The sequence below is a fragment of the Peromyscus maniculatus genome, chromosome 19 (assembly GCF_049852395.1).
Source record: "Peromyscus maniculatus bairdii isolate BWxNUB_F1_BW_parent chromosome 19, HU_Pman_BW_mat_3.1, whole genome shotgun sequence".
NCBI classification, from domain to species: Eukaryota; Metazoa; Chordata; class Mammalia; order Rodentia; family Cricetidae; genus Peromyscus; species Peromyscus maniculatus.
In genome coordinates this window covers 37,822,703-37,894,027 of record NC_134870.1, presented here as the reverse complement: position 1 = coordinate 37,894,027, position 71,325 = coordinate 37,822,703, and the positions used below count along the sequence as shown (strand labels likewise).

Here is a 71,325-nt window from a genome sequence, read left to right as displayed (position 1 = left end):
ACAATTCTGTAAGTCCCGATCCGAGATCAGATGGTCACGTTGCTTTGGACCTCTGGGGGGCGGTGTTCCATGTTTGGGGAGCAAACTGTTCACCTCAGAGCCAGGAAGCCAAAGTGAAGAGAAAGAGGCAAGAGTCCCAGCGACCTAAAGAACTCCCACCAAGCCTGTCTCCTAAAGGACCCATCGCCTACGTGGTGGTTTGAATGAGAAATGCATCCCTCCCCTAGCCTTGGGGGTTTGAACACAGTAATGCTGTTTGGGGAAGTTTAGGTGGTGTAGTCTTGCTGTAGGAAGCATGTCACTGGGGTCAGGCTTTGACACTAAAAGCCTCTCCCCATTTCTAGTCCGCCCTCTCTGCTTTGTGCCTTGGTTCAAGGTGTGAGTTCGCAGACTCCTGCCCGCAGCCTGCTCCCTGCTGTCACGCTTCCTTGCCATCCGGGACTCCAGTCATCTGGAACCATAAGCCAAAATAAACTTTCTTCTTTAAGTTGCCTTTGGTCATGATGTTGTATCATAGCAACAGAAAAGTACCTAATACTGTTGTAGACTATTATTTTAAGATGTGTCGCTTTTGTTTATGTTGCATTTGTTTAACCCTGTGAAGCTGTGTTACTGTGCCTGTGTAAAACACCTGATGGTCTAATAAAGAACTGAACAGCCAATAGTGAAGCAGGAGAAAGGATAGGCGGGGCTGGCAGACAGAGGGGATAAATGGAAGGAGAGATCTGGGAGGAGAGAGAAAGAGATGGAGGAGAAAGGGAGCTAGCAGCCAGAGAAGGAGGAGGACTCCAGGGGCCAGCCACCCAGCTAGGCACACAGCAAGCCGGAGTAAAATACAGAAGAGAACAGGAAAAGTCCAGAGGCAAAAGGTAGACAGGAGAAGTTAAGTTAAGGAAAGCTGGTTAGAAACTGAGCCAAGGTAAGCCTGGGCATTCATAAGTAAGAATAAGCCTCCGTGTGTGAATTTATTTGGGAGCTGGGTGGTGCCCCCCCCCAAAAAAAAAAGAGTGAAAACAACAACAGCAATTTGGTGCCCAACGTGGCGCTTGAATTTCCATAGTGCCTGAAAAAGCTTAAACAACAATAAAAAAGAAAAAGGACACGGTTCCTTTAAGAGGCACTGCTGTTCATCCAGCTTGGGCAGCGGCGCTAAATAAAAATGGCAAGCTAAGCCAGGCGGTGGTGGCGGTGGTGGCGCACGGTGGTGGCGGTGGTGGCGCACGCCTTTAATCCCAGCACTCGGGAGGCAGAGCCAGGCGGATCTCTGTGAGTTCGAGGCCAGCCTGGGCTACCAAGTGAGTTCCAGGAAAAGGCGCAAAGCTACACAGAGAAACCCTGTCTCAAAAAACCAAAAAAAAAAAAAAAAAAAAAATGGCAAGCTAAGTAAAAGCCGCCGGTGGTAGCTCAGGTACAGGCTTCCATAGCTCAGGTACAGGCTTCCATAGCTAGGAAGGTTTAAGGCAGGTTTTGGTCACCTACCTGGACTGGAACATGGGATTAGGTGTGACTTTCATGACCTGAGAAGTGGGCGCCGGAGTCAGCCAAGAAAGCCACGTGGAGAATCCAGGTGTAATTTAGCAGTCTAAAGTTTGCTCATGGGCTCAAAAAAAGAGTAGAGATACGCAGTAAAAGAGATCCAGGTGTAAAACAAAAACAAAAACCCTCTAAACAGGTTACAGTGTGTTTAACAATGTGCGTAGGCTTAAGAAAAAGAAAAGGGTATAGTTATAGAAAAAATGAATAGTTTATAAAATTGTCTTTAAAGAGAGAAGGAAAGTAATATATAAAAGAAAAAAGCCATGTAAGATAGAGAATACACAGATCCTGTATGTTATTGTGTTGATTTTGAATTTTTTGATTATTGAAAAGCAAAGGATAGCTACAAAGAGACCTGGAATTGAAAGATGGACTGTTGAAATAAATCAACCTATATGCTTTAGGAATGCCTTAACGTTTAAAAAGTCAAAAAATACAGTTGTCAAATGTAAATAAAAAATGCTTTGGAGTTTTGTTCCCACAGGAGATGAGAAGCTATGGATTCCTTCAGGGTTAATTTGAATCAGGTTTGATCAGGTGAGACCTCCTGAAACTTAACAGGAGATATCTATCAGCAAAGGTTACTGCTAGTCTTCCCAGGACTTGGTCATTATCTCAAAATTTTCTTTCTGGGACCCTAAAGATACTTTGTCCACAGACAGCAGGAAGAAATATGGAGAAAACTACGCCCACATTCCCAAGAATTGGGGGTTGTGGGTGGCTGTTGGTTATTTGGTGGGTGATAGATGTTTGTTATCATTTAGGGAAATATACAATATTGACACAAATTTAAAGTTATTGTTGTTACACTGTATATATGTTCCTCTTTTTGTTTGAGGTATTGTGCCTATGCATTTCATTTGGAAATGTAGGGTGAAGTTCTAGTTTTTGAAAGTGATTATTATAAACGATATAGGATAATCAGGAAACATAGGTTAGTGATTAGTCATTTATAACAATCAAAATTGTAGATATGTTAGGTATGTTTTCTAGGTTAAATAGATATATTTTAGATAGATGGTCTGCAAATACTTCAAAGATCCATAGAATATGGCATTTAAAATGTTTTGTTAATTTAAAGTTTTTCATGACAATGAGACACATCTGCTCCTGGCAGCACCGATTCACTTCAGAGAAGATGATGGACATTGAAGAAACTCCTTATGGAGTTTGCCTTCATTGTGGCAAGGTTAGCCACTGGGCAAAGAAACTGTTCTTGCCTTTGACTGCTGATAATATGGTGTGCAGACTGGACATGTAGGACACACGGGAGAAAGAACTGTTGAAATTTGTCAAAACAAGGAAGGACAGCCCTACAAAATTTTTGCCTCACAGAAGAGTCTGCCAGATATTCTGCAGGACACAGAGGAAAGTGACGGATGAATTTTGCTAAAACAAGGCAGGACAGTCCAAAATTTCTGCTTCATAGCAAAGTCTGCCAGATACTCTAGACCTGTAGGCTGAAGATGAATGCCCCAAGGTTGCAGTGGAACTCTGGGTAACTGTCCAAGCAGCCAAATGTCTCTGTTGTTAGATAATATTACATTCTTCTGGGTCTTTGATGGAGTTGAAGACTAAATAGTTATAGTTACAGTTTTTCTTTGTTATAAGAGAAAGTAAGTTAGTGTAAAAGTTTAGATTGAGTAAGATAAGATAGATAATGCATTGTTTTCTCTGAATATGCTAACTACAAATGGACAGAATATTGTGAGTGTAATCCTTACTTGATAATTGTTATTGTATATAGTCTTACTATATTTAAGTTAAAACCCTTTCATTTTTATTTAGACAAAAAGGGGGAAATGCATTATTTTAAGGTGTGTTACTTTTGTTGATGTTGCATTTGTTTGTCTAACTCTGTGAAGCTGTGTTACTGTGCCTGTGTAAAATACCTGATGGTCTGATAAAGAGCTGAACGGCCAATAGCAAGGCAGAAGAAAGGATGGGTGGGGCCAGCAGGCAGAGAGAATATATAGAGGGAGAAATCTGGGAGAGCGGGGGAAGAAAAAAGATGGAGGAGTGAAAGGAAGTAGTAGCCATAGAAGGAGGAGGACTCCAGGGGCCAGCCACCCAGCTACACAGCAAGCCACGGAGTAAGAATGAGATTTACAGAAGTAAGAGAACAGGAAAAGCCCAGAGGCAAAAGGTAGAAGAGATCATTTAAGTTGAGGAAAGCTGGCAAAAACTAAGCCATGCTAAGGCCGGGCATTCATAAGTAAGAATAAGCCTCCGTGTGTGATTTATTTGGGAGCCGGGGGGGGGGGGGCCCAAAAAAGAGAAAAAAAATCCAACAACGTAATACACCCTCTCAATAGAGCCCCCCTCAGAGACAAGCCTTTACCCTACGGACCTTGGGGGTACAGTTATAGAAACCACAGCACTGTGTGGTCTGCAGATTCTATTTCTGGACATGCTTGAAAGATTCAAAGAGGCTCACAAAGAGATGTTCTACACTCACAAGCATAGCATCCTTATTCATAATAGACAATGGACCGACTATCCTAGTCACCCATCTACAAATGAGAAAGCAAAATATGAAACATGCCCGCAATGCAATATCATTTAGTATTAAAAAGGAAGGAAATTCTGGTATGTTCTATAACATGTCTGGGTCTTGGGACATTACACTAAACAATACAAGCCAATCATAAATAGACAAATACTGTATGATTCCATTTATAGGCGAGTACTGAGATATTCATGTGAATTCAACCAAAGACTACTAGCATCTAGAATATATAAATAAACAGTAAAAGAACAACCCAATTAGGACATGGGAAAAAAGACACAAATAGCATTTCACTGGTGAGGAAAGATCTCCAAATGAAAACTAGCACATGAAACGACCTTCGATATCATTAGCCATAATAAAAATTAAAACCACAGTTACATGTCATTACACGTTCATCAGAATGGCTAGAATAAAGACTAGTGAAAATACTGAAAGGATGTTGAAATTGGGCCGGCTGCTGGCAGGAATATGAAATGGCCCAACCACACTGAAAGATATTTTGATAATTTCCTACAAATTAAACCTTATGACCCAGCAATTGTACTCTTGGGCATTTATTTTGAAAGAATGGCAACTTGTGCTTACACACACACACACACACACACACACACACACACACACACACACACACGATGAGTATGCGCAGCATTCTTTCTTCCAAAAAGCCAGAAAACTGGATGTGTGGCTAGTTAAATAAACCATGGGATATTTACACCAGGGAGTTAGTTCTGTGCATACACACAGCCACTCGGATGACTCCATGAAATTACACTGAATGAAGACAGGCCAACTCCAAAACATTAGTCATCATGTATTTCCACTTACATAACATTTTTTAAATGGCTAGGTTTTAGGAATGGAAGACAGATTAGTCATTACCAAAGCCAGAGGACAGGGAGAGACTCAAGAGAAGAAAAATATTTGGGGAGTACAAACCTTTCTTGTGCCTAGTTCAAGCTTTGCTCAGTACTAGGTTCCCTGAAGACTCTGGAACCTCTGTAGGGTGCTGGGCAACCTCTGGGAGGTGAGTGTTGCCATGACGATTAATTTCAGCACCTCCAGAGCAGAAAAGAGGTTGGGATTGTTTTTCTCCACAGCACCTCTCTTCAGAGGTTACTCAGATTTCCAAATGTTGTCCGAGAAGGTTTAAGAGGATGCACTTAACAGCTCCTGTACACAATAACATCCTATAATCACTACCTTGGGAAGGGAAACTGAGCTTACAAACAATTGCTACCTGATGATATCATAAGTACTGCAAGGATTTCTCCAATGACCCAAACAAATTCAGACGCAAATGAAAGCCAAGCAGAGGAATCACAGCATTCTGGCTGTCCACCCTTCAGTGTTATTTATGAAATCCAGACATGATCTTCATGAGTCTAGAGATCTGCTATGTTGGTTTCGCCCTCGGCACAACTGTGTTCCATCAGTTCACAGCTGTCGCCGTTTTGAGACTATCTGGAGGCTGCTGCTAAGGGTCTGTGAAATGCTCTCTTTCTCAAAGGCCACAGGCTACTTGACCCTGGACTTGGGTGTTTACAGAACCCTGAGTGCAGCTATTAAAGCCCATTGCTGCCCATTTATACACTGACATTGTTTTGATTTTTTGCCCACATACATATTTAACCTCTGTTCGCTGTGCAGGGAAGAAAGAGATTATTCTCTCTCCTTTTTCTTATTGAAATTTCAATTGCTCCCTCAGAGAGATCTCTCTGAGAAGTCACAGGAAATAAAGGCATAGTAACTCATACCCAGTTGCTCTCACTGTCTGTGCTGAATGTACATGAATTCTTCTCTTTCCTCTCTAATCTCGATTGACTGAAAGTAATGAGCGGTTGCGAGGTAACAGGAAAGCTACGTGGAAACCAGAGGCTTCAGCCCCTTGAACCTCTCCTACCCCTTGGATCAAAGATACTCAGAGCTTAAAACTTAAAAAAAAAAAAAAAAAAACTAAAATTCAAGATCAGATTTAAAATACTGAAATCAATATCATACTGCTGTTTTGTTCAGAGCTATTTAATCATTTATTTTTCTACCTTTTTAATTTTTTAGATAGAGTTTTACTATGTAACCCTGGCTAGCCTGTTTTTATATAATCATTTAACACGTGGCTCATGGCTTTCTTTGAAAACAAGTATTACTGGCCTGTGCCCTAGGAAAATGTGTATGTTTACAGATACATAATATTTTGCTTTATGGTTTCAGGGAGTCTCAGACCAGCTAGACTGCCTCAGCTAGCCTAGGGACAAGAGCTGTGAGATAGAATTAAAGTATTAGGTGACCAAGAGAAGGAAATATATAAAACAAAGAAGTTTCTGTCTTGTGCTCGATTTCTAGACACAACAAAAGATGATTTCAAAATATTGTACCCCAATGTAGAAATAAAAGATTAATTTCAAGCTGGGCATGATGACATATGTCTTTAATCCCTGCACTTGGGAGGCAGAGGCAGGCAATCTCTGTGAGTTCGAGGCCAGCCTGGGCTACAGAGTCAGTTCCAGGACAGCCAAGGCTGCACACAAAAAACCCTGTCTCAAAAAATTAAAAAAAAAAAAAGATTAATTTCAGTGAACTACAGACTGGATTTTTTTCAGAAAGATGAAGAGCCATATTCCAAATGACCTGGGTTGCTGTAAAATGCATTCATTTTCAGCTGTGTGAGAGTTACTAAGTACCAGCGGGTAACATGTATATATTCTCTCTGTTCTTATGACCAGCCTAAGATGAACATTGTTACCTCACCCTGCTGGGTAGGGCTAGATCTCTGCTCATGATAGTGGTGACTGTTTTTATCTGCTGGCCTAGGAATACATTGAGTTCAAAGTGGCCTACCATTTGGATCAATGGGACTCTTGGTGTATATATACCTTTACAAAATACTTTGATTATCCTTTAGTTATCGGGAAACTTAACACTTGAGAGCCCTGAGTTCCCTGGAAGAAGACCCCTGTGTGTCATTGGGGGTGATGATAAGTGGAGTCACCGTTGTTCTAACCTGCTATTGTTTGGAAATATTTTAAGGATACCCCTCTAAGTATTCTTGTGTTCAAAACATCCTCAACGTGTGATGTAAGAGGTAGTGAGTGAGACAGCCTTGCAGGAGCTCTTCAAGTCATCAGGAATGTATCTTTGATGGGATTAATGGAGTCTTTGTGGGACCTCAGTCATGCCCTGGCTTCTATTCTCTCCATGTGAAACCTCTCACGTGAGCTCACACCGTGATGCTACCTGCCACGAGCTCCTCAAAACAACTGTGCCATGCTCTTTGGACTTTCAGCCTCCCGAACTGCTAACAAGTAAGCATCTTTTCTTCATAAGGTTTACGGTTTCTGATATTTTGTTATAGTAATGGAAATGGATGAACACACACACCTTAGGCATCAGAAACGTATGCTTCTTACAGGGGAACAGATGGCACTGTAGAAAGACCTCTGGTTTAGTCTTTACACTGTGTCTTTCAGGATGGCAGCATTTCTAGGGCAGTGTGTCCGGAATGGCACCTCAGTTGTATCTGTATCTGAAGATAGCAATATTGTGTAAAGTTTGGAACTTTGAGATGGTGCTACCTATGATACGGTATGAGTGGATTGCCCCATCATCCGTCCACACCCACACCTACTTTTCTGTGAAATGGGTTCAGGCTGGATACTATGTTCTGTGGGAACTTACGCAAGTCACGCATTCCGTAAGTTCCCAGAAGGTGGTGCTGGCTGAGAAGTTAAAAGAAAAAAAGTAATTCTATAAACAGATCTTTTCCCTACAAAGCTTAACTGCTGACCCGTCTAGAATGGAAAGGGCCCTGCCTAGTTTTCTTCCCATAAAGTGATGGGTTGACCTCAAGGTAGAGTGTCTTTCAGCCTGGCCTCTGATGTCTGCAGGTTAGACATTAGTAAAGGGCAATGACTTAAATCAGCTTTGATGATAGAAACGACATTACTGAGCCCGTGCATAGCCTCTGTCTCAACTACAATTCTCTCCTCTCTTCTGGTTGTATGGGCTGTGAGAGCTGTGAGGGACACCACTATAAATATGGGGGAGGCCCCAGGGACACGAGAGTGGGGGAGCTAGCCCTGCCCCTCACCAGCTGCAGCACATAAGAGAAGGTTCCGCACCCCATCCGACCTTCCCCTGTCTGCCATGTGGTGGCGTGGGTGAGGGAAAGATGTCCTCCCACTTTTGCCCCTTGCTAGCCGTGGCAGTGAGAGAGCTAGTCCCAGGGTCATGAGAATGGGAGAACTAGCCCTGGTCCTCTCCAGCTGCAGCACCCAGGAAAGCAGGCTCTGCACCCCACCTGGAGAGCACACCAGAGCTGACCCTGTTGCCAGGGGGTGCAGGTGAGCCAGGCCAGAGGGTGTGAGAGCAAACCCTGCCCCGCCCTGTATGCCCCCCCACACACACACAACAATCAGGAGAGAGGGCCCCGCAGCTCGCCTGGGAAAGACAGTGGAGCTGGTCCTGGTGGTGTGACTGTGGGTGAGCTGGACCTGAGGGCCCGAGAGCAGGAGCACTGGCCCCGTTCCTTGCTGAAGGCTGCATTGGATGAGCTAGCTGATGCTGTGCTGGAGACTTCATTCAGATAGGACGATGAGGGAAAGCTAGCGAGCTGACCAACCCAGGCTCAGAACCAGAGCTAGGAGTTAGCTCACCCCAACATCCACCTATCTGTGAATTGATGGAATATGTGAAGGGGACAAACCTACAGATCCAAAACAGCAGGGTCTCCATGACACAGGACAATGGGATATCCCCACAGAGAGTCCATTATTGGTGGTGTAGCAGAAGTCAGAGGCCTCAGGCCAACCAATGACTCATGGCAATGAACACTTGCAAGACTAAAGGGTTAACTGTGTAACTCAACAAGCCATACTACAGCTTCCATGACAAGATTCTCTTCTCTCTCTCTCTCTCTCTCTCTCTCTCTCTCTCTCTCTCTCTCTCTCTCTCTCTCTCTCATTCAGTTGGCTGGTATTTGGCTTTTCTTCTAAATTTGGTTTTGTTTGGGGAGGTGGTTGTAAGGGCAGAGGGCAGATGCAAGGCTTTGGGGGAGATATGTGGGATTGTAATGCATGATATAAAATCCACAAAGAACCAATAAAAGCTAAAAGAATTAAAAACAAACAAACACGGGGGAGCCCCAGGCACTGGGGCTCTGGCATCTGACTCATGGTCTCTGATCTGACTAGGTTTTGTCCGAGGTATCGATTACGATGCTGGTGTATTCTGTTTAATGATTTGGGTGGTTCTAAGAAATCCCAGCTCATAACGGGCAATCCTAGATGCATGGTCACTTGGTGCTCTGTGATCAAGCTTTCTCCCTCTAATGAAGCCCATTAACACGCCGGAAATCAAGTTCTCATGAGGATTCAAAATCTCTGCTGCAAATGTTCCAGACGTCCGAAGGCTTATAACTTTCCCACGTTGGCTCGCCACATTGCAATGTTCCCCATCAATGACATCTTGAACACCACAGGGCCTCCTGTATCACATGGCCATGGCATCAGAGCTCTGTCACTTCCATTAACACTCTGAGCCCCAGTCGGAGCTGGCAGTGTTCGGCGTCACCCTGTGGCCTAGAGAAGGTTTACTAGATGGGGAATGGGCTGCTTCGGGGCCCTAAATGGCTCACCAAGTACACGTGCATCTACTTTTGTAGAAAGAAAACAAGAATCGCAAACTTGTCTTTTCCTTCGGAGAGGATGCCCTAGCTGTCTCCTGACCACTTCTGCAACTTTACTCAAGTGCTGATGGCTGGGTTTGTCTCTCATGCTGGGGGTGCAGGTGCCTTGCCAAGGCTCTACCTACCTCGTACCCAGTGTCCGATCAGTGTGGTGTCTTCAGTGTAAATGGACCAGCGCCGTTTCCCGTTCGATGTCTACATCTAAGAGCATGATCGAGGATAGAAGGATAGAGCTGAGTGAAAGGGGCAAGTGAAGATTTGGGGCATTTCCCACCAGGCAGAGACGGTGTGGTACTAGCCAGGCAGAGGCTGGGAATGCCGAAGGGTGTGGCCTCTGGGGCAAGCTGGGGTAACTCTCTTGGGGTGACAGCTGGAGGCTGTCAGTTAACACCTCTGCCCACAGTAACGGAGGTCTACCCTTCCCATGGCTGCCTCCGTAAGTTTCATAGAGGGATGCTATGTACCCCGTTCTACGTGCTTTTCTGTACTCTCCAGATTTCCTGAAGTAAACATACATTATCTCTGATTTAGAAAAGAACAATCTAAAAATCATACACCTGTATTTCAAACAATGGTTTTGGGAACCACACTATTTCACAGTGGCATTCTGTTGGTGTGTTAGTTTGGAACTGGGGATTGGACACAAGACCTTGAGCATGATAGGCAAGTGCAGTATCACTGCTGTTACATCTTAGTCCTGAAGTGTCTGTAACAGACTGTTCAACAAGTCTGACAATTAAGTCTTTTTTAAATTTTTAATTAATTAATTAATTAATTTATTTATTTATTTATTTATTTTGTTTGTTTGTTTGGTTGGTTGGTTGGGTTTTTTGTTTTGTTTTGTTTTGTTTTTTAGAGATAGGGTTTCTCTGTGTAGCTTTGTGCCTTTCCTGGAACTCGCTTTGGAGACCAGGCTGTCCTGGAACTCACAGTGGTCAGCCTGGCTCTGCCTCCCGAGTGCTGGGATAAAGGCGTGCACTGCTGCCGCCACCACCCGGCTTTTTTAAATGTTTTATCTAGCTTTTAAGTGTATGGATGTTTTGCCTGCATGTATGTCTATGTGCCATGTGTGTGCAGTGCCCACAGAGGCCAGAAGAGGGTGCTGGATCCCCAGTAACTGGAGTTAACAGTTGGCTGTGAGCCGACATGTGAGTGCTGGGAATGGAACTCTGGTCCTCTGGAAGAGCAGCTGGTGCTCTTAACCACTGAGCCACCTCTCCAGGCCCAACTCTTAAGTCATATAAAAGGCATTTTTCCCCCGGATTGTGTAAATACTTTGGGCAGTGAGGTGCTCAGTGAGTAAAGATGACCTGCTGCTGAGACTGACAAGGGAGTTGGATTGATGGACCCCACATGATGGGAGAACTGGTCCTGAGCTCTCTGTCCTCTGAGCTCTACAGGTACTTCCTCCTAGAATAAACTAAAAAGAGAAAATATGGAATATTGGATATTTTATGAAGAAATAATTAAGAATGATGTCCTTAACCCTAACACCCTTGGTCAAATGTTGCTAGTATTTTGGAATACTTCCTGTCAGGTTTCCACCCCTTGACTACTCTCCCTCACCCCCCTCAAAATGTTAAGATCAGGGGAATTCTGCTTGGTCTAACATTCCTTCTCAACCTATTGCACTGAATGGGGTACTTTTATTTAGAAGAAGTGCCACTAGCCTGGAAAAGGAAACAGGTATGGGCCTAGAAGTTATGAACAGACATTGAGGCCCGAGGGTAGATCTGTTAACCAGTGCAAACGTTGAGATGGGAATCGTGTGTTCAGTGGGGAGTAACTGGGAACAGGTGACTCACAGAGGAGAAAACAGTGACAGCCCACAGTTACACTAAAGCCCTTCCTGTTTAAACAAAGGACATGCTCACCACAGTGGATGGAATGTGAGGGTCTGTGTCCGTGTACATATCACACATATATGTCTATGCATTTGGAGAGATTTTTTTTCAACATTCATTTCTGAGAGCCAGGATCATGTTATGGCTGGCGGTGCTGTGTACTAACAGCAGAACATGGTCTACTCAGACTCTTTCAGACCCTCAGTACAGGGCTGGTGAGTGAGCCCTGGACACCCCCAGGCTTTCTGAAGGAGGCTAGCCTACTGAGAACAAAAACTATTCTCACCATGCCAACACTGGAAAAATTAAGGGCTCTGCTTTATTTATTTATTTTTTATTTATTTATTTATTTATTTATTTTTAATAACCACCAATCAGAGGAGGGAGTTCTACAAGCCAAAGTCAAAGCATTTGACTGTGCCTTCAAGCAGTTCTGAAGTATGGGAGTTACAGACTGAATAACTTTGGCCTTGTGTCAATAATTGTTGGACTGAGCGATAAAAATATTGTGGGTTTTTCCCATGCTTTGTAAGCTTAACAATTGCATAATTAAGACCGTTCCATCTGTTTGTAGCAATTTTATCAGCTCATAACTCGTGAGCTCTGGGCCATTTTATCTGTTTGGATCAGCAGCTCATGTCCAGTGTCTAGAACAATCCCTCCCTATGCCATGCCTGTTTAATTTGTCAGCCTGGTATACATTAATGCCTTTAAACAGAGATTCCAGCTTTCCGCTTCCTCCTGCCCAGCGTATGCGTGAACCTCGCGTGGATTGGAAGGTGAAGTGCTTCTGTTGTGGTGAGTTCTCCATCCCTCGTGAGAAACCTTAGTGTAGCAGTGCCCTGTAGGCACCGCAGTGGCAAAAGAAGACAGGGTCAGGGACACTGGAGAGGAGCAGAGCACAGCGAGTACACTGGACTCACCCTGGGCTCACCCCCAGCCTCCTCTTCACCGAGTGCTGCCAACGTTTTTTGTGCACGGATCATCACCTGTACTCTTGACCAAGTATCTCAAGTCCTTAAAAGAATGCTGTTTCCCAGCCGGGGCTCTCTGAAACATGTGTGGTTCTCATGGATTAGGGCACAAGTATGGCACTGAGTTACTCTGGGATTAATAATTATCATCTCAAGGGAAAGACACTACTACTTCAATGTCCCTTAGGCAAGTATAAATAATATCCATTGTTCTCATTTGCTGAGTATTTACTAATATGAAAAGCATTCACATAAAGTATCTCACAGCACTCTTTGTCTTTTTTTTTTTCCAGAGCTGAGGACCGAACCCAGGGCCTTGTGCTTGCTAGGCAAGTATTCTACCACTGAGCTAAATTCCCAACCCCTCACAGCACTCTTATATTCCCATTTAAAAATGAGAATCTTGGGTTAGGGATGTAGCTCCGTTGGTGGAATTCTACCTAGCGAAGACTCTCTAGAAGTTAGGAGTGGACACTGATTCCTAAGTCCCTGGGTGCGACAAATGAAAATACTGAGCTATTTTGCTGTGGAAAACAGGACAGCGGTGTGCTACCTAAGACATGTCTATGCTCCGCGCCCCCCCCCCCCCCCCCCCGCCATTCCTGCGTTAAAGCCCCTTTCCCAGTCGAACATGGGCATGGGCATTTAGAAGGTAGGTCGTGGGGCTGGACCCCTCTTGAACCGAGTTAGTACCCTTGTAAGGAGAGCCATGAGAGAGGGTTCCTCTTTGGGCATCTGAAGACACAGCTAAGCAGCTTGTCTGGTTAGGAAGACTAGCCAATCATTGATCTTGGAATTGACAGCCTCAGGGGCTGTGAGGAGTGCATTTCTGACGTGTAAACTACCCACTTTATCATATTCTTAAGAACAGCCCGAAGTGATTGAAGGGGAAGGAGAGCAGTGAGTATTTCTGTTGACTGATTCAGTTCTATGGGCCTCTTTCCTCTCTGCCTGTCTTGCAGAACCAATGACCACCTCTGTTCCGGACAGAACCAATGACCACCTCTGTTCCGGACTCTCCAAGAACGTTTGTGATGAATAATCTTGGATGACAGAGATCATCGTTTTCCTTAAATCAAAAGACAGATTTATTTGCTCTCCAGTAAACAAGATGTCTCCATCTAGAACAAAGGCCAGGTGGACTTACTGGGCCTTTACAAAGATGTGGGTTCCCCAAGCTTGGGGTTCTTTTCCTACAGCACTCTGCTGCCGCCTCTGCAGGCATGGGCAGGCTCTCTCTATATCGTCTTGCGGGAATTGAGATAAGTATGCTGATGCGCATGTGTGCTGTAAATGATAAAGTTTATTGTCTTTAAAAAAAATGAATCAAACAGCTTAGCCAATCAACAGGAGACCTGAACAACACTGGACTCCAGCTAGACCTATCTCACAGTAGGGCAACATACATTCTTAAGCACCCATGAAGATTCTTTTACTAGAAGTCATTTTTGACACCACAAACACACTCCAATACAGTCAAAAGGATGGAAAAATTTAATTTCTTAATCAGGATATAATGAACTTAGAAATGACCAGCAGAGGGGACCCAGGTGTGGTGGTGTACCCTCTTAATCCCAGCACTTGGGAGGCAGAGACAGGAGAATCTGTGAGTTCGTGGCCAGTAATGATTTCTCTCTCCAGTAATGATTTCCAATGATATGGGAAATCATTAAGGGAACTCTTCCATATGATTAAAATGATGGTATAACACATCAAAACTTGTAGAAGACCACCACAGTAATCCTTTGAGGGGAATTTGTTGCTGTAAATGCCTGCATTAATAATAAAATCTCATCTACACAATCAGAAACACTCAAACCACCTCCCATCAGCAGAGTACTTTGAGGCATGTAAGAGAAACTGAATTTAACAATACAAGAAACAGTAAAAGGTGGGAGTGGAAATTAATGAAGCTGAGAATGGAAACCCCACTCATCTAAAAGTTGGTTCTGTGAAAAGATTCCCAAGAATTGCCAATTCTTTACCTGATAAAATAAAAAGAAAGAAAAAAAGACTCAAATGGCTAAAACCAAGAGTGAGCCAGTGGCCATCACCTGTTAACCCTAGAGAGCACAAGAAAGTTCCACCGGACCGGAATGAGGTCGCCAGTTTTTCCAGACTCAGACTGAACCCAGCCTTCCCATCCTAGCATCCACTGGGCTATGTGAAAGACACATTAAAAGGCTAACAACAGCATTACCAAAATGCCCGCACTTGGCTCTTTTCAATCGCTAACCCTTTGGCACGGAAGCCTAACCATGCCTAACCAAGTTGTTTCCATCTCCACAGGAGGAACAAAATTGGTGCTAAGAGACTAGAGAGAGCCACAAGAAAAACAGTGACAATGTGGCAACTCTACAGAACACAGGCACACACATCTACAAAGGTGGCATCACACTGATCAAGAACGGAGGAACTGAAACACGATCCACTCAGGCCGGGGCTGATGATGCAGACCGGTTCAGCCTCTGAGAATGAGGAAAATTCTGGTCTTTCTGTGCATGGCACTTTGGGAATTTTGTAGCACTCTGCAGCAGCTAGACGCCTTATTTAAAGTCTCTCCAGTAAACTCTGGCAAGCAACTAATTTTAGATTATGAGCACTCCATTTAGGAACCCTTGGGTATTTACTTAGAAAAATACGGCTGTAAAATCATACATTAGGGACCTGTAGGGATGAAAGAACTCCTGCCTTGAAAAGGATCCTCAGGTGCCATTAGTGCTTGGCAGCCTTATTTTAAGTGTTAAGGGGTGCCTGTGGTCCATCATTGACTGCTTGAGAGTACAACACTGTCAAGGGGCTACTTTCTGTTCTTTTATGAATTTTAGGAATGGCAAAATCAACCTAACCCCCTGTGCTGACTAGCTTTAGGTCAACTTGATGCAAGCTAGTTGTCTGAAAGGAGGGAACCTTAACTGAGAACATGCTTCCGTAAGATCTAACTGTAGGGCACTTTAGTTAGTAATTAATGGGGGAAGGCCCAGCTCACCATGGGTGGGGCTACCCCTGGGCTGTGGTCCTGGGTTCTTCAAGGAAGCAGGCTGAGCAAACCCTGAGCAAGCCAGTAAGCAGCACTCCTCCATCTCCTCTACATCGGCTCCTGCCTCCAGGTTCTAGCCCAGCTTGAGTTCCTATCCTGACTTCCTTCAGTGATGGACTGCAATGTGGAAGGGTAACCAAACCAACCTTTTTCTCCCCAATTTACCTTTGGTCACGGTGTTTCATCACATCAATCGAAACCCTAACTAGCAGAGCCCCACTCAATGTCTTCTGGAAACCCAAACTCTTCCTCTAATGCCTGTGTACTCAGGGGCTGTATGCAGGCGGTCACCTTCAGTCTCACCAATGCGTTCTTCCTGGGATGAGATCGTCAGGCATTAATGCAGACGTGAGGATCCCCACAGAAAGTCCTGTGCAGACGTGTGAGACGACAGAGGAGTGGCACCAAGTGACACACACACAAGCTGGCTAACGAAGAAGCTTCCTACTTACAAATGTCCTTCCCTTGAGTCTCTTCTTTCCACCTGCCCCCCACCCCAGTCTCAGGGTCTACTTTCTGCCCAAGTTTCAACTATCCTCCATTCTTCTTGCCCCTTACTGAGTGTCAAATATTCTTCTCACACCTGTTTGGAATAACCCTAGTTCAGGGGAAGAGCCTTAGCTCTTCTGGAGACAGGGCACCTGTGAATGACTCTCAGGCCATTGAGGTCCAGCCTTCAACTCATCCCATGTGATGCAGGATTTCTGCCTTGAAAAACACCTGACTGGCACATAGGCTTTATTAAAAGATGATGCTGAGTCAACCATTGTCTTCCCATGGACAGCGATTCCCTGAAGGTGCACAGCATGTGGTTTCGTATATTTATATAAATGCTCATTAAATATTCACTAAGGGGGCTGGTCGGTGGTGCACACCTTTGATCCCAGCACTTGGGAGGCACAGGCAGGCAGATCTCAGTGAGTTTGAGGCCAGCCTGGTCCACAATGCGAGTTCCAGGACAGCCAGGACTGATAACAGAGAAGCCCTTTTATGAGGAATGGCATAATTCATACCATTCAAATTTATATTTTACCATTCCTCATAAAAGGATTATATGGATTACATAAGAAATAAATATATATTCACTAAGGATGAACCAACAAAAAGCAAGTTATGGGAACGAGGATAATGAATAAAGACCTTCAGGTTGGGTGGTGGGAAAGTGAGGAGAAACAGCCCTTTTTAGGAAGGAGGACACCTCTTCCTGGGATAGTACAAAAGTGACAGAGATGCAGCTGGGCACTTGTAGGAGGCTGGGGGGTCAGTAAGAGGTTTGCTCACGCAATGACTCCCATTTGCTCAGTAAAATCAGAAACAAAGTCCTTTGCTGAACAAAGGCAGGGTTAGGAGGCCCCTCTGCGATGTGGTTGGGGGCCTTCATTGCGTGTTCCCAAACTGTATGTGATCTTTTCCACCACTTCACTTGCCTTTGATCAGAGAAATGGGCTGGTGTGGATCCTAGACTGTGGCTCTGTGAACAGCACAGAACAGACATGAAGACAGAAAATTCAACTGCCAAGAGTCAGAGGGGGAGATAAGGACTCGAGTACTCCTCAAATTTGCACATACATGTTGTTCACAGCTTAGTGTCTGGACACTAATGTTTTTTTTTTTCCTGCAATGCTCCCTGCCCCCCAGATCCAAATGGTATTGGAGGAGTTCAAGGCTGACACTAGCAGACGCCAAACTCAGCGTTTCAAGAGGTGTCTCAGCCTGGATGTTCAGATGAGGGGAAAGAACAGGAGGTGAGGAAGGAGGGAATCAATTCCACAACAAAGGACATGGCTGGTCCCCTGACCAGTGGGGAGGTCAGCTCTGAAATGATCGACGGCCATTATGTCCACCTCTCCCTGTAACATCCACTGCCTTAGAGAAGAGATGCGGTTCTTTTAAGGTCTTCATTTACTTCCTTCTCAGACTGCCAGCTCTGAGTAAAACACAACCTTCTACTCATGTCTGTCTATTCCACTGGTATTTGTAGTGACAGCACAAACCCCAGTATTTTCATTAAACAGGAATAGAACGATGTACCACCTAAGGGGAGGTGGAAAATAGAGAGAAGGGGCACTTCAAAGTGCATATGCATAAAACTGGAGGTATTGGGTATAAAATATTACACAAGTACAAAAACTGGCCGACTAAGGGCATACTGTTCATGTTTAAGCTACGACTCGGAAATAAGCTTTAAATCACAATGTGTGAGCAGGGCAGGGTGAGGCTAAGGCAGGAGCATTGCTATTTCAAGGCAAGCCTGGGATAAATAAGTGAAGATATTTCATCCTAGGTTATGATCCACAGAAATTGTTTCTGTGGTCTGATAAAAAACACTGGCACTGAGGGTGGGGAACCCTGAAGCTAGAGTATCTGATCAGTGATCTATCTACAGGGAGAGTTTGGTGTTTTCATTGTGGCCAGCTAGGGAAACTGAGGAAAGCTAAGAGCCACAGGCTTCTTGAGAGAGTGACCTCCAGGAGGCTGGAATGTGGTGTAACAAAGTTGTGGGAAAGGAGTACTTAATTTTAATTCTAACACTGAAGTCAACATTAATTATAATAAACAGCACAAATCACTCATTATTAAAAAATGTAGATAACAACCAGGAGACAGGAAATGTGAACACAAGCTCAGTGTTTGCCTCTGATGGTTCCAAACGAACAAGGTATGAGACTAAAGCCTCAAGTGCAGATTTTGTGTGTGTGCTGGGTATCTATGCACACGTGCATGTCAGGGACAGTTGTGGGGGTTAAAGGACACCTTCAGGTGCTAGTCCTCACCTCCTAACTGGAGACAGGGTCTCTTGTTTGCTACTGAATACATCAGGCTAGCTGGCCCATGATCAAGTTTCCTTCCTGTATTAAAAATGTACAGTGGCCATGGGATAAATCTCAGTTAACAGCATATTTAGATATGCTGTGTAGAACAACACAAAGCTTCAGCAACGTGTTCTCTTTCTAGAAGACACACTGTCCTTCTGGGGAGAAGGACAATGCCTCTTATCTGGCACTGTGTCTAGCTTTATTTTACAAAATTAGCCTTTACCAAGAACAGCATATCTATCTAGAAGAGATCCACCCATCAATGACCAACAAAATTGTGTTTGCTTTTCTTTCTTTCTGACTGGGGAATTTTCTTAAGCTACATTATAGGATAACTGGGGGAAAAAAAAGTGAATACTGTTATTTTCATGTTTACAGGTGTCTGGAACAAAGAAAAGGAACTACTCTTTAAAAATAAGACATGCAGCCGGGCGGTGGTGGCGCACGCCTTTAATCCCAGCACTCGGGAGGCAGAGGCAGGCGGATCTCTGCGAGTTCGAGGCCAGCCTGGGCTACCAAGTGAGTTCCAGGAAAGGCGCAAAGCTACGCAGAGAAACCCTGTCTCGAAAAAACCAAAAAAAAAAAAATTAAAAAAATAAAAAAATAAAAATAAGACATGCTAAGACTGACAGACAAGGTTTACACTTACTTCCCAAGCAGCAAGGGCTGAACTGCAGACTACCAATACCAACATCACTGAAATGAGCAAACAGTAAGTATATCTTAAATGCCAGAGTCTAGTTTAAAAGAAACAAAAGCCTCTCATGATGAACTAGAAATCATCCAGTCATTTATTTTGTTCCATACCAGGGATATAATGAACATATTAAAGAGAAAAATGTTTTTATATATATCAACATATTTTTATTGTGTTTCTACTTCTGGACCCCTCCACTCAGAAAGCAGGAACTGACTTTTCATTAAGCTGTGGCTCCTTTCCCTTTAACATAAGCTTAGTTTAAGGAAGGCTTCATTTATACAATTATCTAATTAATTTTAATCTATACACAGCAATTAAATCAAAGCCTCAATATAGTAGCTAACTTTTTGAAAATAACTTTTACACAATCTACTTTGCAAAGTAAAAAAATGTTTTGTGTTATTAACAACCACCTTTGAAAATTTCTCTATGTAAGTATCAGAACATATTTATTTCTCTTTATTTCCTATTTTGGGGAATGCCTTAGAAAAGTAGAAATTACATATAAACATTGTCAACTATTGTATTTCTAAAGTCAAGATGATTATCTCCTAAGTGTTTAATTTCTGCAATGACTAATTTTTAAAACTCAAAATTGCTACCCATGTAATTTAAAAACTGCACCGTGAAATGCCTGTTTATGGTGGAAACAACATAAAGGCTAAAATCAATGTATAGAACAGGAAAAGTATAAAATGGCACGGCTCCATAAATACAAAAATAGCTGCATTCTGTCTGACTCCAAATGCAGGCTTACACTACCTGTAAATCTTTCTGAAGTCTCAAAGCACAGCCAGATGATTAGAACAGAAAGGCCTGAAGCAGATGTGCTGGAACTAGGGCAGACTTCGGCCCATGATGCTCAGCAGCTCACGATGCTGACACACAACACTCACGTGTTAGCAATGAAGCATCACAAATGGAAAGGCAGCCTCAACAGTGCACACTGCTGTACCCCAAGTTCAATTACATCTATCAGAACAAAGTGTTAACATGTCACTTAGGATAACTCAACATCTTTGGTTTTCAAAGAAATATAATACTTTAAAAAATAGAAATACATCAATCTACTTTAACAAGTCATACTCATGCTAGAAGTTTTACTTAACAGCTGAAGGTCAAGATCCCAATTGTGCAGAACTAGCTTCAGAAAACTTGGAGTGTAACATGCTTAGTTCAGCTTAGATATCATCAATGTCTTCATCATCATCTCCAATATCATCAAACTGGATTTCGTCATCATCCCCAGGACCAAATGTGTCCGTCTCATTGATTTTCGCATGCTCTGGAAGTTCTCCATACGCCTTCAGACTTCTTGCTTCATCTGCATTGTACTTCAAGATGACATCAGCTTTGTTGTCTTGATAGTCTCGTAGACCGATCAATATAATGTCTGAGGTATTTATCCAAACCTTTTTTCTCAGCTTGCCTCTGATGTGGCACAGCCTCCGTACGCCGTCGAAACACATGGCTTCCAAGCGTCCGTTCCCCAGCATTTTGATCACCTGTGCATACTCTTGCCCGTCTTCTTTAAACACCAACTCTCTTTTTTCAGATTCATTTTCATTTTTACCTCTGCGCCGGTTTTTGCCTCCTTTGCCTTTATTCTTCGGCATGGTGGTAAGGGCAAGCACAGGAGTTGGGGTGGGGGAGTCCTTGCTGGTGCGGGCTGTGACTCCTCTCCACGGGCTGCTCCTAGGATGGGCAGCAGGAAGTGTCTTAACAGTGGTAGATCTGAAGCAACTGTGTAGCTGCTGGAGCTTCCTGGTAAACTGTAAGCATAGAAGATCCACAGGCAGCAAACAGTGTTCCCGAGTCCTGGGTTCTGCTAGCTGCAAAAACAAAACCAGTGTTACTGTGTTGCCTGGAGTATTAACTCCAAAGTTCTGCCCAGTCACGGCCTGCTCTAACTAATGAAGCAACAGCCCTGACCTGAGCTACTCCATTTTCAGTCAAAGTGCCCAGAAAGAATGGCTCCACATCTTGTTTACACAAGTCAACATCACCACTGCCAGCACATCAGGAGACACAAACTGGTATTTTGTGCCAACAAATAATGAAATCTATCAGAAAACAAGACACATGAACTTACCAAGCATATAGACGGAACCCCACCCCCGTACCTGGGACTGTACTAGAAGGTGCACCCCAAAGCCAAATGCAGCAGCATGCTGACTAATCCCTTGGTCACTTGTCTCAAGTTCATCCAGGAATCCTGGCATATACATAGCAAAGGACCCCAGCTCCAGTACAGCTTCTCCAAGCTGACACTCGGCCCCTTCAAACTGCCTCTCCAGTGGCCTGCCACCCAGAGCTGTACTGGATGGATGTCTTCGCACTTGAACAGCTATGGTCTGGTGCCCTACAGGCCTGCCTCTGCTCTTGCAGTAGGTCTTTGCCTTTAGGACAGCTCCTCTACAATCTGAACACAGGCAGGCAGCCTGTTTGACCCTTTTTAATGAAGATTCTGCAACCCACTTATATACAGGAGGTGCAGTGTATGATCTGGGAGTTAATACTAGTAATTAAGGTTGGAATAAAAGAACCTATGATTCTTTTATTCAGTGATCAGCTATCAAGCAAACCTGGATTTCTTACATCAAATAAAACTAATGTGAGTTTATGAATTTATTGTATTCAATAAATTCTGACATTGTATAAAGACACAAACATGTCCATCTACACTTCTGACAAAACACAACAGATACTCTTGACAGAAAGATTGTTACTAAAAAAACTCAAATACTGTACTTTATGCTTGTTCCAAATTTGAATTACTTGTGTGTAGAGGCGACACATGACCATACAAGCATGTTCATGTGGAGGTGAGAGGTCACCACTGAGTATCTTCCTCAATCACTCTCCATCTTGTTTTTGAGGCAGGGTCTCTCACTGACCCAAAGTTCATGGATTCAGCTAGAACATGTGTGAGCAAGTCCTGGGGATCCTCTTCTTGTCTCTGCTCCCCAGGGCTAGGCATGCTGGTAGAGAAAGCCCAGAGTGCTGGCATCAAGCTCAGGCCCTTATGCTTGCGCAGCAAGTACTTTACCAACTGACCCATCTCCCCAGCCTATTGTTCAGTTCTTTAGGGGACTTTAGATATAATGCCTTTGTTTTTGTTTGTTTTGAGCCTGGGTCTTGCTATGTAGCTAAGGCTTGCCTGGAACTTGTGATCCTCCTGCCTCCATCTCTTTAACACTAGTTTATAGGTATGATAGAGTGTTCACGTGTCATTTTATTCTCCATACTGATTTCAAACTGATCCAACACCATTTATCACAAAATATCTGAAATATAATCCTTCCAGTAAATTGCAATGGTATTCCTTTTTCAGTCTGTTTCTTGACTAATTTGTCCCCATGCCAGATTATTTGAATGAAAGCTTTGTGGTATATTTTGGAATGTGTAGTCTGTGTCCTCAGGACCGTTTTTTCTTCTGTGAGATTGATTTGGCTAGTTTAGAATTCTGCATCACAATAAGCATTTTAAAATCAGCTTGCCAATTTCCACAAACAAAAAAACCTACTAGAATACTGACTGGAATTATATACCATCCACAGACCAATCAGAAAGAAATAACATTTGAGTCTAAATGTCTTAAAATGTCTTATTACTCCATTTACATACATATATATTTTAAATTTCTCATCAACTTTTTTTTGCAGATTTCTAGATTTTTTAATCTCTCGAATTACCCAAAAATTGTCATTTCAATATTTGAGTATTCTGATATCTACATAGAGATATCCAGTGCTTTCACTAAACTCAAAATTTCTATCAGTAGTGGGCCTTTTGGGGAGTGAGCGGGGCAGAGTTTGGGTTTTACAAATAAACATTTACAGATAATAATCTTCTCACTGGCTTTTCAAGCTCTGTACTTTACTCTTCTTGCCAGTGATATGCTAATGACTTTCCTGTCATTTGTTTTTAATACCAAACAAGTTTTTCTGCTTTCTTTTTATGGTTTACAACTGCTGAAAAAAACCAACTGTATTAGCAATTCCTAGTAATTTATTAAGTCTTACTTTATGGCCTAGTACATTTCTGCAAACACCACATTTGTTTTGTTACTAGATTAATTTAGCTGCTCATTTAAGGTACATACCACAATGTATGAAATAGCCTATGAGCATGCTTTCTTAGAATTAGGTTATCAATAGGCTATTGCACTTTTCAGCAATCCAACTGCTTTATGGAGATGAAACACATGAGACTAGTGAAATCTGGGGGCGATGCACTAGCACCTTCCTTTGGTATTAGGTATGCCTCCATTCTTGATTCAGTATCCCACTCATTTCCTCTAAGTGTCCTTACATTACCGTAAGCAACCACACGGATGTGATGGTTAACTGGTGCTACAATCCTTACAACCCCACAGCTAGATCCTAAGCACAGTGCTCAGCCATATCGTCCTCCAACTACAGGCAATAAAATACATTTATAGCCACGGCTGCTCATGAAGTCTGGCTATTTCATGTCTCCTTTTCTCTACTTATTTTCTCTAGGGTGCCATCAGAATAACCCACATGACGATATTTTAAAAATAACCCACCCGAGACAATGTTTTAAAAAGCATTATCACTGCAGTGATCAAGTTCCACAGCTACTTGATTTCTTAAGACCTTGTCATTCCAGGTCATCAGTAACGACAGTTGAGCAACAGTGCCCATTTCTCCCTATACTCCTCCAACATTACACAACACAATCTGGGGTCTGATGCTGGTTCAAAGACTCAGCTTTGATTTCTGGGACTAGTCACAGTATCACAACACTGTGCCAATCCGGGGTGCACTGGGGGAAAGTTGGTGCCGTCAAGTTGGGCAATTGAAGAGACAGAAGCAAACCACACACCTTTATGTTCTTTATGAACAGTGCAATGCCCAGTCAGGCGGTGGTGGCGCACGCCTTTAATCCCAGCACTCGGGAGGCAGAGCCAAGCGGATCTCTGTGAGTTCGAGGCCAGCCTGGGCTACAGAGCAAGTTCAAAGACAGCCAAGGTTACACAGAGAAACCCTGTCTCGAACACCCCCCCCCCCAAAAGAACAGTGCAGTTCTCTATGACTATAAGCAATAGTTTTGTATTTCATGAAGAGCAACAGTAACTGGTGCAAGGTTAAGACATTTGGGCAAGAAGCCCCGACACCCTTGCTGACACTTGTTTCTTGGCACAACTGCCTGTAGCTATGAGGCTTCCAGTCCAGCCTCTCAATTCCGGGCTCTCTGTGGATCTATAAGTCTATCCTAATGCCAGTAACAAATGCTGTGTAAATTTCTGCAGTAAGTTTAAAAATTATGAGGTGGCCGGGTAGTGGTGGCATACATCTTAAATCCCAGCACTCGAGAGGCAGAGCCAAGAGGATCTCTGTGAGTTCGAGGCCAGCCTGGGCTTCAGGGTGAGATTCAGGAAAGGCGCAAAACTACACAGAGAAACCCTGTCTCGAAACAACAACAAAAAAAAACTATGAGGTGTGACTCACTAAACTTTGTTCTTTGGCTTTTCTTTTTCCCCCTCCTTTTTGGCTGTTTGAAGTCTTTCTATGTCCATATGATCCTTGTGTCAATTTCTACAAAGATAACTGAAATCTTGGTAGAAAATGCTAATAAATTAAACTTTTTCATATATACAAAATATGTAGGTCTCCAGGGCCCACAAATATAAGGTTATGTCTAACATTATTTACATTATTATTTGTGACATTATTAACAAAATTTCCTAGTATCACATTGTTGGAAAATGACTACTGTAACACAAATGTTAAAATGGTCTTATTAATAAAAAACTTGGAGCCAGAATATTAGAGTAAATGCTGAAAGATGAGAGAGACAAAGGAACAAGCCACAGCCACCACCCCTTACCTCACCAACTCCTCAGCCTGAAAAGTCTCTAGTTCCTGTCTCCCCATACCTTATATACCTTTCTCCGCCCAGCCGGCACTTCTTGGGACTAAAGGCGTATGTGCTTCCCAAACAGAGGCATGAGATCCTAAGTGCTGGGATTAAAGGTGTGTGGCTCCGAGTATTGGGATTACAGGTGTGTGCCACCACTGCCTGGCATCTATGTTTGATCTAGTGGCTGTTCTGTTCTTCAGGCAAAGTTTATTGGGGAACACAGTAAATCACCACAGACTACAACGGAAAACCAGCTTTGGTATGTCATGCTCATGTCCCCGTTTCTTTTCACAGTATCACGCTACCTATCTTTAATAAAAACCTGTTTTCTTACATACTCTCTTCACTCAGCAAAGGCTGTGTACAGCAGGAGTGCAAACTTACTGTCCCTGACCTGCTGTCATAGCACCCCGTACATTGTGGCTCTTACCACATGCCTGGGTATCTGCCTGATGTAATGAGAGCTTACATCCTTAACTCGACTCTAGAAGCAGTTAGTGGTTTTTGTCCACTGCCAATCACTCTTCATCCTCCCTTTTGTTAGTCTGCTGTCTTTAGCAAGTTCTGCTCAAATGTTTCAGCTGTGTCATTTCTGTGAGCCTCAGAAAGCAGACAGTGCGGCTTCTGGGCCAGCGGAGAAATCTGAAAAGCGAACAGCACCACCTGGTGGTCACAGGCTGTCGGGGCGATGAGGTTTTCTGAAAAGAAAGGCATGACCTTCAATTTCCATTGTGTTACACAAAGCCTTCCAAATGTGGATGTAAAATACTGGCCCCAAACATCAGGCTTGTAACCCCAAATCTTGTGTTGAGGAACTTGCACAGGGAGATGAGCAACATGGTCTACTATACTTTCTGACCAGTTAACCATCCAGTAACTGACTGGATTCCCGGACTCTTTCTTCCATAGCTTCCATTTCAGGCATTGGTTGGTAGCTTCTGAAAAGTAATGGCTTCCTTGAGACAAACGTGACGTGTGTGACAAAGCAATGTCGGAGTTTCCTTGTGGCTTTGTTCTCTATTCAGTATCAGGGTGTCACACTCTCCTATCACACTTTTAATTTCAAATATATTGTAGGGAAATTACAGGCTGTAGAAACACTCAGAGATTTAGGAATTCAGACTCCAAGCGTCTGTCTCACGTGCGTGCGTGCGTGCGTGCGTGCGTGCGTGCGTGCGTGCCTGTCTGTCTGTCTCTTAAGCCAGAAATTATGAAAAGGGGCTGGGTTGATGGCCCCATTGGTAAAGTGCATGCTGCACACACATCAGGAGCTAAGTTCAGCTCTGCAGAACCATAGCCAAAGGGTGGCCTGTGCCTAACCCCAGAGCTGGGAGACAGGCAGGAAGAGAGAGCCCTGGGGCCTGCTAACCAGCCTATCTAGCCCAGTCTGAGATCCTAGATAACATGTTTCAAAAAACCCTACTGGAGAGCAAGAGGAAGCGGCACCGGATATCAACTGTTGTCCTCCATGTCTGCATAAGTGATAAATATTGGATCCATTTGACATTCTCATAATTATGAGATATTTGACAAGTTTACTAAAGAACAATCCACCAAATTCAAGAAATGTTCATGTCTTTTACACCTTGTAACAAAAAACTACAAACTCAGTGACTTAAAAATAATATAAACTTATTTTCTGACAGCCGAAATGAAAGCATTGACTCATTCTGTCTGGAGGACTATGGACAAGTTTTGGTGTTCCCTGGCTTGTGCACACATCTCTCCAATCTATGTGCGTGCCTTTATGTTCTTCTATGTGTCTTTAACCTTCTCTTCTACCAGGTCACCATTCACTGCATTTAGGGTTCACTCTAAATTTAGGATAATCTCTGAGGATTGCTGTGGGATGTCCTGTGTGTTGTGAATATACGTTGCTATGATTGATTAATAAATAAAATATTGACTGGTCAGTAGCCAGGCAGGAAGTATAGGCGGGGCTAGCAGAGAAGAGAATTCTGGGAAGTGGAAGGCTGAGTCAGAGAAGAGAAGACACTGCCAGACGCCAGCGGCCGCCATGACAAGGGAGATAGAAGATACTGGTAAGCCGCGAGCCACCGTGGCAAGGTATAGATTTATAGAAATGGGTTAACTTAAGATATAAAAATTAGATAACAGCCGGGTGGTGGTGACACACGCCTTTAATCCCAGTACTTGGGAGGCAGAGGCAGGTGGATTTTTGTGAGTTAGAGGCCAGCCTGACCTATAGAGCGAGATCCAGGAAAGGCACAAAGCTACACAGAGAAACTGTCTTGAAAAACAAAACAAAACAAACAAACAAAAAAATTATATAACAAGAAGCCTGCTGTGGTCATACAGTTTGTGAGCAATATAAGTCTCTGTGTTTACTCGGTTGGGTCTGAGCGGTTGTGGGAACGGCGGGTGAGAGAGATTTGTCCTGACTGTGGGCCAGGGTAGAACTGGAGAAAACTCCTGTTATAGGGCAGGAAAGACACTGCTGTATATTTTATAAATTTAGATTCATCCTTCAATCTGCTACGATATGCTGTTTTGACTGAAACACATCATGAAAAATCCAGCCTCAAACAACTACAAACCCTCTGAAAGATTTTCAGAAGCCTCCAGGTGTCTTCAGAAGATTCTCTGAGAATCACTACTTCAAAATAAATAGTCTAAGGTATATGTACAGTATGGTATAAAGTTTCAGAGGCTAAGAACACTGGCTGCTCTTCCAGAGGTCCTGAGTTCTATTCCCAGCAACAACATGGAGGCTCACAATCAACTACACTGAGAACATTGTATACATAATAAATAAATCTTTTTTAAAAAATTATGGAAAGTGAAACTGCCAGGCCATAAAGATATATATTACATAATATACATGTATCTTTCATTCTATTACGTATTAGGCTTTCTCCAAAGTTGTCCCCTTCTACATCTCCACAAGCAGCATACAACAACGTCTAGCATTGTTATACTTTTAAAATGCTGCCTGTTTGGTGATAGTTTTGATTAAAAGTGATACTGCACTGATTTTTTTTATTATTTTATTTTTGAGATTATAGTTATATCATTTCCCTTTTCCCTTTCCTCCTTCACAGACCCCTCATACTGTAGTGAGATTTTTAATCTTATTCCTTCTTTCCTGTTTATTTGTATTGTCATGAAGAAAGAAGGTAATCTGTCCCCCTGCCCCCTCACCCCTACATTGCTGAGGATTCAACGCTGGGCCTTGGACATGCTCTGCGGGTGAGCTACATTCCCAGCTCAGAGGCTGGTTTAAAAGAGTTGCTATTACCTGCCCAAGATCACAGTCAGAAAACAGAACCTACATTTTTCACCGTCAAATTCAGTTTTACTTTCACTCACCAACAAAATATTTCTGTTTCTAAGGAAGGTGTAGTCTCTCCCCAGTCCAGATGAAACTAAGGCTGTGACCTCTGGCCTCCATTCCTTAGGCCACTGCAGAAGCTCAGGGCGCCCCAGGGCAGGGAGTAGACTTCCGGCTCTTCCTCTACAGGCCCTACCGCATGCTCACTCAAGGCCGGGCTTCACTCCTACCTGCCTGCTATTTCTTTCTCATAAAAACCTAGTACTAATTCTCGGCAGCCTAAAGCCCACCTCTGCCTTTTTATTTTTTTAAAAAGGAAACAAAACAAAAAAACACCTGACTGCTACACGGAAAATATATTATGAGTGCCCTTTAAGAAACGCCATCTTGGTGGGGCAGTGGTGGCGCACGCCTTTAATCCCAGCACACCAGAGGCAGAGCCAGGCGGATCTCAGAGTTCGAGGCCAACCTGGTCTACAGAGTGAGATCCAGGACAGGCACCAAATCTACACAGAGAAACCCTGTCTCGAGAAACAAGAGCAAAATAAACAAGTCAGAAGAAGAAAAAAGAAACGCCATGTTGACCACAGGCAAACTAGTAACTTGGCTGTTGTTGGCTCCTTCACTCCCTAATCAATCAGTACAAGAGACACAATGGCCATTTGGCCACTTACTGGCGGAAGGAGCCTGATAAGGGGTATACAATAATAGAGGCTTGTTTTTATTTAACCGAAACTTAACTAGAGCGGACCACGTGCGGGCCACTCTTCTAGACGCCTTTCCCAGATCATGGACTCCTGCAGCAATCCGTATTTATCTTCGGCAGCACTGTTAGCACTCTTTAGACTAAGGCAGGGTTTCAGCATCCAGGCTGAGGTCAGAGGGGCCGGGAGGCAAAGAGCAGGGACTGGAAATTCTAGCCTTGTATTCAACCCCGAGAACATGCGCTTTCCGCCTCAGCGGCCTCCTCCCATGACTATTATCATCTGAGTCCTGCAAACCTCTCTGCCACCGGCGATTAGTAAACTCCCCCTCTTCCAGCCCGCCCCCCGCCAAAACGAGCTCTCCAGAGTCCCTCGGGGAGCCCCCAAACTCCGTACTCACGGTGACAAATCACAGCGGAACCCGTCCACCGCCGCAGCCCGGCGAGCAGCAAGACGACGCGCCCCTCCTAGGCAACGGCCGGCCACGCCCCTTCCTGCGGAGCGCCCCCCCCCCGTACGTGCCCCGCCCCTCGCCCTCGGAGGCCCGCCCACGTGACGCCGGGGCCTCGCGCGCTTCCACGTCCCCACTCCAACGCCTCGCCCCCCCCCGGATGTCACATCCGGGGCGCGGGCGCCGGCCCCGGCCCCGCCCCTTCCGCTTCGGCTCTCGCCGCACTTCCGGTCAGCGAGGCCTCTTCCTCCGCTGGTCCGCCGGCTTGGACCGCCACCCCCTCTCCCGCCCCCCTCCCCGGTTCTTCCGGTCTTGTCGGAGCCGCGCCGGTCGGGCCCTCAGCGCGTCTCTTCGGAAGCCCGCGCTCGCTCCTCGTCCGCACGCGGCGCTGAGGCTCGCGGGGCCGGTGGGGGCCGGGCCTGCTGTGCGTGCGTGCGCGTCGAAGGCCCCGCAGCTCCTCCGTTGAGGCCGCCGCGCCGCCGGGATGCCGCGGCCGGGGTCGGCGCCGCGCTGGGCGGCCGCCGCGGGCCGTTGTTGGGGATGCAGGCGGCTGCTGCTGCCGCCGCTGCTGATGCTGCTGATGCTGCTGCCGGGCCCGAGCGGCGCCTCCGAGATCACCTTCGAGCTGCCCGACAACGCCAAGCAATGCTTCTACGAGGACATCACTCAGGGCACCAAGTGCACCCTGGAGTTCCAGGTACCACGGGTCCCCACCCCCTCCCCAGCCACTGTGGTTGGCTAACCTAAGAGTCGCCTCGGTTGCGGAGGCAGGGCATTTGGCTTTTCTTTTAGGAGCTTAGAGAAAAAAAAACTACTTTGTGAATTCCAGAAACACTTCCTGTGGCTGTGACATTCTCCGGTGTCATTCATTGAATTTAAGCCCTATTAAATAACTTTCTTCTTTAAGAAATAATGATTTTTTTTTTAAAGCACACAAATGCCCAGCTCCGTATTCCTGTAATCCACAACTCCAGTTAAATCGGGTTTTTATATAACTCCATAATCCTTTCGGGTCTTTGAGGGTTTGGGTTTGGGGTTTCTGTTTTTGTTTTTGTGTGACACCGGGACTCTTGGTTACTGCAGGATTTTTAAATACCATCTGTCAAAGGTGTTGTAAAAAAAAAAAAAAAAAGTGATTAAGGCGGTGGTGGCACACGCCTTTAATCCCAGCACTTGGGAGTCAGAGCCAGGCGGATCTCTGTGAGTTTGAGGCCAGCCTGGGCTACAGAGTGAGTTCCAGGAAAAGCTCAAAGCTACACAAAACAAAACGATTAAACAAGAGTGCCAGTTTTGGGACAATGTAAAACAGAAACTTTTTTCATCAGTGTGATTTCTTTAGTCTAACACAGTCTACTGGTTTTGTTAATAGGCTTATTTAAAATTCCAGCAACTCTTGAATGGTAGGTGGCTCGGACACCTGTAACTAGAGCTACAGGGAGATCCAACACCTCTGGCCTCTGCAGGCACCCGCACTCATATGCACATACCCTCTCCCAGACACACCTATACACACAATTGAAAATAAGGAAAATATTTTTTTAAGAAGCGATAATAGCTTAGACTAGGTTAGTATTATTAGTACAGAAGGAGAAAAAACTGCCTTTAATCCCAGCACTTGGAAGGCAGAGCCAGGCAGATCTCTGTGAGTTCGAGGTCAGCCTGCTTTACAGAATGAGATCCAGGACAGGCACCAAAACAGAGAAACCCTGTCTCGAAAAACCAGGAAAAAAAAAAAAGAAAAAAGAAAAAGAGAGAAAGTGTTGTGATCATGTGAACAGGTGGTGAAAGCTGAGTTTGAGATGATAGCCAATCCCAGTTGTAAGTGACCAGACAGATTTAGAAGAGGTACTATTAATTAAAATAAGGTTGCTGGTTCAAATTTAGAGGAGGTACTATTAACTAAAATCAGGTTGCTTGTTTTAAGTTTTGATGCTAATATGGCTGGTGATACATTCTGGATTTTTTCCATTTGTTTTATTCAGAGTACTGTGGTAAGGTATGGAATACCTAGATATATTAAAATGAAGGCATTATTCTCTTGGAAGAAAGGGTATTTAGAGAGAAGGGTAAATGCCTAGATTATTAAATGCTTTTTAAAATTGTCGCTTCAAAATGTTTTATCTGGCCATGTGTGCTAGCACACACATAGCCCCAGCTCCTATGGATTACAGATTTGTGGTGGATTACAGATTTGTAGTTGGCCAGGCTATGGTGGTGAAAGCCTTTAATCCCAACACTTGGGAGTCAGTCAGGCAGATCTTGTGAGTTTGAGGACAGCCTGGGTTACAGATCTGAGATTCAGGACAGCCAAGTGCTACAGAGAAATCCTGTTAGGGGTGCCTTTTTTTTTTTTTTTTTTTTTTTAAACTATATCAACAAGTACAGTTGTCTGAATGGTTGGTGTGATTATATTTCCTCTCTGCTGTTAGGAAGGAACCTCTTCACTTTCTATAAAGCTTTAGTTGAACTGAAATTTTAGTGCCATGTTTAATCCACTGGTGAAAATCAAGGTGTGTGAAGTTGTGATAGGAAGACCTCTGTATACAGCCTTATTGTCATTTTAGCAAGAAACTAGGTTGATCTTTTTTCAAATTTGTTTGCTGCAGTAATCTCTGAACTCTCTTACAGGTGATCACTGGTGGTCACTATGATGTAGATTGTCGATTGGAAGATCCTGATGGTAAAGTCTTATACAAGGAGATGAAGAAACAGTATGACAGTTTCACCTTCACAGCCTCCAGAAATGGGACATACAAATTCTGCTTCAGCAATGAGTTTTCTACTTTCACACACAAAACAGTGTATTTTGATTTTCAAGTTGGAGAAGACCCACCTTTGTTTCCCAGTGAGAACCGAGTCAGTGCCCTTACCCAGGTAAATAAAAAGAGCAGATGAGCATTGATTAAAAGGGGGAGGAGTACATAATTTAACATTATGTGTTTACTCTTTAATGAACATTGAATTTTGAGACTATTTAAAAATCTAAATTCTTGCAGATTAGACATTTGAAAGATAACTTGAGACTTCTGTGATGAAACCCAGGGATAAAAGATTTTATGAACCCCCTAAGTGTAAAGAAAGGAAGAAGCGTTGACTTAGGTGGGAACTCACAGCTCGGTTTCCATTGCTGGGACAGAGAGCTTAAGAGAATCAACTTAGCAGGGGGGAAGGTTTATTTTGTTAATGGTTCAGAGGTTTCCTGCTCTGGTCAGCTAGCCTGTGGAGAAGTAGAAGACTCGTGGCTGGGAATGCTCAGTAGAGGAAGGTTACTCACATTCACACCAGCAGAGAGAGAGGAGGGGCCCAGGATCCTAGTGTACCCCTCAAGACCCTGCCCCCTGTGGCATAACTCCTTTCCAATAAGCAGTGTCATCCAAAGACCTCCTCCCATCAGTGCTGTAGGCTTGTGGCCAGTGCTTTAGCGTGTGGCCCCAAAGGGACACTGAGGGTCCATACCACAGCAGCCACTGAGATGGAAGCTTTAGTTGTACAGGAAAGTGGAAAGGCTAAGCAGTTCCGGTGCTCTAAAGCATTTTCTCTCAGCTGTGGGGGAATGTTGCTGCCGTGTCATGGAATGGCTTTAAATATGGGTGGAGAGTTGGTTTATCAGTTAAGAGCACTTGCTGGTCTGTAGAGGACTCAAGTTTGGTTCCCAGCATCCAGATGATGGCTCATAACCATCAGTAACTCTAGTTCCCCAGGATCTGATGCCCTCTTCTGGCCTTGGGGCAAAAAACACCATGGTGGGCATATGTACATGCAGAAAAAAAAAATCTTAAAAAAGAATTGCTCTAAATCATAGAAAAATAGAAATAAAGATGAAACAAGATCAGCCTGTAGTTGGAAGTCTTCCTGTGTCCCGCCTGGCGCACGATTGGGACAAATCTCTCACCCACAGTTCCACAGCCTTTTGTAAAATAATCACACAGAGGCTTAATATTATTTATAACTGCTCAGCCATTAGCTCTGGCTTATTACTGACTAGCTCTTATACTTAAATTAACCCATAATTCTTATCTACATTTAGCCACGTGGCTTGTTACCTTGTCTCAGTTCTGCCTTGTCATCTTACTTCCTCTGTATCTGGCTGGTGACTCCTGACTCAGCCATTCTTCTTCCCAGCATTCTCCTCTCTGCTTACCCCGCCTGTACTTCCTGCCTGGCTACTGGCCAATCAACCAATCAGAGCAACACATATTCACAGCATCAGCCCATACATTAATAAATATTGATATAGGACTCAGTTTTATTCTTGGAATAGATGTGAAAATTTTCACTTTAAGGGCTTAAAAAAATTAAACCTACATCTCAAAAATTATAGGAATGAATTTTATTAATTACAGTAATTTTCTCCATTATAACAGTTCCCTTTTTTTGGTTGTTTTGAGGCAGCGTTTCTCTGTGCAGCATAGGCTGTCCTGGAACTCACTTTGTAGCCCAGGCTGTCCTCGAACTCAACAGCAATCTGCCTATGTCTGCCTCCTAAGTGCTGGGATTGAAGGTGTGAGCTACCACGTCCATCGAGTATAACTGTTCTTACGTCATACTCCCACGTATTAATTGCCTATCTTGCCTATCAAAATGTCTTGTTCTATAGTCCAAGCTAGCCTGCAACCCATCACATAGTCCAGGTTTGTCTGCTTGAACTTGGATCTTGCCATAACTCGCCCAGGACTCATATTACAGGCATGCATACCTGGCATTATAATGTTATTAACTAGGCTATTTCCTAATGTCTGTGTGCCTTAATTACATTTAAGACAAAGTTAAATGTGTCCTTTAAGTTTTTCCTACATGGTTTGTGAGATAAAATAGTAATGAATCATGTATTTCTTCTTCAGGGTTAGGTTTTCAACAGTAGAATATTAAACCCTGCTATATTTTTTTAAAATGTATAACCATTTTAAGTCAGATGATAACAATCATACAAAAAGTAAAGTACCATCCAAATGGAGGATCACAAGCCAATTATCAGAGATACTGAAACTTGAATGTACTGGGCATATACATATTGGTTTATTTCTTGGCCTGATGGAGATGTTTTTATCGAAGAGATAACTTTTAAAAGGTGGAAGTGGAATGATGGTTTAGCAGTTAAGAGCACTTGTTGCTTTTCAGAGGACCCAAGTTTGGCTCCCAGCACCTATGTGGTGGCTCACAACTGTCTGTAACTCCAGTTCCAGGGGATCCAGTACCCTCTTCTGGACTCCTCTGGCACCAGGCATGTAGGTGGTGCACACGGGCATGCAAAACATTGATACACATAATAAAAAAAAAAAAAGCACTAAAAAAATGTTAAGGATAAAGGACATTCTCTTACCACTATCAGATTCAAAATAGCTAAAGATGTTGATAATGCTTATGCCTGTTTAAAGTTTCAGATAACTTGATTAGTTGCATTTGGGGTCTTTTCATATTTGGTTTAGAGTATGTTGGCTGTGGCCTCTGCTCCCATTATTGGTGAACTTATTAACCCACTATTGCATTCTTCTAGTTCTTAAGAACCTTCTTTGGAAATTTAGTAGCCACTGACCTTAACTGCAGCATCCTGGTTTGTGGAGAACAGACCTGTATCAGTAGTTGTCCCAGGGGAATGAGTAGAAGAGTGTCGTTGCCAGATCAACTGATATGAGTGAAAAAATGATTGCCAGTTCACTACAACAACGTCAAACCAGTGAGAAATTGAGATAAATATAGCAGAAAAAATGTGCTAGGTACAGAACTATGAAAGATGCTAAACTAACTGAAAATATTTCTGTTTAGATGGAATCTGCTTGTGTTTCCATTCATGAAGCTCTGAAGTCCGTCATCGACTATCAGACTCATTTCCGACTGAGGGAGGCTCAAGGCCGAAGCCGAGCAGAGGATCTAAATACAAGAGTGGCCTATTGGTCTGTGGGCGAAGCCCTCATCCTTCTGGTGGTTAGCATAGGGCAGGTGTTTCTTCTGAAAAGTTTCTTCTCGGATAAAAGAACCACCACAACTCGTGTTGGGTCGTAACTACGCTTTCAGATGCACCAGTGCCACTGTAATAGTCCTGTCCTCCAATTTTAGGTACTGAAGAACTTAACATGGCAACATTCTAAAACCCTACTTGTTGGGAGAGATGTACAGTGCATATCCCCGTGGGGAGAGGACACCTTTTTATTTGTAAAGGTGGAAAAACTTTGGACCTTAATGCAGCTATTCATATGAAATATCTAACAGCAATGATCTATGTTTTCTTGGTTTCTATCTACTCTTCATATACTAAACTTTGGTATTCTGATTCCTTTTAACCATTTCAAAGTACTTTTCTTAATAGGTAGTTGATACTTTAAAAAAATCTTAGATTTAATGTCTGTGTATTTCAGAGGAAGAAAACTGCCTTTTAATTGTTTATAGTGAATAAAGTTGTGTTTTTAAGAAAACCAAATGTGATTAACTGTAGCCAGGCCCTATTCTGCACTGCTTAATTTTATGGGGGAAAATAATCTACCATAGAACTATTAGTTAATATTGATACAATTTTCACTGATATATCATGATATAATTTATTTCTTGCTAGTTTGAAAAATGTACAGGTTTTTTGGTTCGTTTGTTTTTTTCTCATTCTATGATTTATAACTAGCAATGTTATTTGTTTAGAAGTGTTATCACCACTCAGAAAAATAGCATAATAGACCTTAAAAATCAGACAGTTGTAACTGTTAGGATAAAGAATAAGATGAGACACTACAATGTGGGTAAATGAAATAGAAACAGTTTTAGCGAGTTGTCTGTGACATTGCATTTCTGAGGCTTTTACAAAGAAAAGAGGGATCTGAGTGGTTTGAACATTCTGGTAAACTAGTTCTTGTCAATCATTCCCAGCCTAAGTCGACAGTTGTGATCTAGTACCACATAAGTGCCATACATTTTATCCTCACGATGTGATGCACTGAGAAGTTCATTTTTATCTCTTCACTTTGGTCTTGTTTCTACAGTCTCTTGATTAGCAGCCCTAAAGTTAAAAATTTAGAACGCTGTGAATGTTTCCTATTTAAAAATCTGTAGAATTGGTTTGTACTGTTGGTGTCTTACACCTTGTGTGGATTAAGCTGATTGAAATGAGATTTTGATCCAAGTATTCAGAATAGAATACATAATGATGGAAAATTGTATAGATAAACAGGCTTCTCTGCTGTTTAAAAAAAAAAAAACCATGGCAGTTGCTTTTCAGCCATGCCTCCTCACCACAGGTGATGAGAACTAAATGAGTCTGTGTTGTGGAGACTTTAACATGTGACATCGCAGGATATCGACTGACTAGCCATTCTAGTCACTTAACCATTACTGACTAGAGGTGACTTAATTCTAAGCCATCTTAAAATGTACACGCACGCACACACCTATATATATATATATATGCACACATACGCATGCAAGAGCAAAATGAATTCAAGTTGTCTTGCTTACTAATTTCAGATGTCCTGGTATAAAAGGAATAAATGTGTTTCCACCTTTTAGGATTCCTGAAGACCAGATCACTACTCCTTAAACAACATTTACAGATTAAGAAGAGTTTAAGGTTTTGCAAGCTTATCCTTTTGAGATCTTGTATTGAAATTGTCCTGCGGCTTTTTAAATGGCCCATCTACTTAGCTGTAAATGGTTTAAGCACCAACGTTAATGCGATTACTAAGCATGGGCACATGTAAAAACGACATATCTGGTTGCTGGTGGGCTCTTTGGATACTGTAATTAAATGGAGTCAGGTATAGATTTTGCCAGGTTTGGCATAAATCATTTAATCTGTGCCTCTCAAAAATGTCATGATAGTGAACTATTACTATAAATCATTTTTAATGAAACCATGAGTCAAACTTGAAATCAGCAGTTACCCATTGTCAGAAATAGTATGAATTTAGTTTCATCTCCAAAAGCTGGCTAAATTTTGACAGCTATCTGTTCCAACTGGTGTGAATATATAAAACATACATACCCACACATAAATGCTGTGTGATTTCTTTTTTCTCTGACGTAATTTGTAGCTTGTCTTTTTTTCTATAATCCTTATATAAGTTATTGCAGGAGTTTGAATTTCCCAAATATTTTTGTTTGGTCATATGACTCAATACATGTTTGAATATCATAATTGTCTTATTTTTAAAGCAGAGTAAATAATGGAAAGCAACTTGATACAAGAGTTTATACTAAAATTTCAACTGGGTGAAGTTTTGTTTTAAGATACTGCTTTGCATAATTTAAATATTCTTTTGTTCTATTAAAAAAACCATAGTTTGTGGCTTACAACTTTTCCTCTGGGCTCAATAATCACCTTTGAAAATACAGTTTACTGAAAGGTTTCATTTATGTCTCTGTACTATCCATCTTTTGTTTCAATTTCTAAGTGTAACATTTATAGTTAAATAGGATAAAGCTGACTGAGTTTTGTTTTCAAAAAATTAGACAAATTAATATATAAATAATTCAAAGGATTTTTGTTTACTTTTGAAAAAGAATTTTCTCTAAATTAAAGATGGTTCCACAGGATTACACCAATCAGTTTCATGTAAAATAAAAAAAAAAATTTAAAAATCAGCAAATTGACTTCACTTGTTTCTCTCAGGATTTAATTCTTTCTAAAACTCCTTAGAAACACATAGCTCTCAGTACTGTTTCAGGCTGGACAGTGTTAATAATGTGTTAAATGGTTTGGGGGGTGGGGGTGGGAGACAGAATTTAGAGATTAGCCAGTGTATAGAAACTAGCCAGCTGGTGGCACATACCTTTGATCCCAGCACTCTGGAGGCAGAGGCAGGTGGGTCTCTCTGAGTTTGAGGACAGCCTGGGCTACAGAGTGAGTACCAGGACAGCCAGGGATACACAGAGAAACCCTGTCTCAAAAAAACCACACAAAGAACAAAAGAAATACACAGCTCGCCAGGCGGTGGTGACGCATGCCTTTTATCCCAGCACTTGGGAAGCAGAGCCAGGTCTCTGTGAGTTTGAGGCCAGCCTGGGCTACCAAGTGAGTTCCAGGAGAGGCGCAAAGCTACACAGAGAAACCCTGTCTCAAAAAAAAAAAAAAAAAAAAAAAAAAGAAATACACAGCTCATAGTACTGTTCTGCAACAATAGTGTTTATCTTTCATTTCATAAAGGAGGACATAGGAGGGACTAACCCAAACAGGTTAATAAGGCTAGAACCACTGCTTCCTTTTCCATCTTACAGTCCTTAATGAAAACGTTCAAAACAGCATTAACTCACCTCCACTCCCCATAGAGATGGAAAAGGCGTCTGGGTCCTGGGCAGAACTCTGCAAAAGGGAACTTCCAGTACCTACAGACTGCTGTTTACTGAGTTCTTACTCTGGGTTGTCATGGACTGAAAGTTTTGTGTCCTCTGCAGTTGCCCTGTGAACTAGGAGGTTTATTTCTACTTTCAGACAAGACAGAGAGTTTAGGAAACAGCTCATCTCTTCCAGTAATTAGTTTCAATGTGACCCTTGGCAGGCAGACCCTAAACTTTTGATGTAACTAGGTTAATCATGTTTCAGTGGTTTGGCTTTGGAATCCTTGAGTTAAATCAAGATTCTGTGACCTTGCACAAGTGATTTCATTAAATACTGATTTCATCAGTATTTCTTATCTCCTATCAAAACAATAGTATTTAACGAAGCTATTTATCGCCAAACATAGTGACACATTTAATCTGAGACTGAAGCAGGCAGATCTCTGAGTTTGAGGCCAACTTAGTCTTCATTATGAGTTCCAGGATAGCCAGGGCTACCTAGAGAGACCTTGTTTCAATACATACATATATGCATACATACATACATATAAATATATATGTATAATATAATTAAATGTATTTTACATAGTACTTATATAAATTTATATATATAATATATAAAGTCCTGCATGTATATAAGTACTATATATCATTTTATCCACCTCAGTTCTGGTCTCTTGGTCTTTGTTCTGTTCCTAAAGTTTTTACTGTGGCATGAATAGAATCTGACTCTCATAGTATGTGACAGATATGAAAGCATGTAAATGTCTTGTCACCAACATAATTACCTGCTAAAAGTTTGAAAAATTAAGATAGTCTCACCTCCAGGAACAAAACTATTAAAGCAGTGAACCCAAGGTACTACAAGAAGAGGATACATAGGTCAAAGGTTTATCCCTAAGGAGTTGGACCTTGTTTTCCCACAGTGGACGCCCATGGTCTATGGCCATGCTGGTAACGGAGTGATTTCATTTCCTGTTCAGGGACATAAGGCATGACCCAGCCCTTGTTGCTACAAAACTGAAAACTATTTTTTAGCTTTGCTGAGAACAAAGGCAATATTTGATCTCCTGAGTGACTTCATCTTGGAGTTTATACATTTGGGAAGAAAATACAGATAGGTATTTTTCCTGAATAAGTATGCAAGTAAGATCTCATGGCTTATTTTGCGTTTCTCTGATGGTTAATGATGCCAAACTCCTCTTTTGCTGTTAACCATTTTTTATTTGCTTGATTGAAGGGAGGGGAAGAAAGAAGACTGCCTGTTTTTTAAATTAGATTATTAGGGGGTGCCATCTTCAGGGGAATGCTTTGCAGGTGTTTTCTTCCCATACATGGGCTGCTTTTTCATTCTGTTGAGTGTGTCCTTTGCTGTGAAGAAAAGCATCTTAGCCTGATTTGCATCTTCTACTTGTTTATTTTTGCTTTGACTGCCTGTATCTGTGTACACTAAATGCCTGTTAGAAAGGAAGAAAGGAATCCCACCTGGATCAAGAACAGAGAGGGAGAACAAGGAATAGGAGACCATGGTAAATGAAGACCGCATGAGAAAAGGAAGAAACAAAGAGCTACAGAGGCCCACAGAAATCCACAGAGATACCCCCACAAAAGACTGCTGGCAATGGCCAAGAGACAGCTGGGACTGACCTACTCTGGTGATGGGATGGCCAAACACCCTAATAGTTGTGCCAGAAACCCCATCCAAGGACTGAGGAATCTGGATGCAGACATCCACGACTAGGCCCCAGGTGGAACGCTGGGAGTCTAATTATCGAGAAAGAAGAGGGTTTATATGAGTGAGAATTGTTGAAACCAAGGTTGGATAAAGCACAGGGACAAATAGCCAAACGAATGGAAACACATGAACTATGAACCAAAGGCTGAGGGGCCCCCAACTGGATCAGGCCCTCTGAATAGGTGAGACAGTTGATTGGCTTGATCTGTTTGGGAGGCATCTAGGCAGTGGTACCAGGTCCTGGGCTCGATGCATGAGATAGCTGTTTGAAACCCGGGACTTGTACAGAGACGCTTGGCTCAATCTGAGAGGAGGGGACTGGACCTGCCTGGACTGAGTCTATCAGGTCGATCTCAGTCCTCGAGGGTGGCCTTGATCTGGAGGTGGTGGGAATAGGGGGTGGGCTTGGGGGGAAGGGGAGGGGGCAGGAAGGGGGAGAACAAGGGAATCTGTGGCTGTTATGTGGAACTGAATAGTATTGTAAAATAAAATTAAATAAATAAATAAATAAATAAATAAATAAAAAAGGAAGAAAGGAAAACCTCAGCTTCCAACTAAATAAGCAGAGAGAGGACAAGTTCAACATGAAGCAGAAATAAATTAACTAGACAACAAAACACCAAAAATCCATCAATAAAAGATGATTTAGTGAAAAGATCAAAGTTGACAGATTTCCAGGCAAGTGTGTCAGGAAGGAAGATAAAGTGGATTTAAATTACCAGTCCCAGAAAGGGAAGTCATATAACATCTACTACGCTTCTTCAACTACTAATACTACAGCTATTAAAGAATTAGTAAGAATGTAAACATCCTTGTGACAGTTCAACAACGTAAAGGAAATAGAATTTAATTAAAATTAATTTCTTTTTTTCAGGTACCTCAATTAATTCCACAGGAGTAAAATAATTGAATGATTTAAGTTGCTTGAGAATCATGCTATGGTCAGAAAAGAGTCCATTTCTTATCCGTGGTTCTTGTTAGGTGGGACGCTTTCTAAATGTGGATGAGATCAAGTTGGCTGGGAGAGGTCAAGTCCACCATTCCTGCCCAGTTTTTACTTGCTTTTTTTTTTTATTATTATTATCAGTAGATTTATTGAAAAGTACTCAAATTGCCTTCTGTAAGACTTATGGATTTGTATATTCCTCTTGCAATCTATCAGGTTTTGCTTCATATATATATATATATATGTATATATATATATATATATTTGCTTCATATATTTTGAAACTCTTATTTGATGCATACATGTTGAGAGCTGTTGACTAGCTGACTCCTTTATCATGGCTTGCCCTTTATCTCTATGATACTAACAAAGTCAATCCAGTGTGGTCTGGCTAGTCCTAGCATGGCATATAAAAAAGCCTTTTCTGGGGGCTGGAGCGATAGCTCAGTGGTTAAGAGCACTGACTGCTCTTCTAGAGGACCCAGGTTCAATTCCCAGAACCCACATGGCAGCTTACAACTTTCTGTAGCTCCAGTTCCAGGGGACCCAATACTCATGGCAAAACACTAGTGCACATAAAAATAGAAAACCTTTACTGAATTTTAACCAGTTGAGTCCATGTTTCCAAAGTAATATTTTGTGTTTATTTAACTTCATTTTAGTTAATAATAAAAATTACATACATTTATGGTATACATGTCTTTGGTTTCCAAAGTCAATTTTACTGGAAGCTGTTTAATAAGAGTCTCTTTTGTGTATACTTACAATTTCAGTATTGATCATTCCTTTGTAAAGGTCTAGACTTCTGCCTGCTGTCAGTCTGTGTGTGTGTGTGTGTGTGTGTGTGTGTAAAGTGCTCCCTTAGATAGAGTAACAGACCCCTGGTATACAGCATGTTTATCTCATTTATTCTCCTGGATTCTGTGAATTTGATCATGGATGTGGTTGTTTATGTGTCCACTGTTTTTATTTGATTCATTTGCCCCACCCATTCATGCATGCATGCACGCGTGCACGCCAGTATAGTGCATGTCACTATTCTGCCAGTAAAGCTTAGTGGTCAGCTAGTGGTAGATCCCAGGCTGTGTTCAAACACTTCAACCTTGTAAAACTACTCTGGCGAATATGTGTATGGGCTGAGAAATGTATCCAAAACTCTGGCTGTTGGTCCAGATTTCATCTCAACATATGCAGTGGCCAGTGATGTACAGAGGACTGTAACTCCATTCTCTTCTGCATAAACATAGCCTTATGACTAGCCAGGAGTGTAGCGAGACCTTGAGTTCTCTTGAGCCTTCCTGGTGTGTGCACAGACTTCCTTCCTATGTATGTAGAGATACTGGACTTGACTGAGGTCTTCAGTGGCTCTCATTTCTAACATTTCCCTGTTAATTTCTCAGCCAGTCCATTGATCAGATGCTCACTTTGTGTCGAATCGTGAGTCTAGATTCACATAGCCTTGGGCTGTCCCCATTTATTCCTCTTAAATTTGTGATTTTTTTTAAACTGATAGTTATCACTATGTGTTGCTATCCAAATCAGTTTAGCTTGGCTTCCAACAGAATACTTCCTGATTTTTATTGTCAGTCCACGCTAGTGATGCTACAATGGTGAACAGTTTTGATCAGTATTCTGTATGATGGTATCTTCACTGGACCATCACTAAGTCTCACTTACTTGTGGGATTTGTTTTTAATCTTACACTAATAAAGTAGCCTATTTCCCAGATACTGGCAAACGACACAGAGGTCTTGGACCTGAGACAATGGGCTTTATCTCCTGGGAAAACCAGCATTGTTTTCACGGGTTCCTCTTGCACACACAGTCCACATAAGTGATAGAAGAACCCGTGGATGAGCCTGCAGTGAGCCTGGGGAATCTGCTACCCTTAGAGCAAGTGCTAAGCTGGTTGTCTGTCTGTCCTGGAGGGAACCACTAGCATCCTATCTCAGGATTACTCAAGTAAACACTACCTCAAGAAAATGGTGGCCTGCGACTGGCATTGTTGACAGCTCCAGTGAGACATGTAGGAATGCAAAAGGCCCAGAGATGACAGCGTGTTTCTCTTGAACAGTTTGTTGGAATGGAGCCAATATGTTCTATGTTTATTTAGATGCCTTATGGTCTTCATTGATATCTCCTTTTTATATCCAGTACTGTTATTTATGTCCTCTCTGTCTCTCTTAAGCATGCCCACCAGCAGTTTATTAGTCTTGTTCAAATAATTATAATTTGTTCTTATTGAGCCTATTTTATTTATTTTTTCTTTCTTTAAATTCTGGTTTTATTTATATTTTTATTCTTTTTTTGAATCCATGCCCTCTTTATTTTCATGGGTGTGGGTGTTTAGGTAGTTAATTATCAGACTCTGTTTCCTTTTTTTCTCCTTTTTAAAAACTTAAGTTTATGTGTATGTGTGTATGACCAATTTAACATTTCCTTCAAGCAACTCCTGTATGTATTGTGATGATTAATGCAACAACATTTGAAGCAATTCAAAAGAGAGTGGGAAAGGCTGAGTCAGTTTACCGTGGACGTTAATGACTTCTAGCTCACTGGTGCACGTGGTGTCAGTGTTGAATGGGGAAGTAGATGTTTGTTCAGTCTGTCATTTAGTTTTGGATATTTGGAAGGAGTGGCAGGTGAGGCAGTACTTATTGATACAGGAGAAGTTCCATGGTTGATAAGAGTGGGAAACTAACTGTGCGACTACCTGCATCCAGCACCTTCATCTTCTGTCAGGAGAAGGTGAAGTCGGTGACAATAGATGGCATTGCTTTCCCTTCTCAAATGACCTTGGTGGCCTAGCCCTTCCTACTTGGTTCCTAAATGGTAGCCCAACAAATGATCAGCCTCACAAAAAAATCACAGAGTAGCTGTTATTTTAACTAATCAAATTGCAACAAAGATTGATTAAAAACTAAACGTTGCTTGTTCCTTCGTTGGGGAAAACTGGGGACATTCTGCTACAGAGGCTTTTTTCCATTGAAAACAAAAGCAAAGGTTTGCAACATTGTCCAAGTCACCACAATACAGTTTCAGATCCCGCCTGGGGGATTTAGAGATGCTGGCCTTAGTGCTATCTCATCACAAACAGGAGGTTCTTTGAATTTCTGGAAATAGGAGAACCAGAGGAAGAATACTGACCCAAACCTCAATGTATGCAGTTAGACTGATGACGTGATATTCATTGTATGTACACGTAAGTAGTTTATATTTTACTTTACTGTGGCAGAAGAAATGGAGGAGGAGAAGGGGGAGGGGGCACTGATTCTAAGAACTCCCAGAAGAAGAGGGGCAAGCAAAGGAAACCGACAGAGAAGAGGTAAGAACAGCACAAAGGCAAGTGTGGCAGCGCCCAGGCAACGCTGGAAAAGACAATGGTCAACTTTGACAATGGCCAGAGAAAGATGGGGCATCGAGGAGCAGACAGGGTTCAAGATACCAGCCACAACGTGGCGGCAGTTTGAGCAGTGGCAGTCTACTAGCTCCCAAGGTCAATGGTACGTCCAGCCGGCTGCGTGGAGAGGAGAGCAACCTGGAGCTCTGTGCAGCATGCCTCTGAGACCAGGCCCAGACTTCCAAGCCCGGTTTCCTATCCGTGGGCTCCCTGGTTTGGGTCAAGTTCCTTTCCTCGGCAGCCAATGAAAGTTGTCAGAATTTGCCCGGCATGGTGGTGCACACACTTGAATCCCAGCACTCGGGAGATAGAGCCAGGACCTCTAAATTGGAGGCCAGCTTGCTTTATGCTGAGTCTCAACCCTGGCACAAGTGGCTGAGGTGTCTATTTAACATATCAAAGCAGACCTGGTTGCTGGGTTCTCCCAGCACCCCTCAATAGCTACCGGTTACACGGTTACACCATACCCCCAACTCTCCAGCCCCGGGACTGGCTGCCCTTACCCCAGAAGCATTCCTATATAATGGAGACATTTTGGTTACTCGCCCTTTCGTTTTACCTTTTGCTGTCTTGGTTGCTGTACCTGGGTCTTCTCTCGCCCCGGCCCTTCACCCTCCCCTTCTCCTCACAGGGCTCAGGGTCATGTCCACTATGGACTCTCCCAGATGCTTCTGCCTCTAATTATGCCCTCTCTCTTATCTACAATAAACTTTCTCCTCCACCGTACCCTAGGAGCAGTCATTCTTTTTGTTTCTTTTTTCAACTTATCATACGAAGTGAGTTCCAGGACAGCCAGAATTTCATAGTGAGACCCTGACTCAAAAATCACCAAAAAATGTCAGAATTAAAAGGGAGAGAAGACCTAACTGAACTTTTGAGGTATGACTAACATTGGAGCCTGAGTTAAAAATCAAGTTTGGGGACTCTGAAAGGTTTGTAGCTTTGCTTGATTTTTGTTGTTGGTTAGTTTGGTTGTTTTTTGTTGGTCTTGGGCCTTACTTGGACTGTAGGGAACAGACGGAAGCCAAATTTCTTTCCTGGCTTCTCCTAGCCTGGAACTTGGGGCTTAATTTAAAAAGAAGAAAACAAATGTAAAAGGAAGAAAACAGAAACCAGGGAGCCAAGCTGGCATTTGCCTGGGTGGCAGTTCCCCCACGGCATTTCCCCTCCTCCGCCCTTGGCCATCTGCTTCCTCCTGGGGACAGTGCACCCCACCCTCCACTCGGTCGTCGGTGGCCCCCACAAAGCAGGACGTCCAAAATCGAAGTCCACCGCCCTGAGGACTCCGTGCATGGCCAGCCCAGATCTTCCACGCTGCAGGCTCAGTGGGCGTGGCGTGCCGAGTCACAGTGGCTTCGGGACAAGATCTCTGGCAGTCACGTCCTAACTTTCAGACCTCTGCAGCCAGTCACCTGTCTACAAGGTCTTGCTCAGTGGGAGAGGAAGACTAAAAGCCACGTGACCGCGCAGCACCCACACCTTCCCAGGCAAGTTGCGAGCACTGGGGAGCGGGCAGGCTGGGGAGGAGCGGGCGGCCGGACTGGGGAGTAGTGTGCAGCCCAGGTCGGTCCACAGTGTCTTGGGGCAGGCCTGGTGCCTCCATCCGAGGGCTGCCTCTTTCTGAAGGGAAAACCCTGCGCACCTCTTTGCCAGTCATGTGTTTCGTTTTGACTAGAAAACTTTTTTTAAAGACATGTAGTCGAGGCTACTAGCCTCCATCCCTATGTAGCCCAGGCTGGCATAAAATTCCAATCCTATCCCTCTGGGGTTGAAAGACACGCAGAACCATGAGCAAACAGCCCAGCGTCTTAAGTGACTTTTAAGAGCTCTGCGCCAGCTTCAGCCAGCCACACAATGCAGAAAGTTTTGTGGGGGCTAATTTGAATGGAAGTCATTTGGGCTGGCAACTGTGAGCTGGGTTCAATATTGCATGAGTTAGAACCACTCAGGTTTTCCAGAGCAGTAGTAAACTTTTTTTTAAAGTATTTTAAAATATTACCTTACTTACCTAACGTTTTAGTAGTGTGATGGACATAATTGAAGTTAACTCCATTGTATGTTATTTATATCAGAGAATAGATGAGCACGTATTGAATAATGAGTTATATTTGAGTCAAAGTCAGTGTTAGTGTATGGGACTTGACATACAAACCACGTTTCTATTGTACAATCACATCTCGTTTGCTCCTCATTTGGGGGACTTTTTTATTTTTAGACATCAATTTAACAAACGTGTTAAATTGTAATGTTAAATACCACCTTTAAATAATAGCCCCCCCCCCAAGCCAAACATCCCCTTTATTAAACAGCCTCTTGGAAAGGCTTGCCTCTGGGCCTCAGTTCTTACTTCTCCTATTTTTCCCCTTGCTGGCTCTGGGTGACATCAGGGATGGTCTTGTGAAATCTAGTGTCTGCACACTTCTCACTTCTCATCTTCCCTGACCAGTCAGTAGCCACTGTCACAGACGTTACTCCGCCTTAGTAGCCATTCTTTCTTCATTTGACCTGCAGCTTATTGAATTCCCCCGTGTCCCCACCCCACTGGTCACTGAGGCTTCTCAATCACTGAATGTTAGAGTGCCACAGGGTCCAGGTCTTGGCCATCTTCTTTTTCTAGAGATGCTTGCTCCCATGATGATTTCTACCTGGAGTCACTAGTCCCTGGCTATAAGTAACATCTATAAGATGATGACTTCCAAATTATAATCTCTAGCTTTGCTTCCTTTTAGGTTCACAAGCATACATCCAGCTCTTTATTGATGTGTCCAACTAGCAACCTGACAGGTGTTGTTAGTATATGCAAACAGAACGATTGATGTCGCACACAATGCACTCAGCCTTCTCTTCTGCTTCTTTGAGTAACCTTCCATAGCTGGTAAAAACTGCTGACGTTCATGCAGGTCACAATCCAGGAATGGTTATTTTCTGCCCACATCGGGGATTGAGCCTGTGTATCACTGGCAAGCGCTCCACCTCTGAGCTATGGCTCCAGCTCTAGGACTTGCTTTTAGTTGGTTGGGTTTTTGTTGTTGTTGCTGCTGTTTGAGACAGGGTCTTGCTCTGTAGGCTGGGGCTGTCTTAGAACTCACTGTGCAGACCAGGCTGGCCTCAAACTCACAGAGATCCACCTGCCTCTGCCTCCATATGAAAATGAGGGGTTTCTCCATCCCTGCAGTGTGGCTTAATTTATCAGTTAGGCATAGAAAGAAGCTAGTAACTGCTAAAATAGAACCGTGATAACAGTATTCTGTAATAAAATTGCCAAAATAAGGGTTACCTGGATACACACCCTCTGAAAGCTACCTGATAGTCTACATAGTGACTGCCAGGAAGTAGCATACACCCCGCGGATATACCAGACAGAAGGATGACTTGGGTCCAGGTGGGACACTGCTCAGAATAGCAAGACATTAAAAATAAGAATTACATATTTCTGTAATTTTTCCATGTAATACTTTTGGATTGTGATTAAGCCCATGAAACTGAAACTGAAGAAAAGCGACTGTGAGTCAGCACAGACTGTTGTATCCCGTGAAACTGTAATATCTTTGAAACATCTGTCATTGCTGCTAATGTTACAACAGTACAGCCATCTTTCTTTTGAGTGTCGTTTGGACACTACCTTTCCTTGAAATCAATTCTATTTTAAAAAACAAATCATCTCCCTTGTTTAGAGATTCGTTTTTTATACAAGCTCTCAATTTGTCTTCTAACTATAGAAAATGCAAGAAATGAGCTGGATGGATATAGTAGCACTTGTATATAACCTTAGACCTTTGAATTTGGTACCATCATATTTATGAAAAAGAACGGGCAATAACTTGGCAGAGGGTGAGAAGGAAGTCTAAAAGACAAGATCTCCAAGATAAAAAAGTAGATACCCAGATGAAAATCAGTTTTTCACTTCTGCTTTTGGGACTCTGACAGAGGCAGTTTTTAAAGTAATTAAGCATTTGTTCTCTTGAGGTCTTCCTCTATGTGCTATGGCGATGCTTAGAGTCAGGTGACCAAGCAGTATTTATAGCTGTGGAGGAGACTGACGCAGCTCTGGGAGCTGGCTTTGTTGTGGAGTTAGCAAACCCATGCCATTGTGAAATCTGCATACATGTAAAGAGAAGATGAGACAGAGTTAGATACGAAGGTGGCTCAACCCATGCTATATGGACATTGAGTTAACGTGACCTGCATTTTAGAAGAACTTGTAGAAAATGTTTTCATATATTAAGCCCCCTTTCTTCATATACGTAATCCTTGTAAAACACACATACTTGTGTGTTTATGTATGTGAGGAATATTTATGTTTTCTTCATATATATGTGTGTATACATATATATACATATATGTAAACATATATGAACAAAGAATAGTTCCATGTCCTTGTATGTATACCTAATGTCCACAGATAATCATTATTAACTTTTTGGTATAGTTTTCTTCCTGTCTATTTTATCTGTATTTTGCATTAAAAAGCTGGGGTCATCCTATATATACTATTTTATATCAACTAATTATTACAGAAGGATTTCATCCTGTCACTTCATTTATTCATAATATTCATAAACATGGTTAATGGTTTAATAGGATTCTGCCAGGGGAACAGATAACACTACACTGCTATTCATCAGAGTGGGTTATTTTTGTTTCTTGAGTACTAGAGATTGAACCCCAAGCTTTTCACGTGATAGACAAGTACTCTGTCACTTGGTTGCCCCCCCCCAGGCCTTTTTAATTTTTGAGATAGGGTCTTTGTTAGTTGCTCAAGTTTGGTCATGAACTCACTCTGCTGCCCAGGCAGCCTTGAGCATGTGGCCTTCCTCCCAAGAGGCTGGGGGTATAGCTGTTCCCCACCATGACTGACGTGTGGCATTTCAGGTGTTTGCCCCTGTAGTAGTTACCTTACCAAACACCTACAAAAATCAACCTAAGGGAAGACGTGTTCCGATTCAGAGGACTTCAGGGCAGGTATAGTGTCAAGATCCTGAGGCAGTTGGTCACATTTTGCCTACAATCAGGAAGCCAGGAGAGATGAAGGCTATGCTCAGCTCTACTTTCTTCTTTTTCTTTTCTTTCTTTCCTTTCTTTCTAGATTTATTTATTATGTAGAGTGTTCTGCCTGCATGTATGCCTGCAGGCCAGAAGAGGGCACCAGATCTCATTACAGATGGTTGTGAGCCACCCTGTGGTTGCTGGGAATTGAACTCAGGACCTCTGGAAGAGCAGTCAGTGCTCTTAACCTCTAAGCCATCTCTCCAGTCCTTGGGGTGCTTTCTTTTTTCTTTTTCTTTTTTTTTTTCCCGAGACAGGGTTTCTCTGTGTAGCTTTGCGCCTTTCCTGGGACTCACTTGGTAGCCCAGGCTGGCCTCGAACTCACAGAGATCCGCCTGGCTCTGCCTCCCGAGTGCTGGGATTAAAGGCGTGCGCCACCACCGCCCGGCTGGGGTGCTTTCTTAATACCAAAGCAATGCTACTGTTTCTGTGTATACATGTGTATGTATGTGTACAAGTGGGAGCATGTGGGTGTGGTTGTACATGCACATATATTCACATATATTGTGAAAGCCAGAAATCAACCTATGGGATTGTCCCTTAGGATGGCCACCCACCTGGATTTTTGAGGCAGGGTCTCTCACACTGGGATTTGGAGCAAGCCAGTTCAGTTTGGCTGGCTAGCAAGCCCCAGAAGACCTCAGGTCTCTTCCTCCCCAGCACTGGAAAATCAAAGAGGTGGGAGCTTGAAATAGCTTGTTACATCACCTCACAACCAGGAAGCAGAAAGTGATGGATACATGCTCAGTTTACTGTCTCCTTTTTATACACTCCAGGATCCCAATTCAGAGAATGGCGATAACCACAATACGCAGGCCTTCCCACCACAGTGACCTAATCAAACAGTCCTTCACAGACATGGCCAGAGACCAAACTAGGTAATTCCTGATGGATATGCTGGGATGCTTGGCTTCTGAGTGATTCTAGAACCTAGTTGGCAGTTAACACTAACCATCATGATGTCACCTTTGTCAACATCACATGCAAACACGTCATTTTTAAGCTGTAACCTCTCACTCTTTGTTCCCGTAGACTCATAATTGTTAATGGACAATAAATTCAGTCCAATGTCAAAAGAGCTCAAAGTCATTAACAGTTCCTATACTTTAAAAGTCAAAATTCTCTTAATTGTGAGCTCAGATCAAATTTTAAAAACAAATCTCCTACTTCTAACATACAATGGCACCAAGTAAACATTTTTTTTAAGATTTATTTTATCTTTAATTACATGTATGTGCGAGTGTGTACTCATGACTACAGGTGCTCTTGGAGGTCAAACGTGTCAGAGCACCTGGAGCTGGAATTATAGGAGGTTGCGAGCCACGTGACTTGTGTGCTGGGAACTGGACCTAGGTCCTCTATCAAGAACAGTATGCCCAGCCGGTGGTCCATCACCCTTCCGCGTGTGGCAGGTCCCGCCGTGCGTTAAAAAAAAAAAAAAAAAAAAAGAACAGTTTGCTATAACATACTTTTATATATAGCTATAACAGTATGCTCATAACCTCTGAGCCATCTCTCCAGCCTCACTCCCAGAGTTAGCATTCTTATTCCAAAAGAAGAATCTGAGCACGGCAAGGAATAGTCAGACAGAAATCAAACCAAGATCCAGCAGGGCAAACACCAAATCCTGCGGCCAGTGTCCCGTATAGAGATGGTGGTAGTACTGTTACAATTCAATTGACCAGGCTCTTGAGCGCACTCCTCTCCATACCCATGGGTTCCCATGGCAGACATCCCACAATTCTGCCATCACCAACATCCTGGGCTCTCCGCCAGAACCTGGATCGCATCTTCACAGTTTCACACAGTGGTCTCTCAGCACTTCCGGGCAAGGACTCTAATCCTGCCACTTACTGCCTGTCCTCAGCTGCTCTCTGAAACTGGGGGGCAGGACTCCATGATCCCTCAATTTCACATCTCTCATGCCTCCAAAAGCCAGGACCCCGGGGATGCCCTGCTGATGGTTTGGGACGTGGCCTGTTCACCTTGGACTACAGTTTCTGTGTATGGATATTTGCACTTGAGAATAGGAGCTCATAGAAGCCAGAAGAGAGAATTGGATCCTTTGGAGCTGAAGTTATAGGCAGTTGTGAGCACCCAGCATAGATGCTGGGAACTGAACCATGTGCCAGGCTTTTTCTTTTGGGCCACCAACCAGCTCCCAAATCATGACACAGAGACTTACTAGTTTTGAATGCTCCACCTAGCTTAGGCTTGTGTCTGGCTAGCTCTTTTAACTTCAATTAACCTGTTTCTCTTTATCTATCTTTTGCTTTGGGGCTTTTTACCTTTCTTTCTCTGTGTCCCATTCTGTGTCTGCTGGCTGACGGCTGCCTGGCCCTAGGCGTCTTCCCTTCTTCTCTCCTTTTTTTCTTCTTGAGCCTAGATTTCCCCTCCTTTTTATTCTCTTTGCCCGCCATCCCCACCTGCCTACCTAGTGGCCATTCAGCCACTTTAGTAGACCAATCAAGTGTCTTAGGCAGGCAAGGTGAAACAAATGCAACACATCTTTACATAGTTAAACAAATGCAACGTAAACAAATGTAACACACCTTTACGCAGTTAAGGTAATCCACAGCATGAACAAATGTAACACATCTTTACATAGTTAACTATTCCACAACAGAACCAACTTCTTAGCAAGCCCAGTATGAATGCTTAATTACTGAGCCATCTCTCCAGATCCCTGAACATAATGTTTGTTTGTTTGTTTGTTTGTTTGTTTTCCAAGTCAGGGTTTCTCTGTGTAGTTTTGGAGCCTGTCCTGGAACTCGCTCTGTAGATTAGACTGGCCTTGAACTCACAGAGGAACTCACTCGGTAGCCCAGGCTGGCCTCGAACTCACAGAGATCTGCCTGCCTCTGCCTCCTGAGTGCTGAGATTAAAGGTGTGTGCCACCACCGCCCTGCTGAACATAATACTTTTAAGTCTCTTCTGCTCTTAATTTCCCCACCCTTCTCTCTTACCTCTCTTCTCCCCCTGTATCCCACATGTGTGGACTTGAACTCTAGAAATGTCTAATGCAAAACGACCCTACGTAGTTGGGCCTCTGGTCCTGCTGTGGGTGGCTCTCCTGAGTGCATTCCTATCACCTGGTACTCTGTATAAAGCAAGAGTGCAGTGGGTCCTAATTGTCTGTCTGTCCATCCTAGCTTCACATCCTTCAAAACCAGCAAGTCTTGGTATAGAATAACTTTCCAACAAAACCTGTAAATAACAATAAAGCATTTATTTATTAATAGCAAAACATTAGTTGGACAAGAAGCTGTTGACTTTACATATTTCTGCCACAAGGTGGTGCTGTTCAAATATGAAAGAAAAAACCTTTCTCTGACTCAAGAATCACAGACACACTAGGATTTTAAATGTGTTAAATTTCAAAAGGTACTTATTTGAATATATAATATTTTCCCCTGATAAACACACAGACTGAAAGTTTAATGTTTATATGTTTTTATCAGATTATTATTGGTTATTATTTTACTCATAACATTTGAGAGCCCCGCTAACCAGGTGGTGAAAATGTTTTTAAAAGATGAACATTAACTTCTAACTTAATGACAGGAAAATCTTAGGTGAGCATTCTATCAGCTGAGCTACATCTCCAGCCTCCCAAGGAAGACTGTATTAGAATTCCTTTTGGAACAACAGGACCAGTATGAGATAACCAGAGTCCGGGAGAAGGATACATTTAAAGATTGGCTTGCAGGTCGGATTGGGCTAAGTAGGGCAAACCAGACTGAGAATTGAGAAAGTGCAATCCTGGGGTCGGGGATGGAATGTATCACAGTGGTAAATGTGATACCTCAGTAAAATCCCCCACTCTATCCCCTACAGACAGAAGCTTAAACGAGGATTCCTAAGTGTAGATAAGAACTTAGACCCCTTTTCCCCAGGTGGCTGTATCTGCTACAGGGACTTTGGAAAACACAGTCAGGATATTCGACCAAAAGACTAAAAAGGGAGGCGGGTTAAAATAAATTATATGGTCTGTGCCTTTAAGAACTAGCCTCACAAAGAAAGGGGAGAGCTCCTTCCAACCTCCCTGCTGTGAGTGAGAGATTTGGAAGAGCCTCCCTGGAGGCTTGTAAACTTAGAAAACACCTTACTTTTGCATTCTGTACCTAAAGTCTCCAGTGGCGGCTTTGGGGACGGATCTAGACACAACAAGACCCTCACTCTATTGTCTCAAAAAGGGGGCCTTAGACAAAGATATCTCAATATAGATAGACCCAGGCCAGTTTCAAGTCCCCAGAAATGATGGCACCAGCCCCAGGAACTCAAAAGAACAGAGTCAGGATGTCTGATGGTAACCAATTAACCACGAGATGCCCCTCTCCAGAGATAACATGACCAAACCCCAGAGATGAGTTGTAAAACTCCTGACAGGGCAAACAGATAAGCTAGAATAAGATAAAGTCCAGGCCCGGGAAAAACTGGACCAATCAAGGATGGACCCGTACTAACTAACCCCCTCCCCTCTAAGAAATTTTATGGGTTTTGCTTATAAAAACTAACTTCCCCAAGAAAGAGTAACTCCTCCCTGCCTCACTTGAGATGGCTTGAGATGAGTTCCCTGTCATGACTTGCAGCAGAAGTAAACCTTGCTTTTGCATTCTGGTATGCTCGTCCTTGGTGGTCTCTCTGGGGGTTACGATCTGGGCACAACAGTAAAGTGCCGCCCTAGCAAGTGTTAGACGCTAGGTTCAATCTCGAGTCTGGAAAAAGAACAATAACAACAGCAACAACAACCAATAACAACAACAAAAAGTTGATACATTCTCGAGTCTAAAGGTTGTGTTGCCTTCTACTGGCAGAATCCTTCCTCTGGACATCCAGCTGGTGGCATGTGGCTCATCTACATGATGAAGGCTAATGCCATTCACTTCAGGTTTACTGATTTAAATGTTAATCAGCTTCACAGATTGGCATGGGCCAACCCCCTGGCTACCAAGGCCTAGGGAGCGAACCGTGAAGTTAACCGTCACAAAGAGCTGAATGGGGTAACTAAACTTAGCAAGAAGGGGGTGTGTACACTGATGTTTGCACCGTTAGTCATGGGCATGGCTTGCAGCTGGAACACCGCAGAGGGACCTCCTGGGACATTTCTGCAGAAACCTGCTCTCCTTCCTTATACAGACGTCTTCTGGGAAGAAGAGTAAGCCTGAGGCTCATCAGCTCTGGGGCTGCACAGGAATAATACCATGCAGACATTTCTCCCCAACGGGCACCGCCTGTTACATTTCAAAATGAGATCTGAGGCAGTTTGCAGAAATGTCTCCATTCCTATCTTAGTGGGAATGGTGAAGAAGAGACCGTCTGCAGAAGCCACCAATCCTCCCCGTACCCTGCCCCCCACACACACCACACACACACACACACACACACACACACACACACACACACACACACACACACACGGGTTTTCTATATCGCTTTTTTCTGTCTTCATTTTGAACTCTCCCTAAGTGGTCTTTTCCATCCCTCCCCGCTGTGCCGAGCCTACTCATCTCATGTTCCTACTTCTCTCTGTTCTCCGTGCTCCTCCCTATGGCCAATTATAAGCATTGGAAGGCGGTTAAACACTCTTGAACTTCTTCCCTTGACATCGGGGGCAGCACAATCTCCTGCTTCCCTCCACACCCCCACCACCCCGGCTCCTCTGCTGGCTCTTTCTGTTCCTGACCTCCATAATGTTGGAGTGCCTAGGGGCTCAGCCCTGGGGCACTTCCTTTTCCTGTCTATACTCTTTCCTGTAATGATCTCACATGGTCTTAGGTTTTAAACACAGTACGTATGAAGATAAATGCCAACTATGCATCTCCAGGGTTAACCTCTTTCCCAACTCCAGAGTATCCGGTGCCTGCTGGACACCAGTTCCTTTCAGTTCTGTTTTCAAAACGTGTCCCTGATCCGGACACCTGCTCTGCGGCCACTCAGTGTCAAACCACCATTATTTTCTGCTAAGTTTCTAGGACAGACTCTCACGAGTGATCTTGCGTCTGCATTTACTCTCTTCTTTCTGTTCTAGTTCAAGTACGGAGCGGTCCTATGAAATCGGGTAGACCAGGCTATCTCTCGGCCTTCTCGGGCTAGCTCCTCCTGCTCAGCTCACAGCTCAGTTCAGGCTCCACCCATATCCCCACCTCTCACACCTTCCCAGATGCCAGACATTCAACAGCCTCAGGACCTGTGGGTTTGCTGCTCTCTTCCCAGCATGCTCTCCTTCCAGATACCGGCACGGATCCTTCCTGTCCTCATTAATTTTTATTCTCCTCGTTATTTCTCAGCAGACTCACTTAAACACAGTGTCCACCAGCAGTTTTTAACTCATCTTTTCTGTCCTCGTTTTTCCACAATTCTTTTCTTCTTCTTCTCTCCCACAAGACATCCTGACCACACTTCCCCTCCTCCACTCCTGTACCTTTTCATTTATTAGGGCCTGCGGTAGGCAGGACCATCCCTGGGGCTTACTGGCCAGCAGTCCAGCCAAGCAGTGAGCTCCAGGATCAGGGAGAGACTCTGTCTCAAAAGGTAAAGGGTAAAGCAAGAGAAGAATACACCTAACGTTGATCTCGGAACTTCACACACAGGTGCACACAAAAAGGCACAGACAAGTACACATACATACAAACACACATACAAACACAAAAAGGGGGATATGTAATGAACCTTTGATATGGAAACCCCGTTTGATGGGACCATTCTACAGATAAGCTTCTACAATGTTCTATGACTTTTCTTTGAAGTCGTTTCATAACAGAAGCATTCACGGTAGTAATAGACTAAAAGCAGCCTGCATGTCCAAGAACAGGGAATGACTACGGTGTAGCCACATGCTGGAGCATTACGCAGTTGGAAGGAAATGAGGAAATTCTCTAACCCAGAGAGAAAATACCGAGGGGAGGAAATTAGGGAAAATACACAGCAGTGTCTACCCACTGCTTTCGTACATACGTGAATGATAACACTTGTTGGAAAAGTAATACAAAACTACACTGGTATTCCAAAGGGCAGTGGGAGGGTACCACAAGAAGCCGTGTAAGTAAGACAAGGTCAGTGGGAACAAGTGTGGGGGACACTTTTCAGTCACTGTGTGTTCAAATCACTGATATCTTTTTTACTTTGATAGAAGATAGATTGTTTTCTCACATAGTTTATCCTGATTACAGTTTCTCCTCCCTCTGCTCCTCCCAGCTCCTCCCCACCTCCCCTCCCATCCAGATCCACTCCCTTTCTGTCTCTCGTTAGAAAACAAACAGGCTTCTCTAAGTGATGATAATATAAAATAAAATAAGAGAAAACAAAAACTGACACATCAGAGTAGGACAAAACAAACAGAAGGAAAAGAGCCCAAAAAAAAAAAAATGAGAAAAAGATACAGACACAGAGACTCATTCATAAACACACTCAGGAATCCCATAAAAACACTAAACTGGAAGCCATAATATATATGCAAAGGACCTGTAGGGGAAAAAAAGAGAGAGTATATATATTTTAAATATCTGTATGTTGTGTGTATACATATATAATAAAATAAAATTTTAAAATGAGATAAATTTTTTTAAAGAAGGGAAAAGCCCTGACATTATGAGACAAGGAACCTCCAAAGACGCCATTGAGTGTGTTCTCTGCTGGCCATCTACCTCTGGGCATGCAGCCTACCCTTAAGAGGAGGATTGTTTTCCCGGTGAGACTCTCTTGGAGAAAAACTAAATTTTCATTTGCAAGTATCTATTAATGGGAGGTGGCTTCTGGGTTAGGGAGGCGGCCGGCCATGTGTCCACTCCTCCTTTCAGCCCGAGACCCCATCGGCTACAGACCCACGTGGTCCCCGTGCATGCTGCCTCGGTCGCTGAGAGTTCCTGTGTGTGTGGTCATTGATTTAGAGGGCCTTGTTTTCTTTTGTTCCCCAACTTCTCTGTCACTTCCACTCTTTCCAGGTCCTCTTCCTGCCTCCTCTTCCACGGGCTTCCCCGAGCCCTGAGGGAAGGGATTTGACAGAGGCGCCACATTTAAGGATAAGTGTCCCAAGTCTCTCACTCTCTGCATAATGAAATGTCTGGTTGTGGGTCTCTGTATTTGTTCCCATCTGCCGAAGAAGGAAGCTTCTTTGATGGAGGCTGAACAAGGCTCTAACCCATCGGTTCTCAACCTGTGGGTTGTGACCCCTTGAGGGGTTGAACAACCTTATAATCAAGGGGTTACCTAAACTATCTGCAAATCAGATATTTACATTACAATTCATAATAACAGTAGCAAAATTACAGTGATGAAGTAGTAATGAAAATAATTTTATGGCTGGGGTTCATCAAAACAATGAAGAACTGTATTAAAGGGTTGTAGCATTAGGAAGGTTGAAAACCACTGATCTAATCTATTAGTATTGCAAAATGTCATTAGGAGTAATTTTATTGCTGTGCTTTATTATTATTCATGTATTTATTTTTAAAACTGTGGTATTTGGGTTTACCTTAGGTCCCCAGGCTAGCTCAGGTTCATGGTCACCCATGTATGGGTTCATCTTATGGAGAGGGCCTTTTAGTCAGATCAGATAGATATTGGGTATTTATTCCCACAAGCTTTGTGCCACCGTTGCACTAGCAGATCTTGCAGGCAAGACAGCATTGTAGATCAAACCATTAGTGTCTAGCTTGGTGTTTGTGTTTCTCCATTGGTAGCATGCAGAGGACCTTGCTGTGCCGAAGACACTAGCACATAGGGGTGGAGGCTCTTTGTAGGCACCAACTCTACTTCTCCATGTTCAATGAGTTGTAGCCTTTAGCAATGGGAACTTGCCATCAGTCTGTGGAGAGCAACCTATAGTCTGCAATAGCCAGAGTTGTTTTGAGGGTTCCCGTGGGACCCCTTTGACCAACAACTCAATTAGATGTAACACAATCCTGGGACTTGAAGCTTCATTTGGTGACCATGGATGGCCACCTGGGGCTCTGTCTCCCCCATTATTTGGCTACTTCATTTAGCTCTCCTTCATTTATGTATGTATTTTAGGAAGCTCTGCTGTATTAGGTTTCCATACTATTCCTCAAATGGCCCTTAATTTTAGGTGTCTCTCCCATATTTCCTCCCTCATCCTCCTCTTTCCTCTCCCTCCCCTTTTGATCCTCCTGTTCCAGCCCCCCATCCATCCATTTCCCTTTCCTGGGGACATCTGTCTGCACCCACTTACTCTATACCTAACTTCTGTGGATTGTAGCTTGGTCATCATTGACTTAATGGCTAATATTCACATATAAGCAAATACTTATTGTATCTGTCTTCTGGGTCTGGGTTACCTTACTCAGGATAACTTTTTCCAGCTCTATCCATTTACTTGCAAATTTCATGATTTCATTTTTTTAATGGCTGAGTTCCATTGTATAAATGCACAACATTTTCTTTTATCTACTCATCTTTTGAGGGACATGCAGATTCTTTCTGATTTCTGGTTGTTATGAATAGAGCAGCAATGAACATGGTTGAGCAAGTATTGCTATGGTGGGGTGAAGTGTCCTTTGGGTATATGCCTGAGAGAATCACTGTCTCTTTTCAAAAGGTAAACGAAACACAGACACACGTGGTGAGCAGTGACCTCATGAGACCCTGACCAGTAACAAGAGGCAGCACTGAGTCCTAGCCAGTGAAGAATGGGCAAATCAATTAGGTTTTATTATTTGCAATGTATGTGGGCTACATTTTAGAGTGGCACTTTAGCCTACTTCTTGGTCAACTAGCACCTTGGAGCCAGCCTTAACGTACAAATACCACAAATGATAACCAGTGGCCATCCTTCACTAACCAAAGGCAGCAGCAAGGAATTTTATCCTGTCTATGCATTAGAATGAGATTCCAGGTGTGTTTTTCCTAACAGTGACACCACTTCTTCTGAATCTGAATTATGTGGGACCTCGTTATTGTATTATTTAGGTCATTGTGGATGTGACTGTATACACATATATGCTGGTATAAACAGAGAAAGTTAATTAAAAAAGAGAAAGACAGCCCCAAGAATGTGTGCAAGCTGGGAAAACACATAGGCTCAAAAGCCTAGTTTATTTTTGAATCTGGTCTTTGATCATAAATAATAAATAATATATCCCATTGCTTATATATGCAAGTAGTATTCTAAATTGTCTTTTGATAAAAGAATTTCCCTTGAACTTAACATTGCCAACATCTTCTGAAGTTATTTGAATTCCGCTCGTGTGGATTACTTTTCTTTCACAACTGGTCTAAGTCTTCTAATTCCAGAATTTCAGATCACAAAGGAATGAACGGAAATTACGTCATCCTCGGTTGGCTAAGCTGGAGAAAGCTGGAGAGCTTAGTTCCTAGATTTTGATCCAAACTGAGATGTTAACTTAATTCGGGTGAATGTTTGGTCTCTAACATTCCAAAGACTGCCTGGAAAAAGATGTTTTTTTGTATATGGTAATGTCTTCTCTTTCGCTTCCACCACTACAGGAACAGGGTGAATCCTGAACACTGACGTTTCAGATCTCTTGGTGCTGACTCAGGAGAGCAACTGTCAGTCATCTTTGGGATATTTGCGTCCTTTGTATCTGTGTTTGCTACCAAAATGTTTCTCTTGTCTTTGGCAGCCCTTGTGAAACTCACAAAAGCCTGATAGTTTGGTTTCCTGATTGGCAGCCATTTCTTTCTTAGGTCCTTTTTTTATTTTTTTATTTGGGGGGGGGGGGTTTGAACAAAAGGTTTTTTTTTTTTATCTTTTGATTAAACATATAATATTCTGCTTTGTTGTTCCCTTTTTAGATTGAGAAGAAATGTTGAGACTCAAATAAAGCTCTCTTGTATATCCCACAAGTCCGCCATGGGTGTTGGGAAGTCTAAACTAGATAACTGCCCCCTTTCTTGGCATAAAAGACACAGTGTGGATACAGATCAAGACTGCCATGAGTCAGAGACCGGGAAATTGAAGGATGTGTCCTTGCAGGGTTTGGTGGAGCATGGTAATAAAACAGGGCAGCCAACAGGAGAGCAGGAGGGAGCTGAGGCAAAGGGAGAGATGCCTGAGGAGGACGCTGAAGAAGAAGTGTTCCTCAAATTCGTGATACTGCATGCAGAACATGACACAGAGGAGGCCCTCAGAGTCCAGGATCTACTGCAAAATGACTTTGGTATCAGGCCAGGGATAATTTTCGCCGAGATGCCGTGTGGCAGAATGCATTTGCAGAATCTAGATGATGCTGTAAATGGGTCTGCTTGGACGATCTTGTTACTGACTGAAAACTTTCTAAGAGACACCTGGTGTAACTTCCAGTTCTACACTTCCCTGATGAATTCTGTGAATCGGCAGCACAAGTACAACTCCGTCATACCCATGCGGCCCCTGAACAGCCCTCTTCCCCGGGAAAGGACTCCCTTGGCGCTACAGACCATCAATGCCTTAGAAGAAGAAAGCCGAGGCTTTTCTACGCAAGTGGAGAGGATTTTCCAGGAGTCTGTGTATGAGCGGCAGCAAGCTGTATGGAAAGAGACACGGAGTGTGTTGCGAGGACAGTTCCTTGCCTGAGACGAAGCACACACCCGGCTGGCTCCTGTTCTGTAAACAAAATGATTCATCCTCACTTGAGAAAGCAGCATCTCAGAAATACTTCTATTTGAGTGAGTCTGCTTCCAGGAAATCTGTGGAGCACAAGAAAGGTACATTTCTGCAGGCCTAGGATTGTAGAACTCTCTGCTGGTAAACTCAAGATGGTCAATTTCTAGCATCTAGTTTTTTGTAGTTTTCATAGTTCATGAATATTCTTAACTCATTTCTTTTGTTGAACTGTGAACAGGTGTGTATGATAGACATTTTCAAAATACGAAGTTAAAAATCCTAAAAAGACATGAAGAAAATGGCTCCGACCGTGAGAGGTCTGATTACCTTCCTTCCTATTTCCATCGTGAATGTTACCGTAGAGCTTCCTGGTGCCGCCACCCAGAAACGTGGATGGCCAGATTGGGACATGCGCAGTGTGGATGCACACAAGTTGTACATCAGAAGCAGACGTCAGAACGGTCAGACTTTTGAAAATAATCCAGCCACGTGTGGTTTTGTTTCTACTGGAGTTTGGAACCAGTTCCCGCCACAAATTAGCAATCCTTTTGAGAGTGTGGTAGCTGGGGGCTCTGTGGAGATGTCCCCTGACCTTGTTAGTTGCCATCTGTAACCAGGGTTTTATTTGCAGAGCTTGTGAATGGGATGTGATTCACTAGCTGTTTGCTTTTAAAAATCAATAACCTCTTAGGTTAGCCTTTGACTTGGGGAGGCTTATCTAGGGTGGTCGGACTGTGAGTGTGTGTGTGTGTGTGTGTGTGTGTGGTGTGATGTGTGTGTGTGTGTGTGGTGTGATGTGTGTGTCGGAGTGGTGTGTGTGTGTGTCTGTGGTGTGTGTGTGTGTGTGTGAGTGTGTGGTGTGGTGTGTGTGTCTGTATGGTTGTGGGGTGTGTGTGTGTGTGTGTGTGTGTGGTGTGATGTGATGTGCGTATGTTGTATGTGCAGAGACTGTATTTTTACCAGCTTCACTTTTAGGGCCTAATGTACCTAACAAGCCAAGGAGGCCCCATGAACCTGTACCTTTCCCTCATAGAACTTCAGCCCATTTGAGACGGAAACGGTGCAAACAAGTACAGACTGAGCATGTGGCTAAGGGTGAGTCATGTCAAATAATGAGAAAGTGCCCACTGGGAGCCAGGAGACCTACTTGCAAGCCAATCTCTGCCACTGAGGATGAATGTGCCAGTGGGCAGCTATTCTCCTTTGTCTACGAAATGAAAGGGTTGGATTGATGGATCTCTAAAGGCTTTTGTCCTCTCCCAGGATGGGAAAACTGGAAGCCAGAAAGCAATAAGCAAAGCCTTAAATGTTTATGAGGTGATACATAGTGTGATCGTTGCAGAAGACATAATGCATGCTTACAATGAATGGATAGGTTTGTATATTTGCATCACAATTGATTTCTAATGGCAGTCACAGAAAAGAATCTATATATGCTTATTCAGGTTTTCGGTTTTCTTTTTATTCAGGGTCTCACTGTGTAACCCTGGCTGGCCTGACACTTGCTGTGTAGACCAGGTTGGTTTCAAACTCACCGATCTACCTGCCTCTGCCCTTGAAAGTGCTTGGATTAAAGGTGTGCATCACCCACCACATGCAGCTACTCAGTTTTTTTAAAGATGTATTTTTTTTTATGTGAACCCATGAACAAAGACATTCTTCCTAGTTCATGTGTCTCCTGGTCCTCACTCCTCTGGATCCCCAACTGCCGCTGTCCACTTCTTTATAGCCACAAGCCACTGTGCCCCACAAGGATCCTGCAGATCAGTCAGCTCTCGTGTTTGGTTCCCAGAGAAGGTGATGGCCTACATGGAATTTTCTCAACCTTCTTTGCCATGGTAACTTACTACCCACCTTTCTTTTTCAGTTTTAGTAAGTATCCCTTTATTATTATTGTTATTATTATTACTGTAATGCTTTCTATATAGCAAGTGTCATGTAACAATAAAACATTAACCACCCACCCTTCGCATGCCTGCCAAACTGGAATTGATGCAGAGTGGCATTTCTTAAATGTTTTTATTCTTTATGGTTAACTAATTGTCCTTTTCATCTCCAGTGAAGACTGTGGGAAGGTATTCAGAGAAATAGCAATCTTTATTCCTAAGAGAGCATGGCACAGTGTCCCAGTAAGCCTGGAATCCAGCTTTTTTTTTTTTTATGATGAAGAACTAAATGTTAGGTACTGAGTAATTTTAGGTGTTGAAATTACGATCATCAAAATAACTAATGGTAAAAGGAGGCAGAGGTGTGGGCTTTATCAGGGGTCTGTGTTTATGTGCACATATAATGCTTTAGATATAAACACCAACCATTCTGAGAAACTCTGCTATATTCCAGCAAGTTGTCATCCTGGGTACCCTGTGTGACCCACCTGGAGCTGCTGTAGAATGATCTGAGGTATGCCTGAACAAACACTTCTCTATGACCTAAAGAAGAAATATAATTTATCACCATGCATGGTAGTGCATGCCTTTAGTCCCAGCACTTGGGAGACAGAGGTAGGCAGATCTAAGTGAGTTTGAGGCCAGCTTGGTCTACAGAGTGAGATCCAGGACAGCCAGAACTGTTACACAGAGAAATCCTGTCTCAAAAAAAACAAAAAACAAAAAACAACAACAACAAAAAAAAACTCGCCGGGCGATGGTGGCGCATGCCTTTAATCCCAGCACTCGGGAGGCAGAGGCAGGCGGATCTCTGTGAGTTCGAGGCCAGCCTGGGCTACCAAGTGAGCTCCAGGAAAGGCACAAAGCTACACAGAGAAACCCTGTCTCGAAAAAAAACCAAAAAAAAAAAAAAAAAAAAACCTCTGACATATGCTAAAACATAAATGAACATTATGTTTAAAAAGAAAAATATTGTATGATTCCATGTATATGTGGTAAATTCATAGAGACCCGGTAATAGAGACAGCGACAGAGGCTGTGAAGTGAGAAATAGGATATTTATTTTTCAGTAGCTCAAGAGTTTGGTCTGGAGTAATGAAGAAGTTCTGGTAAAGCCTTGGTTGTACACATTATGAATGGACCCAATGCCATAAATCTATGCTTAAAAGATGATTGAAACAATACATTTCCACAGGTGCATTTCGCCACAATAACTTTAAAAGTAAATAACAACAAAACCCAACAAGTATAAGCCCAAGGTCTTCCTATCTTTTTTGCTTGGCCATTCTCAGTTTCTCAGTTGAGTTTCCCTCTGAATTGTGTTGTGGCTGCTCCAGGTTGGACCCGCACATAGACAAGACAGTATCCAGCCTACTAAGTCCAGAGGAGTGGTCCACCCAAGAAAATGTTTCATTACTGTGTTATTAAAAATTAATAATAAGCACTGAAGATCCATTCTGACTTCTGGATGGTTTTATTGGTATTTTCTACTTGTCTTTGAATGAACTCTTTCTGCCTCATGTGCCCACCACACCCTAGAACACTGCCTTGAAATCAAACTACCTGGGTTTGAACCCCAGCTTGGCCTTCTATTAATTTTTTCCAGAAATAGCTTTATTTTAAGACACACAGAGTATTTTTTTTTTAATTAAACAAAATTTGGATCTGAAGGCTAACTGTTTTAAATGTTAACTTAATCATCACTAAAATGTAGCAGTTAGTAGAAGTTTGCTAAAACTAACATTAAAACATGGGTGAGGGCCAAGAAAACTACACAGAGGACCACTGCTGTGTCCTTGGGCCACTCTAACAGAACTCCTCAGACTGGACAGTCTGTACAGAAAAGATTGCTCACAGTTCTGAAGCCTGAGAAATCCGGGGCCAAGGATGTCTTAGGGTTTCTACTGATGTGATGAAACCCCCTGAGGCTGGAGAGGATAGAGTTTATTCAGCTTACACTTCCACATGCTGTACATTACCAAAAGAAGTCAGGACAAGAACTCAAACAGGGCAGGAGCCTGGAGGCAGGAGCTGATGTTGAGGCCATGGAGGGGTGCTGCTTACTGGCTTGCTTCCCCTGCCTTTGCTCAGCCTGCTTTCTTACAGAACCCAGGACCACCAGCCCAGGGGTGGCACCACCCACAATGGGCTGGGCCCTCCTCCATTGGCCATTACTTGAGAAAACACCTTACCGCTGGATCTCATGAAGACATTTCCTCAACTGAGGCTCCTTCCTCTCTGATGACTCTAGCTTACGTCAAGTTGACGCAAAACTAGGCAGTACAAGGCACTAACAGATTTGGTGTCTGGTGAGGACCAGTTCTCTGCAGATGGCACCTTCTTGCTGCATCCTCATATGGAAGAAGAGGAAACAGGTTCCTGGGAGTATCTTTAGTCAGGACATGAGTCCTATTTTTTTTTTTTTTTTGAGTCCTATTCTTAAGGGCAGAGTTCTTTCCCCCTCAACACTCTCTCAAAGGCTGACCTTGTAACACCATCATGCTGTGGACTGAGTTTCCACCTTGGAATTTGGGGTATTCACACATGTAGTCAGCCATCTATAAACCTTGCTGAATCTCAGTGTCCTTCTCTAAAAATAAAGAAAATGCCCACAAGAAAGAATCACTCTGAGGACCGTTGAATGGCTCACACGTTGTCCTAGCTTGCTGTCTGTTGCTGTGATAGAGCACTGACTAAAACCAACCTGGGTTTATTTCATCTCACAACTCCCAGGTCACAGTCCATCACTGAGAGATGTTGGGGCAGGAACCCAAGGCAGAAACCTGGAGTCAAACACTGAAGCAGAACCACAGAGGAACATTGCTTCTGCTCTCCAGGCTCATGTTTAGCTACCTTTCTTAGCATCTCCCAGGACCACCGGCCTAAGGGTGGCACCGCCCCCAGTGGGCTGGGCCCTCACACATCAATCATTAACCAAGAAAATACGCCACAGATTTCCCTACAGGCATTTTTCAATTCAGGGTCCCTCTTCCCAGATGACATGACACTTGTGTCAATTTGACAAACAAAAAACAAACAAACCCAAACTAACCAACACACACACACACACACACACACACACACACACACACACACACACAAACACACACACTATATCCATGCTACTAGCACTACCATTATTTCGCACATTTAACCCACAACATGGGAGGGGGAAGAGGGGAAGAAGAATGTGTTTCATCTTACCCACCACCCTATTCTTAGAACCATTGCTGCTTGTAGGGGACAGATTGAAAACAAAGGAGAGACTGTTGGGCCTTCTTTGCAAGTGAGGTATATGTAGCTGCACTGGTGAGAGAGAGCAGCCCCCCCCCCCCCGCGCCCCTCCCCCCCCATCTGCCAGGGGTGTGCAAGCTGTTTATTAGTGGTAGGATTTTGCATGGAGAAAGCTGGTAGCAAGGATGGCACCTCAGCAGGGTCGCACACATCTGGCAAATTGGGAAAGGTGGCCCATCAACTAGGAAACCAGAGAAATGGAGTAGAGGAGTACTAGTCTTGAAGCCACTCAGGGGATGAGTAGCTCAGGTAGGATGCCTTCAGCTCGGCTTTGTGGATTAATTCTGCACATGTTTGTATTTGGGGAGATGGGCTATAATCCATTTGAGTTAGCCTTGTACGGTGCTCAGCCCGGAGAAGTTGTCTCCCTTAGGAGTGGGTAGAAATTGACTGACTCCCTTGAGTTGCAGGAAGAACAGTCACGGGGCCCCTTTGCTCTTGCTCTCCTATCTTATCTTCCAATTCAACAACTTGGTGCTGGGGCCTTCCCAGGGCAAGACAGTGCTGTTCACCTTAGCCCTTGACTTTGCCTTTGCAAATCCCAAGGCCTTGGGGTGAAGCTGGACCCTCCTGACTTCATGGGGCATCTGATGCTATCTTCAGAAATGGCTTCCTTGAACCCTTACACGACCTCACTACAGCTCTAAGCCAAAACTCTGAGCCTGGTTGGTGGTGGTAGTGGCCATTCTTTCAAACCTGAAAGCGCAATTATTGTGTCTCCTGGCAGCAAGTTGTGTTGGTTTAGATGAGAAATGTCCCCCATAGTCTTGGCCATTTGAACACTTGGTCCCCAGTTGATAGCACTATCTGGGGAGATTGGGGAGGTTTGTGGTCTTCTTGGAGGAAGTATGTCACCGCAACTGGGCTTGAGAATTTAAAGGCTCATACCATTTCCAGTTTGATTCCTCTGTACCTTGTGCTTGTGGCTTGAAGATGTGAGCTCTGTTTCCTGCTCCAGTCACCATGCCTCTTCTCTGCCCTCAGGAACCCGAGCCCTCTGGAACCGTAAGCCAAAATAAACTCTTTCTTCCCTAAGTTGCCTGCGTCATGGTGTTTTATCACAGCAACCCAAACGTAACTAAGACACAAATCCAAGGTTTACTTGTAGATAAGATCTTGCCAAGCCATCTCTCTGCCTAACAGAGGGCTCTGCAAAAAAAAAGGAGATCAAATTGATTTGAAGGTGCTCATTATGGGAAAGAGACTGAACTGAGGCCCAGAGCTGGAGGTAAAAACAATAACAAAAATCTTCATGTGGTTTAAGGAACAACAGCACACCGCTGAGCTAGGCTAACCCATGTTCAGCTTTGGGTGGAATCAGGCTATCTAGGACTGAATGGGCCTTGTCACGGGGCGTGGAGGAAACTGTTGCTATGACTCTTGCCGGGAGGTGGGATCCAGTGTGTTGACTTTGGCAGTCAACACAGCCTCTGTAACTTTCCTTCTCTTCACGGTTGCAGGTCACCTATTACACCAATACAGCACAGGACTACACCTTCCTCATGGTAGCTCAAAGAGCACAGAGGAGATTTCAAAGCTGCCAAGTACTTGATGTCCTTAAGCCAATGAGCAAGCCAAGAGCTAATTTTGCCCATGAGCCTGGTGTTTCTTATGAGGGCTAAGTGAAAAGTTTATTAGATTTTGACCATTAATACCTGGATAAGAACATTGTTTACACATACACACATACTGTACTTGGTAACCCCCACTACCAATTAGCACGTTAAGTTTGAATTAAGGAAAGTATCATTTAAAGAAGCCATTAATTACTAACTTGGGTCATGAAAATCACTTGACTAAACCCCAACGGGTTAACTTGTGACGTCACAAAATCAGATCATTGCTCTTGCCTTTTCTTCGACATACTCGTCGGGCTTCACAACTGTTTGTTCCTACATCCACACTCCTTCCCACCTCCGTCCTTCCTGCCATTAGTGAGAACTGTTTTGGAGAGCGATTTCCTTCACCTAACTTAGCACCTCTCATTTTCTCTTCAGAACCAGGAAGTTCTGAGTCATTTTACACCAGAGTGAATGAATAGGGAGGCTTATTAGCGAATGACAGGAATCTGCAGGTTCCTGGGCATTTAGCTTGGTTAGTTCAGTTGCTAAAGCGCTTGTCCAGGTGTGCAAAGCCCTGGGTTTGATCCTCAGTACCATCTGGACGTGGGGATGCACACCTGAAATCACAGCACTTGGGAAGTGGAGGCAGAAAGGTAAGACTTTCCACTCATCCTTGGTGATACAGCAAGTTCAAGTCCAGCCTGGGATACAAGAGACCCTGTGGAAAAGAAAGGAAGAGAAAAAGGTGTTTGTGAAGTTTCATATTATAAATTTTATCTTATTTTATGTGTGGGGTGTGTGTGTGTGTGTGTGTGTGTGTGTGTGTGTGTGTGTGTGTGTGTGTGCAGGCATACACCATGGCACACGTGTGGGAGCCGGCTGACCACTTTCAGAAGTTGGTTCTCTCCTTCCAGTGTGGGTTCCAGGGATCCATCTCGGATCATCAGGTTTGCCTGCCAAGTGCCGTCTTGCCAGCCCAGTAGTTTCTATAATCTGTTTAGGACTGTTCCTCCCAGCTATTTATTCAAACTACAGGTTTAAAAACAAGGAAATTTCAGCAAACTGTCTTCCCGGAGGATTTTTATGGTTATATTGTAAGAGTTCAAATCCAGCTGTACATATTTCTGTGGTGTGTGTGTGTGTGTGTGTGTGTGTGTGTGTGTGTGTGTGTGTTATACAGTGTACGCTTGTGTGTGGAGGCCAGAGGTTAACGTTGGATCTCTTCTCTCTCCACCTCAGCTTTTGAGACAGTCTCTCACTGAACCTGATGCTCCCTGATTAGGCAAGACAATGTAGCCAGAGAATTCCAGGAATCTTCCTATCTCCGCCTCCCCGGTGTTAGGATTGCAGATAAATAAGGTCACTCCACCTTTTCCCATGGGTGCTGGAGAGCCCAACACAGGTCTCCAGGCTTGCACAGCAAACACTACACTGACTGAGCCAATGCTCCAGCCCTCAGCATTTTATTTGTATTTGTGAATAGCACTATGACATGAAAATGTTCTGAGATTACTAGGACGTGAACTTGCACAACTGTGCAAATCCCCCCAACAACTGAGCGGTCTGCTGTACACAGTGAATTTCAGGCTATATAAACTATATCTCAACATGAAAACCTAAGGCAGAGGATGTAGCTCAGTGGTAGAGCACTTACTTCACATGCATGAAGCTAGGATTTTGGTCATTACTTACTGCTACAGAAATAAGATAGATAAATAACCCAGAAGATAAAGCCCAAAAGGGGACTGGATTATAATATGCATTCAGAGCCGGGCGGTGGTGGCGCACGCCTTTAATCCCAGCACTTGGGAGGCAGAGGCAGGAGGATCTCTGTGAGTTCGAGGCCAGCCTGGGCTACCAAGTGAGTTCCAGGAAAGGCGCAAAGCTACACAGAGAAACCCTGTCTCGAAAAACCAAAAAAAAAAAAAAAAAAAATAATAATAATAATAATAATATGCATTCAGAATTCATATAGGTAGTCCACAAATACGACATCATTTTACCTTCCTGCCAGCATATTATCACCTATTTCCCCATATTTTTCCTCAAGCTTTTTTTTTTTTTGTCCCCCGAGACAGGGTTTCTCTGTGTAGCTTTGCACCTTTCCTGGAACTCACTCGGGAGCCCAGGCTGGCCTTGAACTCACAGAGATCTGCCTGCCTCTGCCTCCTGAGTGCTGGGATTAAAGGCATGTGTCACCACCGCCCGGCCTTCCTCAAGCTTTTTAATCTTTGATAACTTTAATAGTCAAAAAGTACTAAGTGAAAAACTGTACATGGTTAGATTTGCTGTTGTTATTTGCTTTTTTGAGACAGGGTCTGTAACCCAGGCTTTCCTGGAGTTGACTATGAGGTCCAGGGTGGCTTCAAACTCAAGCAGAGGTGGTATTACCTCTGCCTTCTGAGGGCTAGGATTATGAGTATGTGCCACCATGCCCTGCTTACCTTAAACCTATAATCAGAATGATTTTAAAAAATTTTTTCTTTATTATTCATACAGTATTCTGCTTGCTAATGTGCCTGTGAAAGGACCAAGCAGATGCCATAACAGGCTGCTCAGTCTTCTCTCAGAGATCAGGCCTCAATTTCAGTTTCCTGAGACTTGAGCAAGCAGTTTCTGGGAGGGCCGAGAACAAAAGACATAGTCCTTGCAGTAGCTCCCTTTCTGCATGTACTCTGACTGCTCAAGGTTCAGCCAGTTGTTTACTGTCTGGGGACCCTCACCAACTTGGTGCATGGGTCAATGTGAACGTGCGAGGCCAGCCAGCCTCCATGGCAGCTCAAGGACAGAGTCTGGGCCAGAGTCAGCCCCCACAGTCGATATGTGCCAGGCCAGCCAGCTCTGTGCCATGTCCCCATGGCAGCTCAAGGACAGAGCCTGGGACTTGTCCAGGCCTGCCCAAAAATGATAACTGTAACCCCCAACCAGTAAATTCAAAGGTTACACACCCTCACCCAATCATATGATGCCAAGGTGTGTACCACCCTGTTTGCGGGGTTTTTTCCCTTTAAAAACCCCTCACCCTGAGAGCTCAGGGCCGTCCTCCTTCACCTGGCTAGCCAGTGTGCTGGAGGGACCAACCTGAGCTTGCTTGTTTTCAATAAACCCCTTTGCATCAGATAGAGGCTCTGTGGTGGTCTTGCTCTGGGGTGGGGGGTGGGCGGATGAAGTGGGGGTCTCGTGACAAGGCCACAACACCT

The 71,325-nt window shown here is 43.4% G+C and overlaps 3 protein-coding genes across 6 annotated transcripts; 2 read left to right on the top strand and 1 right to left on the bottom strand.

The window, feature by feature from the left end:
* Positions 1–19,170: 19,170 nt before the first annotated feature.
* On the bottom strand, positions 19,171–29,522 carry LOC102917321 (eukaryotic translation initiation factor 1A). 2 transcript variants are annotated; one of them, XM_006977660.4, is made up of 2 exons: positions 29,388–29,522; positions 19,171–20,934 (listed from the first exon to the last, which is right to left on the bottom strand). In XM_006977660.4, the coding sequence occupies exon 2, from the start codon at positions 20,716–20,718 to the stop codon at positions 20,284–20,286; it is 435 nt and encodes a 144-aa protein (XP_006977722.1). In that variant the 5' UTR covers positions 20,719–20,934; positions 29,388–29,522; the 3' UTR covers positions 19,171–20,283. The 2 variants fall into 2 exon arrangements, with proteins under 2 accessions (XP_006977722.1, XP_015851912.1); XM_015996426.3 differs by lacking the exon at positions 29,388–29,522 and adding an exon at positions 28,322–28,667.
* Positions 29,523–29,751: 229 nt separating this feature from the next.
* Tmed7 (transmembrane p24 trafficking protein 7) lies at positions 29,752–37,997 on the top strand. The gene is made up of 3 exons (XM_015996415.3): positions 29,752–30,135; positions 32,067–32,312; positions 35,202–37,997. The coding sequence occupies exons 1-3, from the start codon at positions 29,923–29,925 to the stop codon at positions 35,436–35,438; spliced, it is 696 nt and encodes a 231-aa protein (XP_015851901.3). The 5' UTR covers positions 29,752–29,922; the 3' UTR covers positions 35,439–37,997.
* Positions 37,998–45,874: 7,877 nt separating this feature from the next.
* Positions 45,875–67,598, top strand: Ticam2 (TIR domain containing adaptor molecule 2). 3 transcript variants are annotated; one of them, XR_013046083.1, is made up of 3 exons: positions 45,875–46,261; positions 60,594–61,484; positions 61,622–67,598. XR_013046083.1 is itself a non-coding variant. In XM_006977661.4 (2 exons), the coding sequence occupies exon 2, from the start codon at positions 60,652–60,654 to the stop codon at positions 61,351–61,353; it is 702 nt and encodes a 233-aa protein (XP_006977723.1). In that variant the 5' UTR covers positions 45,876–46,261; positions 60,594–60,651; the 3' UTR covers positions 61,354–67,598. The 3 variants fall into 3 exon arrangements, 2 of the variants coding, with proteins under 2 accessions (XP_006977723.1, XP_076411331.1); XM_006977661.4 differs by having other exon boundaries at positions 45,876–46,261; positions 60,594–67,598; XM_076555216.1 differs by lacking the exon at positions 45,875–46,261 and adding an exon at positions 59,952–60,251 and having other exon boundaries at positions 60,594–67,598.
* The last annotated feature ends 3,727 nt before the right edge of the window (positions 67,599–71,325 follow it).

Excerpts from the sequence above, each read along its gene's own strand:
- LOC102917321 (XM_006977660.4), bottom strand. The coding sequence starts at position 20,718 with ATGCCGAAGAATAAAGGCAAAGGAGGCAAAAACCGGCGCAGAGGTAAA.
- Tmed7 (XM_015996415.3), top strand. The coding sequence starts at position 29,923 with ATGCCGCGGCCGGGGTCGGCGCCGCGCTGGGCGGCCGCCGCGGGCCGT. Across the intron at positions 30,136-32,066 it reads AGTGCACCCTGGAGTTCCAG|GTGATCACTGGTGGTCACTA; the intron begins GTACCACGGGTC and ends ACTCTCTTACAG. Across the intron at positions 32,313-35,201 it reads GAGTCAGTGCCCTTACCCAG|ATGGAATCTGCTTGTGTTTC; the intron begins GTAAATAAAAAG and ends ATTTCTGTTTAG.
- Ticam2 (XM_006977661.4), top strand. The coding sequence starts at position 60,652 with ATGGGTGTTGGGAAGTCTAAACTAGATAACTGCCCCCTTTCTTGGCAT.